Here is a 72,089-nt window from a genome sequence, read left to right on the forward strand (position 1 = left end):
TTCTTACATATTCAAATGCAGAATTTCCCTAGGCCTAGAATACAAAGTATAATAGAAATGCGGCTGTTTGAAGATATGATAAACAATAGGGACAGAATATAGCAATATAACATAACATTATATCAGGCTATAAAATATGTAAGACACAAAATCGAAATGTGAGGAGGGAGGGGGGGGGGAGTAACTTGTACCAGTTGTTGTTTTTTTTTTTTTTTTTCCTTTTTAATAAACTAGCACTCATTCTCAACCTCATCCTCTGAAAATCTAGATTAAGCTGATGACAGCCTTCCCTTGGTTTCCATAGCATCCACACTCAAGAGCTTGAGAATCAAATCAGTGCTGGCTGGTCCGCCCAATTCCCTTGGAAAGTTAGGAGTGGAAGGGAGCAGTAGAGGCTGTTCCCTTCTGCCTGGACTTGTCCGTGGTGCTGAAACACACAGCAACAAACTGGGACTGTAGTGCAAAAGGATTGAGCTGTCAGTTGAAGATCTTTAACTCAATTAGTCATTGAGCGCCAAAAATCTCACCTAGATCAGATTTTAAATACATTCAGTGATCAAAGGTAGATGGGGAGCAAACACCATTTTTTAATAATCCAATGAAATGGCTGCACTTTGTATCAAGGAAAAAAAAAGGGAATAAGCTATATACTAGATGAGGATTTTGCCTCTTGGAAATAATTGTTGGTCTCTTGTGAAATACAAATTTGTGCTACAACTTTGTATTGCTGCTGTTACTGCTCAAAATCTACAGTTTGTGGAGGCAACCGTGATGTAAAATGGATTTTTAAGCCGCCAGAGGACCAACGCACACTGTTCTGTAACAATCATGACACTGACTGCACCTACAGGGAGAGGAGTCCACACTGCCAACAACACTTTCTAACTGAGCGAGTCTCCATTCTTGGGCTTCTCTTTTACTATCTCTTTGTAGACTTTAAATATAGCTTTTTTTTCACATAGGATTTAATACCACTATGTGCAATTGCTGTTCTTTACATCCTACCATATAACGAGAAGAAAACAGCAAGTGCCACCTGAAGCAATAATGAATTTCATTAAAAAAAGGGTTTTCACCTCTGGCAAAGAAGGGTTGAAAAATTTTGCTGGGAAATCACTTGGTCAACTTTACAGGTATTTATGTTTCGGCTCATTTGCTTGTATGTAATTGGAAGTGTCATAAATATATCTGAAATGGGTAGCTCTACTTGGGCATCTGCTGGTCTCCATAGCAGCAGATTTGTTTTTTTTGGTTAGTTAATGATGGGTATTATAAACATATATATTTGTATTTTATTTTTTTCTAGCCACTACATAATCTACATCTGTTCCTCTCATATGTATCAGTTGTGTGGGGATATCATTTAATGAGTACAACATTCTATGTTTGAAAGTGTTTATTTATTTTTTTAATGATTTATTTAAAGGGTTTTTTTCACAAACTCAAACCTGTAAAGATGAGAAGAAGACACGTATTTATTTCATTGACGGAATCCCGGGTGGAACCTGCCTTTGCCGCTGAATATATAAATAATTAATAAAGACACACGTCGACTTTCAGCAATGACGAAAACGTACATTTTGGCCCCTTTATTTTAGATTATGGGGAAACCATTCAATTGCTTCTAATAAAAACCCACAACAACAAAAATGTTAAGCATACAAACCGCTACATGTTATTATAATGATGTTATAAATGGTTGATATTTTTAACACATTTTACTTTTGAATTTTATTGCGTTTTGGTATTTCACTTTTTCTCCATACCATACAGTATTCAATTGTTATTTTTTTTTCTTGACCACAGTCTGACAACAAGTATCGTTAGTTAGGAAGGTTTTATATTAATTATCTGTGATGAGGTATTTGTCAAATAATCAATCGGCTTTAATGCTAGTAAAGCATTAGGTGACAAAGTAATTTAAAGCTATGTCATTCATTTTATATTAAACATAAAGATACTGGCTGTAATAATTTTGCAAAGGATTCTTTTCAAATGTTGCTATAATGTAACAGTACGCAACTATAAATAATATACTGAAATGTCTAGTTTAAAGGATATAAATATTTAACTTGCACAGTTTATATACTTGAATAATGCAAAGTTTTCATCTTATTCAATTTATTTTATAAAGGAGGGTGTAGCTAAAAAAATGTTCAAACCAATATCTTTCACATTTAATGACATTTCCTGAAAAGAAATAAACATTCACAAAAATATCAAATTTGCAATAGGATATGATGCAGTCGTAAGAGCCAATGGTAGTAAGAATGCTGTTGGAAAAAACACGTATTAAATAGAATTACACTTGTGTTATGACGTAGTCCAAAAACTAATGCAATAAATGACATATGTGCAAGCTCAGAAATATTTTTAGCAAACGTAAACGGATTTATAAACGATCAACTTTAATCAAGGAAAGAATTGAAAAATACGTTTACTGTCTAATGTTTAGTATTGTTTTTTCCCCATTTAAATTACATTTGTGATTCAGGTTTTAATCATTCTTATCAACAACAAAAAACACAGTATGTGCGAATAAAATATCTCCAAATATTATCATTTGAAAACACTAAAATCTTGTTTTTTTTTGTTTTTTTAGGAATACACTCTGCTAAAACATTAAAGTATTTAAAACATTTATTTTCACAAAAATATAATAGTACATTTGTGTATAAATCAGGATTTTTTTATGCACTGAAATTAAAATACAATATTTTTTATATGTATCGGTGTATGTGATATTATTTATATAGAACATATATTATTTGAACCTCTCCACATTTGAGCAGTTTATTGATCAAATAAATTCATAAATATGTACATTTTTATGTATTCTTGATAATGGTAAAAATATATTTCTTAAATACCAGCAAACTTAACTTTGAAACACTGCAATAACTGATACATATTTATCATTGTGTGTGTCACACAATAATATTTTAAAGTTAAATATTCATTTCTATGAAATCATTTTTAATTATGAATTTAGTTTCTGAATGTTGACCACTTACTTGAGAACACACTGATGCTTTACAGTGTCTACTTATAGGAAGATGTTAAGAGAGAAAATAATTTTATCCCCAGAATAGTGAACAACTAATTTTGTGAGGTTTCAACAATAATTCTATAAGAAATTATAACATTTTTTGAAGATATATTTGGGATCTTTCTTTCTAAGGCACTCAATTCTACAGCACCGTGTATACCTACAAAAAGGGGAGCATTTAATAAGTCTTTTAAGCTTTTACTTTTATTTTGAGACAGATATACATTTGCAAAATCCTATATAAGCAGTGCCAGACTTATGGATAAGCTAACTAAGCAACAGCTTAGGGTCTCACAAAAATGGAAACAAATGAATGCATTTCAGGTTTTAAAATCGGATGATAAATAAAGATATGGGAAAAAGAAGATTCTCTGTAAATATGGACAATTTTGTTCAAATATGACCCCAAGCATCTCAAGTGCATCGAAAGTGACATGTTGTAGCTTATCATTTGATAACATCCTCAATTAATTTGCTCTTCAAAAATCACGAAAGAACATGTTTTAATATTAAAATGAATGTGATGTGCAAACACTGTTTCATTTTAGCTTCACACCGTCATCTTTGTATATAAGACGCTAGTATAATGCTGTCATTCGTTTCATGTTTATATTTTCAATGGTCCCTTCGGTCAGAATAATAAATCTATTCCTCGTTTTTGGGGCCTCTTAAACTTGACATAGCTTAGAGCCTCAGAAGGTCAAAGTCCGGTAATAATATAATTATTACTTTAAAAAAAAAATATATATATATATAAAAAAAACACTAATCTACAGAAATTAACATTATGGTCCAATGTGGAGCAATTTAATAACTGAATTGTTTGCTTTTGGGAAGGGTTTTAGAGAAAAAGAACAAACCAGGTGAGACCATTGAGCTCACGGAAGATGGGAAACCCCTGGAGGTGTCTGAGAGAAGAACCCCGATGTGTGACTGTAGCTGTTTTGGGTTACCCCGGAGGTATATCATCGCCATTATGAGTGGGCTCGGGTTCTGCATCTCTTTTGGGATTCGCTGTAATCTGGGAGTGGCCATTGTGGACATGGTTAATAACAGCACCATCCATCGAGGAAACACCGTTATCAGAGAGGTGAGCATGTCTTTACAATCAAGCGTTCTTCATTTCCCCTTCCATCCACCATTCCATCAACATGGAATAAGTGTGTAACCCCTTCCCTGCAAGAGGTGGTTATCAGTTTTGGCAGCCAAGCGGTTTGTTACCAACAGTTATGTTTAGTATCAAAGTTGTACACTCGGGATCATTAAATAACTAAATGGAATCTCTGAGTTTAAAGGGTACAATATATTAAGATACAAATAAACCCAATACACATAAATAGATTCCTATGTTAAACCAGTAAAAACTCCTTTTATAATCTCATGAATTGAGCTAAATCTACTGTTAAATGTACAGTTTCTTTATAACAAGTATTTATAGTTATTTTATAGAAATCTCTGTTATGCCTGTAGCAATATACACACACACACACACACACACACACACACACACACACACACACACACACACACACACACACACACACACACACACACACACACACACACACACACACACACACACACACACACACACACACACACCCCCCCCCCCCCCCCCCCCCCCCTCTGTGGGAAAAAGAAAGTACATCCTCCTTGAATTCTATGGTTTTACATATCAGGACATAATAACAATCATTACATACAACTGCAGATGAACAACAACACATGACATATTACACCGTGTCATGATATATTTATCAAAAATAAAGCCAAAATGGAGAAGCTGTGTGTGAAAAACAAAGTACTCCCTTACTGCTTCCATAGGAATTAAGATGCTAAGTAGCAGACAGGTGCTGATAATCAAATTCCCTTGATTAATTGATCATCAGCAAGTGTGACCACCTCTATAAAAGCCGAAAGTTGTAGCCGTTAGCTGGTCTGGAGCATTCAGGTGTGTGTTAACACAATGCCAAGGAGGAAAGACATCAGCAATGACCATAGAGAAGCAATTGTTGCTGCCCATCAATCTGGAAAGGGTTATAAGGCCATTTCCAAACAATTTAAAGTCCATCATTCTACAGTGAGAAAGATTATTCAAAAGTGGAAAACATTCAAGACAGTTGGCAATCTTCCCAGGAGTCGACATCCCAGCAAATTCACCCCAAGGTCAGACCGTGCAATGCTCAGAGAAATTGCAAAAAAAACAAGAGTTACATCTCAGACTCTACAGGCCGCAGTTAGCATGTTAAATGTTAAAGTTCATGACCGTACAATTAGAAAAAGACTGAACAAATATGGGTTGTTTGGAAGGGTTGCCAGGAGAAAGCCTCTTCTCTATAAAAAGAACATGGCTGCACGGCTTAGGTTTGCAAAGTTGCATCTGAACAAACCACAAGACTTCTGGAACAATGTCCTTTGGACAGACGAGACTAAAGTGGAGATGTTGGGCCATAATGCACAGCGCCACGTTTGGCGAAAACCAAACACAGCATATCAGCACAAACACCTCATACCAACTGTCAAGCAGGGTGGTGGAGGGGTGATGATTTGGGCTTGTTTTGCAGCCACAGGACCTGGGAACCTTGCAGTCATTGAGTCGACCATGAACTCCTCTGTATACCAAAGTATTCTAGAGTCAAATGTGAGGCCATCTGTCCAACAGCTAAAGCTTGGCCGAAATTGGGTCATGCAACAGGACAATGATCCCAAGCACACCAGCAAATCTACAACAGAATGGCTGAAAAAGAAAAGAATCAAGGTTTTGCAATGGCCCAGTCAAAGTCAAGACCTCAACCCGATTGAAATGCTGTGGCGGGACCTTGAGAGAGCTGTGCATAAACAAATGCCCGCAAACCTCAATGAACTGAAGCAACTTTGTAAAGAAGAGTGGGCCAAAATTCCTCTACAACAATGTGAGAGACTGATAGTCATACAGAAAACGATTACTTCAAGTTATTGCTGCTAATGATGGTTCTACAAGCTATTGAATCATAAGGTGTACTAAGTTTTTCACACATGGCTTCTCCATTTTGGCTTTATTTTTGTTAAATAATGACACGGTGTAATATGTCATGTGTTGTTGTTCATCTGAGGTTGTATTTACCTGATTTTAAGACCTGCTAAGGAACAGATGATTATTATGTCCTAATATGTAAAACCATGGAATTCAAAGAGAGGGTGTACTTTCTTTTTCACATGACTGTGTGTGTGTGTATGTATATATATATATATATAGATATATATATATATCTATATATATATATATATATACACATATACATACGTGTATTTAGTAGAGAATCCATATTTATACAGTGTATCCAAATGTATAAAATATAAAAAAAATAGTACATTCACTACATATAAAAAAATGTATGTATAGTTTAAAAAATGCATATATTCTCTCTCTCTCTGTGTGTATGTGTGTATATATATACACACACACACACACACACACACACACAGTATGCATGTGTGTGTTCATTTATAGTCTAATACACACACACAGATATACAGTACTTTGTGTGTCTACAGTATATATAATATATATATAGCATGTCCTATAAAATCATGCATAGGAAGAGTAGATATTGTGAAGTACAAAATATTTTTAGCTACTGTGCATCCCCTTTCTCTGCATTCCTTTACATGTATCCATTTTTTCTTACTTTTCCACCTGTTCACATTTGAGGGGCCCTCACGTGTTAAATCGAGGCCGAATTTATGATAAAATATACATATTTTATACTCAAAACATTTAAAATTGTTTTTCTGCAGAAAGCCAAATTTGACTGGGATCCGGAGACCGTTGGTCTGATCCATGGCTCGTTCTTTTGGGGTTACATAGTGACTCAAATCCCTGGAGGATATATAGCATCCAGATTAGCAGCAAACAGGTACAGTTCAGTAAATACCTGACATATAAACTGAAGGGGCCAAAAAGTACAATTGCTAAAATATAAATTGCATTCTTCATCTGTTATCTCCTTTGTAAACCGGCATTTTAATTTTCACAGCCATTTCAGTACAATCCACTGGACATATAAAATACTATGGTACAGTTTGCACTTTACACACTATTTAGAGTCGCTGTGTATATAAATATGCAAACAAGTATGTTCAAATTGCTTTGTTGTATTAAGTTAACAATGAAGAGGTTCTGTATAAGTTAATTCCTTGTTGCATTACTGATCCATTTTCAGCGAAACACGCAAGAGTTCTAAATAGAGCCCAATCTTCCACTATAGTGAGCACAGGGTACATGCAGCCTGCGCACAATAGAGTATTACAGATGGTGCATGCAGGGCGTACACCTCCGTTTCTATGGTGTCTGGCAATAATTCCATCTCCCAGGGTGTGATTCCACCTGTTAATTAGATCTACTGAGGATTGAGCATGCATTATGCATTCTGATCCCTCTGTAATAACATTGGCTTTCTGTACAGTGGGTACCAGAAGGACAGGCTTTGTGTCACCGCCACTCTGTATGACAGAACTGTCAATCTGATACCAGAGATAATATAGAATGTATCACGCCAAAGAATCTTATCAAGGAAAAGCAATATAATTTCCATGCCACACTTCTGTGTCTTTATTGATAGCTGTACAATTATTTGCTGCAGTGATGACTCCCTACCTCTTATCCATGAAATTCATCACCAACACTCCTTGCCCACTTCAACTGTGGATGGTATTCAAGTGATGGTCTGCAATGTTTTGCATGCCCTTCCAACTGAAGTGTTTGAATAATACATGGAATCCTTCATTTAAAAAAAATTCTATATTTTCATACATACAATAAGATCCCTGTGTATTGACCCCTTAGAGCTTTGGACATGTACCTTGGTTTACTTATATCAAGAATCCCCACTGAATATTATGGTTACTTACGAGTGTGGTGTTCATGCAGACATTGCCATATAAAAGTGTATTTTTTGCTGATTGTAAAATATTTTATTCTACGTTGGGGTATATTTTGAATTTCTTGCACATGACCACATCATATGAGAGCATTATACACGGCAGGAATAGCAGCATAAAAGTCGGTATAATTATTCCCTGCGATGAAGAGTTTGCAATCTGATTATTATGCTAGGGGACATACACTAATACATTGGAAACCTAATTCCACAGCAGAGAGGGCACTTGCATGTGGTGACAGTGTTGAAGTCATTGTCCATTGTTTCTGCTGGAATGCTTGAGACGCTGGGCGTTTGAATCGAGCCTAAAAGACAATAGAATTCGCTCACCGTATGGGGAGGGAGTAGCAGAGATACAGTAACTTGCAGAATTCATCAAAGATATTATATTCCAGAAATGGTCTGCTTTCGGGATATATAGTTGTCGGACACATACATGCTTATTTAGATTTTAACAACATATTTTTCTTCTTTTAAACAAGAAATGTCTTGAATTTGTTTGTTTTTATACCAGCAGTGCTCAGTATAGCACCTATAAAGGCCAGACATGCAATGAATTGCCTTGTAATCACATTCTGCTTTTATATATAGCAATGCCCATCTGCAGCGAGGACATTAATTAACTTGTCTATGCATGTGATGCCATTAATTTTTTTGTTAACCTCTTAAGCTTCAGAGGCCTGCAATACATTTCTTTCCATTTAAAAATGTATGTCAAGAAACTGCTACTTTTTTTTCTTCTTCTTCTCCCCGTTGCCTGGTATCTGTCAGGTATCTATCTCTTGGGGGGTGCAATTTATTACTTGTATTCTTTGTTTTATTTCTCATGGTAGGGAGTAGTGTTACTAAGCTGCATATACTGTATAAAGTAGGTACAGTGAAAGCTGTCAGCCTTTGAACACAACCCCCAAGTATTTTTAGCCTGGTTTTGTAATGTAACTAAACTAATTGATCACACCAGAAGACTCGGGAGGGTGGGACTTCAATAAGACTTGGACATAAGTCATGTTCAATGTTCTCTCATACTAAATTCACTACTATGCATCAGCATCAACTGGAAGAGGTTTACTGCAGAAATAATTGGAATGTGAAGCTTTAAATACACAATTTTGTCCCAGAAGACAGGGGGGCTCAACTCCAGTTCTCAAGCCTCCCTACCCCCCCCCCCCCCCCACAAACACGCCAGGCTTTCAGGATATCCCTGCTTCAGTAGAGGTGGATCAATCAGAGGCTCAGTCAAAGACTGAGCTTCTGATTGGGCCACCTGTGCTGAAGCAGGGATATCCTGAAGACCTGGAGGGGGACGGGGGGGGGGGGGGGGTGGCGGTGTATACCCAACTCGGGTCTTGAGGACTTGAGTTGAGCACCCTTGCCACAAGAAAGAAATCTGCATTCTTCAAAAATTCCATATTTTTAAATTAGACATAGTTATTAGATCCGTAATATTAATAATACATATAGTCATTTTATCTGTCCGGTGTTCCCGGGGGTAAAAATTGTTCTGTTCAGCTCCGAAGGTCTCCCGGCTCGGATTCTTAGGCTTTGGACATGGTCAGGCAGATGGCGCTGAGGCAGCGGACTTACCCCCGGCACCCTTTATGAGGGCGGCTTTAGGAGGTGCTTCCGCAGGCAGGCGGAAAAGACAGAACAATTTAAGTTTTGGCGTTGAGGGGAGCGGAGGGCCGGTCACGTGAGCGCTTCGCTCAATGAGGGCGAACCAGCTCAGTAGCTCAGTGACGTCACTGGCCCACCCCAAGATACGCCCCCGGACGGCGCGAGCACTAAGGCCAAGGAAAGCACCCGCTTTCCCTCAGCCTCCGCACGGCTGCAGTCTCTATGGACTCAGCCTTAGGCTGCGGCCAGCTAGGGAGCGGGCGTGGTGAAGTCACGCTCCCTGTTCGGCCGGAAGATTTGTGGCCAGCTAGGTGAGCACGCAGGGGGGCGCGGCCATGACGTCACAGAGCTGGTTCGCCCCCATTGGGCGAACCGCTCACGTGACATGCGAGCTAGAGACAAATTAAATTTTGCTTGCTTCGGCAAGCAGTTAAGCGCCAAGCAGGCGCTCGCTCACGCTGGCCACACACATTGCTGCAATGTGTTTCATCGCGGCCAGCATGAGCGCGCTCGCCCGCTCAGCGCCACCCTGGCAGCAGCCTAAACAAAAAAAGGACGCATGATTACTCAAAGCATTCTACAATAAATACCAAGGTTATCAAAGCAATATTACCTGTGATAGGGAAGGAAGAGGCAGACAATTTACATTCCACAGGAACTAACCCAAACACAAGAAGATGAATAATTGTGCAGCGTTTTAGATTCATCCCCAAAAAAGGCATGAAATTAAAAAAAAGTCTGTAGGCATAGAGTATTATTGTTACAACTTAGTCAACGTCTGCTTTTCTTTCTCATTATTTTGTTTTTGTAAGGGCAAATATGTATATTATATGTGTATTCTTTAAATAATAACCAACACTTAAATTGCACTGACTCTTTCAGCACCCCCCAGACATCCTTTGTGCATGACAATATTTATAAGGACATCAGCTCAGAAAAAAACACAATACAAATGTCATTTTCTCTAGCAGTGACATAGCGGTCTGACCTCTCTGCCTCAGGCCAGTTTTAAATTTTATTTTTTTTTGCTTTTATAAAACACCATCCCCAATATTTTTTATGGAAAATTATATTTTGTGGTTGTTTCCTTTTAATAAAGCGCTGCGGGCTGGAGCCTCAAACATCGGTTATGTCAGGACTCAATAACGTGATGTTAGCTAAAACAGAAACGCACGGTATTTTCCTTGACGTTAATGCCTACGCTAAAAGCTAATTATATTTTGAAGCCATGTCTGTTCTACCTCCCATTAGTATGGGCTTGGTGTCCCAGCAGATCTGTGCGGATTTATCTCCATATATTCTGCGTTAGTGATCCTTACGTTTCTTTACTATGATGGAGAACAGGGGGGAGGTTAATAATGCTTATTGTTTTTTTGTTAGAAAACAAGCATGGCTGAATTTTACTTTTAATTGAACGAGATCCTTTTATATCATTTTACTCTTAGGGAGTTAAGATTTCCCATCCTGGGCAGTTCATGCAACACCAATAATAAGAGGATAATTAACAACGTGTATGTAAAGCTGTCATAGGAAATGTAGGCATTACAGATAACCATGGCGCAGAATTAAGGAGCTGTAACAAATTAAATTACATGCAACACAGATGTACTTGCGTGCACCTGCTAATATACAAGAGCAGGGCGCACACATGGAGTCCCTGCAGGGCCAGACTGGGACATAACTGCTTGTTCTTTAATGCATCGCTGGCCCTGTCTGACACGGGACGGCCCCTTCTTGCCAGGCGGCACTGACGCTCACGTTGCCCCTGTTAGCTGGTGGCTCATCTGCAATTCTTTAAGCAGAAGTTTGCATCAAAACCGCAAAACAATCCTATATACCGACCGTCCATTCACCGGCGTGAGATGTAGAAGTTAGAGGATGTTAGTTAAATAATAATATATCATTAATAATAATTATAAGAATAATTAATAATAATAATAGAATATGTTCGATTCTCTGGGATCATTTTTTTCCCTCTCTATACTTTGCCCTTACAAATCTCCCGTTTCTCAAAGTGACACAAACTCTTCTGGTTAACAATCAGAGGCAGATTCTGTAAAAAATAAAAATAAAAAATCGACCATCATACAGTACATGCCGTTTTTAACGTTAAACTGATGTCGATATATAGAAGTTCGCCTATCTTGCTTTGTTTTGTGTCCGTGAAAAAAATCAGTTGCTGGAGGATTTAGGAAAGAGCGACACATAATGATGCCATGTGTTGCTTTCCCTAACGGGCACCAGATGGGTTAAATAACTGGTCTATTCAAGTTACTTCCCTTCATTCATGTACTAAAAGGTACTGCATGCAAGCCAAATATGTTGCACTCCTCACTTTTTACCCAGCGCCTACATTTCCATTGAATGTAATGTTAAGTCAACAGCAAAGGTATATAAAACAGCCCATGTAAACCCCCTGATCAATAAACACTCCCTTTGAATAGGGTCTTTTTTTTGAGCAGCAGTGGCCCTTCAGCAATTGCTTTGTCTGGTTGCACCAGCACCGCAGGGAAAGAAAAGGGGGCTTGTCTCATTGTGCTTGAGCCACACGCAGACAGCCACACGCCATATGCTCATCGGTGCTTTCGTTTTCTCTTTCGAGTAATAGAGACATTTTGGCGATTTTAATGATACACCAGGGGATTTTGTTCAATGAAAGGGAGCCTCAGCTGTGTGCCAATAATGAATGACAGACCCCCCCCCTTTTTTTTAAATTATTATTATTATTAGATTAGAAGGTGAAAGATCTGCTTCAGCATATTAATGCTCCTGAATGAAGATCATAAAAGACCTTCACTCAGAGCTCTGCTGGGCTGGTCATACGTTATTGTTAGAGAAATGGCTCCTGCAAGCTCTGACACACGTCTCCCTCTACGTGAATAATAATGTCTGGAAAACATCAATCCTAACACTCAACAGTGTTATAAACAAAGTTTGCATAAGCTCGTCAACTCACTTCCAATGCAATCTTCCGATCTATTCACTACTAATGCAATATTCCAACAGTTAGTCATTTTTTGTATCTGTGTATATTGGACAATGTGCAACAGTAACTAGAATGTCAAGATATTTGGTTATTGACCAGATTCTGATTTATAAATGAAAAATAAAAAAAAAATTGAGATTTTGACATATCAACATTTATTATTATGAAATTTATATATTTATCCATTTTATATCATAAATGTCGTATGTAATAACAAATCCGTTGTCAGTATTTTATGATGACACATTGAACGAGGCAGAAGAGCAATGGAAGGAAAAGAATGATTAGTGAACCGAATTGCACTTCATTTTGTGTCCATGTACAGTATTAAGCAGCTCGTCAACAGGAATTGGGGGAAAAAAACTGCATCCTATTTAGGAATGTTCGTGTGCAATAGGAAATATGAATGACCTTTCTGATGTCCCAGTAAAAGTCCGGTAATCGGAAGAGTTTGGGTTCCTTTACATATTTAGAAACATGATTAGCTGTGTTGTAAGGGAAGGTTTTTGGGCTAATGGTGATAGAGACCAGAAGCAGAAATCAATGGGGATTATTGTCTAAAGTAGGGGTGGTCCACTCCAGTCCTCAAGCCCCCCACATCAGGTCAGGTTTTCAGCATATCCCAGCTTCAGCACGGGTGGCTCAATCAGAGGCTCAGTATTTGACTGAGCCTCTGATTGAGCCACCTGTGCTGAAGCAGGGACTGATTGAGCCACCTGTGCTGAAGCTGGAATATCCTGAAAACCTGACCTGTTGAGGGGGCAAGGGGGGCTTTGGGGCCTGAGGGGGGAGTTGAGCACCCCATGTCTAAAGTGTCAGCAGTAATTCATGAAAGAGAGCATTTTTACCCGTTATGCTGCCCGGAGGAGCAGCCTAGCAACATGTTACTTGCAACGCATCGTAATTCCCTCCAGCTAGCAAAGGGGTGACCTTCACTAGCCCTGGAGTAAGCTAGGTGAGAGTTGTGTGTGTGCGCTTTATTGGTAATGAGCAAGGGCCCATGATTCCCAAGCTGACAGCTACACAGGTATTTTCTACAGATACTAAGGCAGTGGACAGCAGCAAGCAGAGCATTAACATTCTTCTGGCACACGTCCCTGAAAGCAGGGTATAATGCATAGGATGGGAGCCTGTTCATCATGCAGATTGTAGAAGCAGTGTTGTGTCAGGGATTTTACAGTTTTATTATTTAGCAGATTTGCCAAATAACGTACCTCTCAATGCTTAATGTTGTCTAATAACCCAGAAAAGCAAATTCTTTCTCCACCTGAAGTAATAAGGCATTTGAATGGGGAGCGACCGCCATCCGTTAACGACGACTGCCATACAATTTTACCATTTATTATTTGTATTTTTCTGGAAACTAATCGTGGCAAACCAATGCAGTCCAACATGAAACGTTGTCACCTTAAGGCAGGGGTTCTCAACTCCAGTCCTCAAGACCCACCAACAGGTCAGGTTTTCACAATGTCCCTGCTTCAGCACAGGTGGCTCAATCAGTGGCTCAGTCTTCAACTGATTGAGTCACCTGGGCTGAAGCCGGGATATCCTTAAAACTTGACCTATTGAAGTGGTCTTGAGGACTCGAGTTGAGCACTCCTGCATTAAGACATTCTATTTGATTGGTATTTGTCCACCTGCCTATCAAATGTATAATCTATAAATACATATATATATTTATAATAAAAGCGAGGCAGCCACTGTTCTTAATAAAATGAGGGCTCTATTTATTAAAGTCTCATGACTGGGAAACTGAGAGAAAAAAAAAATCTTATTCATTTCAGCAGAAATGCGTTTTCATTCATATATCCCACGCTGAATATTGGCCGCAGTTTTGCAGCGGGGCGCTCATGAATCATAGACACATTGGACTAGATATAATAAATGGATAATGAGAAAACTGAAATCGGGGAATGAAACAGAAGTGAAAGGTGTTAAATGTGACTTATAAGTAGGGTGACCAGACGTCCCGGTTTTTAGCCGTTTGTTCCGGGACCCGACTTTAATGCCCACTGTCCCGGTTTTTCTGTGCGCTAGTCACACATGTGCGATCGACGCTTGCCGGCCGCGCACATGCACATCCGGCAAGCTCCAATCGCGCCTGCGCACAAGCGGTCGGTAAATGCCGATCGTGCACGCACATAAGCGGACGGCAAACGCTAATTGTGCATGCACAGCCAGCAAGCGCTCATCTCGCATGCGCAGTCGGCGATCGTGTCTGCGCGGCATTTGTCCCAGTTTTTGCCGGAACAAAAATGGTCACCCTACTTATAAGGTAGGCTATAAAAATAAAAATCAAGAAGTTAAATAAAATGATCATGGTATTCTTTATTTCCTCCGTGTAGTGGGAAAGGAGATACTTTTGATTTGTGATGTCATTAATGACTGGGAGTATCAGGGACCGTGTATTATTACTAATCTCCCTGGATTTTGCATTTTCTGGGACAGTTAGAAAGATTAATAGTGGATTTCAGCAGATTTGATGTCCACATTTAAGTTTTAACATGAGTACTATTTAAATACTAATATTGGTGCCCTTTAAACAGGGTTTCAGCATTTACTCCCTCAGTATGGCGCAGTTTGGCATTTAATGATGCACCCTTGTGGTCAGATCTAGAGATGGGCGAATCCGCCCGCATCCGTTTACCCCGGATTTTTGCCGATGTTACCCCCCCAAAATCCGATTCGCGGTGTAAAATCCGCAAACGGATTTGGGCAGTATCAATTTGCGCAGATTAATCAAAATCCGCGATTGGAAACAACCAACGGATCGCTGAATCAGCAGATTGGATTCTACAAATCCGTCGGCGGGTAGCGGAATCCATGGAGGGTGTTGGTCATAATAAAAAAAAATCCGCATAAAGCGAATCGCCCTTTTTGACATTGATCCGCTGAAATCCGCGGACGAAAGGAACCGGACGATCCACTGCGGATCCGAAGTCGCAAAAAAATTTCGCCCATCTCTTGTCAGATCAAAAAGAACATACTGTACTAGCATATTGTATGTGGCTTGTAAATTAACGATAGCCGGCAAACCTAAATAAATCCTGGTATAAACTGAAACAGCACACATGAAGTTTAATACTACAGTATATCTTACACTGCTCCTTATACTCAGTACCTAGATAAATACTATTGTGATAAATCCAATATTTTCAGAGGCATCTCCTGGGGCCTCAGTATGCACAGGTGGAGACTTAAATGGAATAATTGATGGGGCTGAAACAGCAGACTGAAACCAACAATAATTATCCTTTCAAGCAGCCCCAGGAACATGAGGATTGTCTTAACAGCTGAGTAACTACCAGTACTAATGTATTAAGAAAATATTATATTCAGTAAAATTAGGCGGTGATCTGTGACATAAGCAATATTACCAGCAAAATAGTTTTTGGGTGTCGATTTAAGCATGTTTAAAATATTTAATCTGTTTGTTTGCTCATGAGATAATTCTGACTGTAATTATTAGGGCACTTCTGGTTTCTAAACAGTTTTATCTGCACTGTAACTCATACATAGCACATACAGTGCTTCTTAAATTATTAACTCTTTGTGCACCTCACACGCCACACATCCCATGTTGTTGACTATATTAATGTTTTGTTTCCTCTTCTTTCTATGCAGTGGAGGAAATTCATGTCAGTACACAATTGGTAGTGTGTGTGATTATATATATATATATATATATATATATATATATATATATATATTATATATATATATATACACAATAGTTTGAGAGATATATATATATATATATCTCTCAAACTATTGTGTATATATATATATATATATATAATATATATATACATATATATTGTATATACTATTGTGTATATATATAATATATATATATAATTTTTTTTCAAAAATAGATATAAGGTTGTATGTACCAACCAATCCCTAACAAGAAGCACACTTGTTGGTGCACACCAGGGCTATTTAAAACTTAACATTAATATTCCTACGATTAATATAAGTCTACACGTGCAAATAAGATTAACATATATTTATTGTAGTTATTTATTGTTTAAAAAGTATACCAGGAGGTAAGGTGAAAATGCTGCTGCTGCTTGCTCGGCAATAATGAAACAGGGCTGAACTCCAATATTAATTGTCATGGGGAATCAATTATATATAAAATTCATATGGCAATGTGGTTGTGTGCCTAACAACCAAGTATATTATTATTTGTAGCCTCTTGGTTGTTGGTTCCCTTTTATATCTTTAATCTCTAAATGTTCATCATTCTTAGACTACCAAAACAACATCCATGTGATATAGAATTAATGCGTTATGGGGGTTGTGGTCAGTAGCACAGCATACCATATTAGTCACCATCAATTAGATAATTAGTTGAAAATTAATTGTTGGACCAAATAATGCTAATTCCCACACAAGAATATATACCTTTGGAGTATAGCAGGCTAACTAGATATAAAAGTCATGACTGTCATAGCGCAGCTCTAACATCACTGCATATTTTGACTCCTAATCTGTATGGTATATATATATAGATAATGAATAGGTGTGAAATGATTGTAAAATACCTGATATATATTATAATGATCAACGCAAGTGATGGTGAGTGGTATGTAGGATTAATCCTGTGACAGCTGACCCCCCAACACTGCAAAATGTTGTATCCCCACACTCAAATATATTGTAGGGTGTAATAGACAAATACTTAATTGAAAAGTCTATCTATATGATATGGGATGCAACTAATAGAAGAATACTGTCACCACATTGAGAGTGCAGGTTCGTTACATACTAAGCTTTCAATCATAACGAATCTCCCAAATATTGCCGTAATGCACACAGCGGTGCTTTCGGATATCCAGCTATATCCTGGTAGGTGGTACACTACACAGTATTCAATGTATTGCAGGTGGATTAGCGCTGTACCCGATTTCATAAAGCTAATCTTGTTGCATAAATGAACTGCCATATACAGCCTTATGAGCCCCCCAATTGTAAAGATATCCAACATTATATATAATATACAGTGGTTGACAAATCACCAAAAAATCTACTCGCCACACAAAAAAAAATCTACTCGCCACCTAGTACCAAACGTGTGCTGCTTGGGCCAATATTTACTCGCCCGGGGGTTAAATCCACTCGCTCGGGGCGAGCAAATGTATAGGTTTGTCGAACACTGTATATATATATATATATATATATATATATATATATATATAAAATATTGGATATCTTTACAATTGGGGGGCTCATAAGGCTGTATATGGCAGTATATATATATATATATATATATATATATATATATATATATATATAATATATATTGTGGGACCTGCTGATAGGGTCTATACCTTGACGTGGTTGCAGGCTTGAAATGTTTTGGCCAAAGTATTTAACTAAATGACCCATACTTATGAGAAGAACCAACAGAGAAAAGATAGATAGTAATGGACTCAATAGTTTGATAGACTGGATGCAACATTGGGGCTCTCTTGTCTTTCTGTGTTTGCTATCTGATTCCAAATGACTCAGGGGGAAGGTGAGTCACAGTAGTTATGGCATTGGTGTGCAACAGATGGCCCCGGATTCACCATGCCAAAACATATGTATAATTGGACAAGTCTGTTCAGTGCTAGGTTTTAAATTGGGAAAGAATATACAAAAGCTCGGGTGCTGCTGAAGCTAACTTTGTATCCTTTTTACTGTTAAAGAATGAACATCTCCCCTGGTTCAGTTTTGAGAATATACACAAAGCCCATCATGGGACCATGATATGGCAGAACTGTATATCCTTTGTAACATATTATTAAATGATAATGTTGTATTGTATTTAAATGTCAATAACTCGGTAGAAACAAGGATCCTCCATGCTAGTTTATTCCGTGCAATGGTTAAGGTTCAGGCAAATAAATTCCTTGTGATACTTTGCCTGTCTCCACAACTGATGGAATTATATTGTTAGTGATGTTCCAAAATAGATAGCACCATTACTGAAAAATCCTTAGAAATCTAAAATAGGTTTCTACTACTGTGAAGTATTAGAACTACTGTATGTTTTGTGCTAAACGAATGTGTAGAATACTTTTGGTAATATTGAGATATGTAAATTTAGAGGAGACATACCCTATCTGGCATACACCTAACATCAAAGCCGCCCCCCCCCCCCTCTCCAAACCTATTGGGCCTTACTCCACGCTAGCATCTCCTAACATCCTCACCCCCATAGGTTAATGGAACCATCTGAGTGGCTGGACCATACTTCACCCTGAGGCACACCCAATCCCACAACGAGCAGCCACTTTACCTTCCGTTCCAACATTGCCCCTTCCTGCCTCTATTTTATAAGCGCTCATGAGTAGGGCCCTCAATTTTATTTAGTATCTTGTTTGCCCTTATTTGGTATGTCATTCTATTTACATAAAATACATAACACTGTACCCCAATTGTACTGCGCTGGGGAATATGTTGGCACTTTACAAATAAATCATAATAATCATTTGCTCCCATGCAGCAGATCTCATGCAAGTGTGAAGAACCCAGGGTCAAAACCAACATACCCCTTCTCTGCTCTATGCCCAGGATAGAGCAGGCCTTATACTTCGTTTGCTGTCCCAGCAACTTAACTTTATATTATGTTACAACAAACTTGATGTGATCATTAAAATGTTTTTTTGTTTGTTCCAAATTCTAGGGTGTTTGGTGCTGCTATAGTGCTCACCTCGATTCTAAACATGCTAATACCATCGGCCGCTAGAGTTCACTATGGATGCGTGATCTTTGTAAGGATTTTGCAAGGCCTTGTAGAGGTATGGAAATAGTTCATATGTTTTGTATATTGTAAATGGTTTATTACTCTTATCCCTCATTATATATCTACTATTTATCCAAGCGGTTTGTGCATACATTTCCTACATATGCGTGTAACCCCTCTTTAAGAGTGTCACATCAAAGTGTAATTACATTATGTGCAGGTGGTGCTCACGGCCTCTCATACCTTCTCAGGGTGTTGACATCTGGCTGGTGGTGTAAGCAGTTGGTGGAATAAAGGGTGCCAGGAACTTTATTTAGACTAACAGATTCTCTTTATTTCTTAGTCGCACATACTTCTTCTCTGGGTGCTCAGGCAGCTTCCCAATGAGGCACATGGCTTGTCGCCTTTCCATACGTTATTGATGGATAATAGGCAATCCCTTGCAATATTAAACGTGAGGCTTTCCAGCCATCTACCAGGACTCTGTGCGTTGGATGCCCCTTACAGTATATCAAGGCTCCCATTAGCTGTCATCATGTGCATGTCCCTGCTAGTCCCTGCTTTGGCTGGCTAGTGTGCTATACTCAGAGTTACCAACAGGTGTGGCACTCTCATGGGTCCCTGATCAATGAATCCCCTGCCATGGGTGCCATGCACATCCTCTTTAGAAAAATGTAGAATGCACCTGACCATGCATTATTAGTGGCCCTTCTTAGATCAGGGACATTTTTACCGAACTGCAAAATAATAAAGGTAACCATACTCACTACAAGAAGTTACACATTTAAAACAGACATTGTGTACAGTGAGGCTCCTCTCATCTTATCTTCCAGGAACCTAAAGGTTCTAGAAGCTTCTACAGCTCTATTTATACCCCTTCTGTGATGTAATATTGCCTGCCCCTGTAACTGGGCAGAATTAGGACAGGCTCAGCTTACTGTATGATGAGTCACTCTAGATTGTATTGTATGTCTTTATTTATATAGCTCCATTAATGTACATAGCGCTTCACAGTAGTAATAGATCAGGTGATACTTCAAGCATATTCTAGAATCTAGGAGTGGCTAAGCAGCTGCCTATACACTTCGCAACATTTACATCCTGACTAACTTGCAAACTTTATAAAGGGCCCTCACTAGGATTAAGTCTCTAACTCCCTGTTAACCATGTTAAGTGAAAATAGTAATCCCAAAGGGCTGTTATACATGGTATACCCATATACATCCTTACCGGGGTGCCTGATCGTTACCATACTTCCAATTTTTCCACTTCTAGCATATTCTTTATTATGAAAAACAGAAATCTCTTTAATAATAAACAAGCCTAGAAAACGTTGCATGTCCATCCCATAGCAGAAGGCTAATGGTGGTTCTCAACAAGGGGTTAGGGTACCCCTTGGGGTTTGCGAGTGGTCTCCAAGGGGGTCGCCAGAAAAACATATTTAATGACAGATACCAGGCAATATAGTGAGTTCCTGGGTCTGTGTAGGGACTTTGCACTTAGTAAGGCCCCAAAGTGCACGTTAACCTGGATGGTGTAGCTATCAATTACAGCAGGAGCTGCCTAAGTCTCTCCCCACAATGCTTTGCAGCCACAACTGCAAGGCATTTGTGGGGCAAGACTTTGGCAGTTCCCATAGTAATTGACAGCTACTGTATACCTCCCAAGCTACCTGTACACATGGCAGTTCAGTTTGGGCCTTATTAAGCATGTGTTCGTGCCATGCGCTCAGGACCCTATACTGCCTGGGATCGGTCAAACTATTTTATTGGCAATAGTGTGATAAATAGGGAATGCGATTTATTAATTAGGGTTTCACAGAACAAATATTTTCTACCAGGGGGTTCACAATGGAAAAAAGGTTGGAAACCTCTGGTCTTCATTACAACTGAATGTCCTGAGTTGGTAATTTTGGCCTTAAAGCGTACCTTTACTATTGGGAACCCAAGAGCTGCAGCTTAATAGTGTGACCCCATTGGGACTGTATATCACAATTAAATTTTTTTTTAAAAATTATAAAAATGAATAGTACAATGTTGTCAGGTCAAATGCAACCAATTTCTATGATACATATTAAAATTCCGTGATTGAATCATTCTTTGAAATAGAGTAATTTACTTTCTACCGGTGTAGCTTACATATAACGAATTTGTACTGTTTATTTGCTAAGCCCCTACTTAACATATTAGGCAGTTTTAGAACCATGAAGAATATAGTTAACTGAAGTCAACAGGGATTTTTTCCCCGAAAACGTCCAGCTTCGGCTGATATAGAATAAACCCATTAGACTTCAATTGAATCCTTTTTGGAAGCTGTAATTTCAGTTAATGTGAGTTACAGTATGCTTAGCATGAGAGAGCCGTGAAATAATAGGTGTTTCTTCTTACAGTTATAAAAGAAGAAGTGGGCAGAGGATCTATTTATGACTAAGAAAAAAGTATTATCGCAGTGTAGCTACAAAATGACCAAATACTTTGATTCTAGGATGACAGATATTTTTTTTTTATGGTGGGATTAGCAAACAGATGGAAGAGTGGCTCAGTGAGTAAAGGCACTGGCTCTAAAAGCAATGACACTGACTTTGAACCAGAGGAGCCATGGTCAAATCCCAGGCTCTGAGCCTTGTGACTTTGGGCTTGTTACTTTTTTTCCACTGTGCCCCAGGCGCAAAGCATAGATTGTACAAAACTCGTTGTGGCATAAACTGTGCCTGTAAAATTCTATGTACAGCACTAAGTTCCATGCACTATACTGTACTGTAATTGTGAAGCGTTTTAAGTTCCATTGGGGAAAAAAGCACTATATGAAATAAAGTCAGTTATTATTAACGTTATCACATCCTAAGAATGTCATTTACAATGTATAGCTATCATGCTATAAATTACTGAAAGAGCATAGTTATTGCCCAGCAGGTAGGACTATAAACAACACTGATGGAGTATATTGATGAATATAGGGAATACAGCCTGGTTTAGTAATAGTATTTGTGATCTTGTACTGATCTGAAGAGTATTCACGTTATGATAACATTTGGTCATTCTATGTGATATTGAAAAATGTGTCTGCTTAAACATAACTGATTACATGTTGGCATTAGAGACGGGCGAAACTGTCAAAATCCGTTTAGAAGAATTTCCAGGGCTTTCCATTTAAAATCCGTTCCGCGGTGTAAAATCCGTCGGCGGATTCTCTCAGTTTAATCAATACCAGATTAATCAAAAACCACCAATCCTGTACCTGGATTCTGCAATCCACTGGTGGATTTTGAGAACCCAATCCGTGGATTCAGCAATCCGCGCGATCCACGGATTGGATTCTAAAACATCCACCAGTGGATTGCGGATTCCACGGAAAAATCCTAAGAGGACGACTCGCCCTTTTTGAGATTGATTCATGGAAATCCGCAGACAAAGGTTCCGCAGCAGATCCAAATCCGCCCCCAAAATGTGCCCATCTCTAATTAGCACTGAATAATAATAATAATATTGCCAATAACTCTTTCTGTTTGCATTGATATGTGGAATGATTCCAGGGTGTTACCTATCCTGCGTGTCATGGTATATGGAGCAAGTGGGCCCCACCTCTAGAAAGGAGTAGGCTGGCGACCACCTCGTTTTGTGGTAATGAACTATTCATGTCACTTTGCACTCAATATTACAGTTCCAACCTGTACGGATGTGACCGTTGTTCTGATATTGATTCGATCTTGTCATACCCAGGTTCCTATGCAGGAGCTGTTGTTGCAATGCCTTTAGCAGGAATTCTAGTGCAATACACTGGGTGGCCATCTGTGTTCTATGTGTATGGTAAGTCAGACTCTTCAATTCCCATTACCAATCAATGCAACAACAACATACGTGGGTTTTATTGATTGATTTTTTTATATAAAATGTATCCGGTTTCCCTGTTTAAATCATCTTACATGTTTGTGCAGAAAGGCATTCATTAGCAGACAATTACAGTTGTAATGAATCTACTTGACTGGCTTAAGTTTCCTGAGCTGCAAAAGTTCAACTGCTGGAACAGTATGAGGCAATAAAAAAAATACAGTATTGGTTTGTGACATATTCATGTAAAAATAACATATTATGCTAGTCACAAAAGAACTGTTTATGCCAATTTGATGATTTCTATTTTTGGAAGCTAACCAACACAGAAACTAATATGCTACTGGAAGGCTGGTTTATTCTTGAACAGATTATGCTGTGTTATTAAAATAGTAGCTGCTTGGACTAGAAACGAAATGTGTGTCAACATACAGTATCAGTCTCGGAAATCTCAGTTTACATTGTGTCACTGTGGCTGCATCAGACATACAAAGTTCATATATGTGGTGTATATGGTTAGCTGAGGAAGTTTACACCACTTAAGGCCTGACAGAGTGTTTAAATGCTAAGAAAAAGAGAGAGGACGATGGGCAGACATGCAGAATTCGATAACTCCAGTTAGTTAGATAAGTGAATAGTGCAACACAATCTTGGCTTCTGATATTGAGCTTCCCCAAATCGCAAAAAAAAGGTGGAAAGTACAATGATCACTGGCGCTTTAAAGTGGCAATCAGAGAGGGCGATTTTTTTGTGCTTTAAAAAAAAATTAATAGGTTTGAAACAGGGGGTCTCTGGGGCTGAACCCCATTAATTAGAGCTCTGGAGATGCCCTGCTTCCGGAGATATTTGCAGTTGTGAGAAAAAGTTTGTGAACCACTTCGGATTTTCACATATTTCAAACCTAAAATGGTATTCGATCTTAATCTAAGTCCTAATAATAGATAAAGATAACCTGATCAAACAAATGACACAAAGACATGATACTTTTTCAACATTTATTTATCCACAAATACGTAAACATTCAATATCCATGTGTGAAATAGTATGTGAACCATTAGATTCGGTACCTGGTAGCTCCCACTTGAGCAGCAGTGACTTCAACTAAATATTTCCTCTAACTGCTGGTCAGTTTCTCACATCGGTGTTTAGGATTTTTTTTGTCCCATTCCTCGTTGCAGAACTACATCAACTTAGTGATATTTGAGTGCTTCCTTGCGTGGACTGCTCGCTTCAGGTCCTGCCACAACATTTTGATAGGGTTTAGGTCCAGACTTTGACTAGGCCATTCTAAAATGCAAAATTTCTTCTTCTGCAGCCTTTTGTAGATCTGCTGTATGTTTAGGATCATTGTCTTACTGCATGATCCACTTTCGCTTCAGCTCACGGACAGATGGCCTGTCATTCTCCTCTATAATCTTCTGATACTATTCAGAATTCATGGTTGTGTCAATGATGGCGTGCCGTCCAGGTCTTGAAGAAGAAACGCAGCCCCAAACTTTACTATACTTTACTTTAATATACGAACTATACTTCCACCACCATGCTTGACTGTTGGGATGAGGTTCTTCTGTTTGAACGCAGTTTTTGGTTTTCGCAAACAAATTGTTTCTCATTGAGGCCAAAAAGTTCTACCTTTGACTCATCTGTCCAGAGAACATTGTTCCACAAGTCATGTGGATCATCTATGCGCTTTCGTGAACTTCAGACAAGCAGTAATGTTCTTTTTAGAGAGCAGTGGTTTCCTCCTGGCTATCCTTCCATGAATACTATTCTTTTTCAGTCTTTTTCTGATAGTTGAGTTATGAGCACTCACATTAGCAAAGGCGAGAGTGGCCTGCAGATCCTTGGATGTTACTCTGGGGGTCTTTGTCACTTCCTGGACGATTTGCCGGTTTGTTCTTGGAGAGATTTTGGTAGGATGACCGCTCCTGGGTAGAGTGACTGTGGTCTTGAACTTTCTCCATTTGTAGACTATCTGTATAACAATGGATTGTTGGAGCCCCAAATCCTTTGAAATGGTTTTGTAACCCTTTCTAGACTGATGAGCATCAATAACTACTTGTCTGAGGTCCTCGGAGATTTCTTTTGTTTGTGGTATGACATGTTTCCACACACCTGTATGGTGAAGACCAAATCTTCCAAGTTTCTGATCTTTATATAGGACGGGGCCTCCCAAACTCACCCCTGAAGATCTACCTAATTATTTAAACACCTGATTCTAATTATTCCTTTTAATTTAGCTGATAAAACCAGTGTTTCACTTACTTTATCACATACCCTGACTCTTAATTACTCATTGTTTGTCTAATTCATACAGATGCAGCGGCCGTTATTCGAACAAATCACAGTGCTATTTTCGTGTGCGCTACTGTACTCCACGCGGTATTAACGCCGCCAATCGCCCCAGGCACACGTGTTTATCGCGGTTGCATTATTTGAATTTCATGGATTGCGTGCAATTAAATGCAATGAAATTAATGAATTGTACTGTGCTAATGTGCTACTGTGTCAATTTCGGGTGTTTAAAAGCCAGAACACTAAAATGCCATTTTCTGCACTCGCCTGCACTCGCGTCTAAAGGCGGTACGGTTGGAAGAAATTGCGCGCCATCACATGGGTATTCCGAGGTATACACCGTGTGAAGTGTTTCAATAACGGCCGCTGCATCTGTACATCATTTTGTTTTCAAAAGTCATGGAATTGGTTAAAATAAACCCTATTGGATATTTAAGAAGAGACTGGTTTTGATTCATGAAGGTTATCATGGAAAAACTATGGCATTTCCATAATTATTATTGGGGTTCACAAACTTTTTCTCGCCACTGTACCTCCGTAGATGGTTCCGGTAGCCGCTCCACTCACCAAGCACGGTTCACCTAATGACAGAGTTTCAAAGCTCCTGCTGCCTGGGAGCCAATAGGAAGCCGTGACATCATCAGACTCAGCTTCTTATTGGCCCGCGTGATGCCGGAGCTTTAAACTTTGGCGAGATACCGGCACCCCCTTTGGATGTCTGTATCTCAGGAAGTAGGGGGTCCCTGGAGCTGAAATTAACGGGGCTCAGCTCCAGAGACCCCCTTCTTCCAGGCCTATGTTAAAAAAATAATACACTTTTTAAAAAAAGAGCATGAATTGCTCCTTTAGGACATTGTAGGAAAGTTGCTTACACATAATCTTCAATGCTCTAAAAGGAAAGAAAACTGAAACAGATGTAAAAAAAGCTTGAATTGTTTTTAATATATTTGTCCTGTGCTGATTTGTCATCAGTTTTGTAGTCCGAGAATCTATTTTCCAGTTCTGTGCATTCACAAAACTGATTAACAAATGAAATGCAATATATGTCTCTGCTGATCGGTAATTACATATTTGTATGTAGGAAGTTTTGGTCTAGTGTGGTACCTCTTTTGGATTTTGGTGTCCTATGAGAGCCCAGCAACGCATCCAACCATTTCAGCGGAAGAACGCACCTACATTGAGGAAAGCATTGGAGAGAGCGCTAACCTTTTAGGAGCACTAGAAGTAAGACATTTACTCCTGTGTGTGTTTCTTTCCTTTTCTTTTCATTTGAGTTTAATTTGTATGCACTGAATGACCCGAGGTGCTTCTCCAAAGCAGGGGCGAGCAACTCCAGTCCTCAAAGGCCACCAACAGATCAGGTTTTAATGATATCCCTGCTTCAGCACGTGGCTCAATCAGTGGCTAAGTCAAGGACTGAGCCACTGATTGAGCCACCTGTACTGGAGCAGGGATATCCTTAGAACCTGACCTGATGGTGGCCCTTGAGGACTGGAGTTGTCCACCCGTGTCCTAAATAAATGTATTACTGTCATAACTCAGCATTTTCTGAACATGGGAAGTTACTGGGTGCCAATAGAATAGTGGGACATTTAATGGTGTCAAGTCCTCTAGCTTCCCCCACTCCCGTTCTTTTTACATATATATTAAGCAGCGGGTCTCTGGAGCTGACCCGCATTAATTTTATATCAGTGGACCCACTACATCCCGAGATACTTACTGGAGAAAGTGCCACCAGGACTTCATGTAGGTTTTAATCCTGCGGGCGACACAGGCCTATTGGCCCAAGTGACACAGAGATTTATTCCCTGGAGGGGAAGCTACTGGCGGTACTTTTCCCCGATTTAGTATCTTGGGTAGCAGGGGGTCCCCGAAGCTGAAAGTAACATGGTTATTTAAGTTCATTTAAGCTTTATTTTGCATCAAATAGTAATAGGAATTTTAGTTATTTGACCATCAACAAAGTGTTTACATCCCTAAGCTATGCATGTAAACTGAACATGTGAAGTGAACCAGATAATACAGAATTACAAGATAAATAATATTATAGAAGAAACATTATATCGTCTTAATAATAATAATAAGATTCTGAAACTTCAGATTATACACTTACTCATCTGTGCTCTGAGCTTCAAAAGGATTGTCAGATGGTTCCAAACAATAAATATAGTTTACTCAACGAACATTTTTTGTCATTATAGTCTAAAGCTGGTGGGGCTAAGTTAAAAAAAAAATTAATTTCTTATTTTTTCTCATTTTTTAGCCTGGACGTTCTATGGGGTAAGAAACGTCACAAGGCAGTTTCCAAACAGCCGAGATTTATCTGTATATTGCAAAACATATGTCCAATTATATCTAGACAAGTTGTATTCTCACCCTTGCTCTCTACCAGTATATGCTCTTCCTGTTGTCCCTGGTAAGGTAGCAATGAATCCTGGTTGTTCGTGTGATTCCTTGGTGGCTACTGGTGAAGTCCATTCTTCTCCTCACTTTTAAAGCTTTACACTCTTCTGCCCCTCCTTACATCTCAGCCCTAATTTCTCGCTATGCACCATCCCGACTCTTGCGTTCTTCTCAAGGATGTCTTCTTTCTACCCCCTTTGTATCTAAAGCCCTCTCCCGCCTTAAACCTTTCTCACTGACTGCCCCGCACCTCTGGAATGCCCTTCCCCTCATACCCGACTTGCACCCTCTCTATCCACCTTTAAGACCCACCTTAAGACACACTTGCTTAAAGAAGCTTATGAATAGCACTGTGGATATTCTGAACACATGATACATAAAGCTTGGCCCCCTGCAGACGCACTTACCAGAACTCCCTCCTACTGTCTCTGTACGATCTCCCTACCTACCAATTAGACTGTAAGCTCCTCGGGGCAGGGACTCCTCTTCCTTAATGTTACTTTTATGTCTAAAGCACTTATTCCCATGATCTGTTATTTATATTATCTGTTATTTATTTGATTACCATGTGTATTACTGCTGTGAAGCGCTATGTACATTAATGGCGCTATATAAATAAATACATACAATACAATACAATACAACCCTTAACTCAAATGGCACTAACAATGCCGCCACGCAGGGCAAGGCGAGATAGGCGGTTGTCTTGGGCCCCTCCTTCCCTCCTCTCCCTCCTCCTGTCGGCGCCGGTATCCAACTTCCGCCGACAGGAGGAGGGGAGAGCTGGAGGAGGAAGCTGCATTCCCCGCCGTCACTTCTTAGCAATTGTGTTACAGGCGGAAAACTATATTTGACAGCAATAACTAATATATACCGCACACAAACAATAATATCAATAAAACGAAAATTCCGATATATTGCACAATAAGCGAAACAATGTGTCTTTAAAAATATAACATACTTTATTAAACAGAAAATAAATAATAAGGGTCTTCCCCATATAATAAACCGTTTACTGGTGCCAGTGTAAGTGAGGCGTGTGATGGAGCGCAATGTAACATAGTTCCACTAAAATGTCTGTGCCTACTGTAGTTGAGCTTCTAAAAGGATAATGTAAAAATACAAATTCCAGAGTATGGCTCCTTGAAAGAGGTGTTATCCCACTGGACTCTGCCGAGTTGTGAGTGTTGATGATGTTGAACAAAACCCGCGGACAGTGCGAGATTTCTAAGTGCCTTAACTACAGGAGCGGAATAAACAAAATCACACAGAAGGTCCTCAGTGGACAGATGCTGGTGCTTGGAAATCCAGGGTAAAAGGCTTCAGGTCAGGAAAATAGTGTACAGTCTTTAATAACTACAGACCGCACTGCTACTAGGGAACCTCAAAATAGAAAAATACAATATACATAACACAAAGTGGATTGGCACTGCTCTTGAGGGGTACCTCTAGGTGTTAGGCTGCCCTGAGCACTTTATGCTAAAGACTTTACTCACTATTAAAGGTTACGCTTTTCACTGCTGCAAAAATTACACCACATGGGTAGATACAGGTTCTACCTCTTATCTAAGTGACCCCCATAAACAGGACTCTACTATATTGCAACAACTCAATCTCCAGAGAGGTTCTAGAAGGAGTCAGCCAGCATGCACAGGAGCCTCTAGATATTGCAGGTACAGTACCACTGCTCCTAGCAGACTGACTCACTCCATACCCTCCTTAAGGGTTGGATTATTGAAACATGCTCTCTGTTTGGCTAAGAGAAGGTCAGGGTTATATAACTCCATATATCATCCATGTGAGCATTCATTACGTCATTTGTACACGTTTTTCTTTTTAGAAGAAGCAGCTCGTCAATGTTGTGCAGTTACACAGTATACAGTTTAATATCCTTTCAGTAACATTAACTGCGCCCTTAGACCTCTTTATGTCACAGGTTAGGGTCCTTTACAAAATGATAGGTACAATAATAATAATAATAATAATAAGACGAAGACATGCTTAGTTCTGGCCTACTCCATTTATAGTGCCTCCTAGGTGCCCTCATTTACATAAACACTGACATAATCCTTGAGTCTAACAGGCAAGCCACGATTACACACCAGATACCGCAGTTCCTTAAATGAACTCTTCCAGAGATCTGGGACAAGAATACTCACTACCCTACTCAGACCAGCTGGTCAGATCCAGTACTACCCCAAATACTAGATTTAGCCCCTAAGTCCTACACACAGGGTTCCACGAATAACTAGTAAAATGCTAGAGGGGCCTGCAACTTTTGTGATGCAAAGCAAAGTGCTGCACTGCTGTAATACTGAAAAGTTAAAGAATCAACCGCCACTAAAATGGACATTTGTTATTTTTTAATTACCTGAACCAGGGGGTCCCGAGAGCTGATCCATGGTCCTACGACCTTAGGGGTCTCTCAGGTTCATTTGGTGTCACAAATATTGCTGAATATGTCTTATAGAAGACAACAGCTTAGTAAATTTGGGCCTACATTTTTGCGTTTATTCTTTTTTTTCAGTATTGATTATTGTATATCTGTAGGTGTAGGTGTAGGGGGGGGGTCCTCCTCCTTCATATCTGTGTGTATCTGTTTGGAATCATCTTACATCACAAATCCTTCAGCACAGTGTTATCCAATGCACACAGCTGCATATAAAAAGTGATGGGGACTGCAGTAGTAAGATGGGTTTCACAAAATTGAGCAGAATCCAAGCTCAGGCTGCGCTTACAGTGCCGGCGAAGGTGACGTCACGCTGCGGTCGCTGGAAAAATCAAATTGACTTGACTTCCAGCGATCGCGACGAAGCAGTTGCTCAGTAATGCCGTCGCTTCTACTATAAGTGCAAGTGGCGGCAGCAGTAATACATTTGTTTTGCCGCGACGTCGCGTCGCCAGGCACTATAAGCGCAGCCTAACTCATGTGGCTTTTTATCTCACTTGATCAATAATTCTAAACCATTTGTATTAATACTGTTTGAACAGAAACGGTTCTGTGAAGCAGAAGAACCAGTCCAGCGGAAGTTGTTTCACTCTTTAATCCTCAAAAGTTTGTACGGGTTCTGTACTTATTGTTTAAGTAGGTAAAAAAGTGACAAACCCCTCCACCGTACAGTATACAGCAAAAAACAATATAACTTGTGAGCACATTCACGTCTGACAGGTCTCCAACCCTGCTTTTCCTCATGATCTCTTAGCATACTGTGCTTACCCTGCAGCCAGGGATTCTGGGAAATGACATGCAAATGAGCACACAGTGTCACTTTTTACTTCATCTCCATTTTTACCAGGAAGCAGATTAACACCCATAAAAACATTATACGGGACTGTCAAATAGTTACAAACATTGTGCTCCGCGCAGAGTACAGCAAAGGTTACACAAACTCAATAGGTTATGCACCAGTCTAATGTATATTTAGAAGCCTTTTCATCAAGACGCTGTGGAAGAGAATTCTTACAGCCTCTTATAATAGTGTACAAATAGCGGTTCACTGTGTTTTGTCAGTGCCTTGCTTTTAATAAACTAGCTGATAGTACCTGGTGGTGTTCAGGAATTCCAATAAACCAACCTCATCCCTCCTCTCTCCCTCTCACCACTTACCTTATGATGTCCCCAATTGTTTCCACCTCTCTCCTTCTCCAGCATTCTTACTTTTCCTCACATGGCAAATGACTACCTCTATTTCTCTCTTTGTCTGCTTTCTGTGTATACTTTATAGCTATCTGACTTTCATTATGATGTCACCAGTATGATGTCACGTGCCAGATACATCGCCTGCTAGGTACAGCAACCAGTGGCTGACTTGCTTAGAGACATTGTAATAACTCCTAGAATGCACCCCCTTTGGGGTGTTCGAGGGGATCCAAACCATAACAGTTCACCTTATTTTGATACATAAAGTAATCCTTCCATGTTTGGTTGTTTTATGTCTTATAGTTTGGGCGTGCAAAATGAGATGCATAGATATTTCATGACCTATGAAATTGTCAGGAAATCTCCATTGTAAAAGCATATAAAGATATTCTACAGAGAACAGAACCTATACATGTTGTGTTTTTGTTAGCTAGTCATGGTAAATATAAAAGGGTTACACTCTCTAAATGTATGTGACCAGCGTTGTATTTGATGTTCCAGAAATTCAAGACTCCATGGAGAAAATTCTTTACCTCGATGCCCGTCTATGCAATCATCGTTGCCAACTTTTGTAGAAGTTGGACGTTCTATTTGCTGCTCATTAGCCAGCCGGCTTACTTTGAAGAAGTCTTTGGATTGGAAATTAGCAAGGTATTTAGATGCAAGATGAATCTTCGACATGCGTATATGTATGTATGTATGTCTTTATTTGTATAGCGCCATAAATGTACATAGCGCTTCACAGTAGTAATACATGTCATATAAATAACAAATATAAATAACAGATCATGGGAATAAGTGCTTCAGACATATTGTAAAAGTAACATTAAGGAAGGAGTCCCTGCTCCGAGGAGCTTACAATCTAATTGGTAGGTAGGGAGAACGTACAGAGACAGTAGGAGGGAATACTAGTAAGTGCGTCTGCAGGGGGCCAAGCTTTGTGTCATGTGTCCATGATTATCCAGTGCTACTCATATGCTTCTTTAAGCAGATGTGTCTTAAGGTGGGTCTTAAAGGTGGATAGCGAGGGGGCTAGTCGGGTATTGAGGGGAAGGGCATTCCAGAGGTGTGGGGCAGAAAGTGAGAAAGGTTTAAGGCGGGAGAGAGCTTTAGATACAAAGGGGGTAGAAAGAAGACATCCTTGAGAAGAACGCAAGAGTCGTGATGGTGCATAGCGAGAAATTAGGGCTGAGATGTAATGAGGGGCAGAAGAATGTAAAGCTTTAAAAGTGAGCAGTAGAATTGAGTGTGAGATACGCGATTTAATCGGAAGCCAGGAGAGGGATTTCAGGAGGGGAGATGCGGAGACAGATTTAGGAAAGAGTAGAGTGATTCTGGCAGCAGTGTTTAGGATAGATTGTAGGGGAGACAGGTGAGAGGCAGGAAGGCCGGACAGCAGGAGGTTACAGTAATCAAGACGGGAGAGAATGAGGGCCTGATTCAGAGTTTTAGCAGTTGAGTAACAGAGAAAAGGGCGTATCTTTGTGATATTGCGGAGGAAAAAGCGACAAGTTTTAGAAACGTTTTGAATATGAGAGGAGAATGAGAGAGAGGAATCAAGTGTGACCCCTAGGCAGCGTGCTTGGGCTACTGGGTGAATGATCGTATTTCCAATAGCAATGTGGAAGGATGTAGTAGGGCCAGGTTTGGTAGGTAGTATAAGGAGCTCTGTTTTTGCCATGTTAAGTTTCAGTCGGCGGATGGCCATCCAGGATGATATTCCAGAGAGGCATTCAGAAACTTTGGTCTGTATAGCAGGTGTAAGGTCAGGGGTTGAAAGGTAAATTTGTGTGTCGTCAGCATAGATGTGATATTTAAACCCAAAAGATGTGATTAGGTCACCTAGAGAGAGTGTGTAGAGAGAAAAGAGAAGGGGTCCCAGGACAGAGCCCTGGGGTACCCCCACAGAGAGATCAATAGAGGAGGAGGAGGTGTTAGCAAAAGAGACACTGAAGGTACGATGGGAGAGGTACGAGGAGATCCAGGATAAAGCTTTGTTCCGAATACCAAGAGTATGGAGAATGTGAAGGAGAAGAGGGTGGTCCACGGTGTCGAATGCTGCAGAGAGGTCGAGTAATATGAGCAGAGTGTAATGACCTCTGTCTTTGGCAGCGTGGAGGTCGTCAGTTATTTTAGTGAGGGCTGTTTCAGTAGAGTGAGCAGTGCGGAAGCCAGATTGTAGAGGGTCTAGTACAGAATAGGTGTTGAGAAAGTGTAGCAATCGAGAGAATACAAGACGTTCAAGGAGTTTGGAGGCAAAAGGCACGAGGGAGACAGGTCGATAGTTAGAAGGACAGGTAGGGTCAAGCTTGCTGTTTTTGAGTAATGGTATAACGGTTGCATGCTTGAAGGATGAAGGAAAGGTACCAGAGTAGAGGGAAGAGTTAAAGATCTGTGTGAGCATAGGGATTATAGAAGGAGCAAGAGGTTTTAGGAGATGGGAGGGAATGGGATCAAGAGGGCAAGTGGTAGAGGGAGAATATATAATCATACCCAGTGGGTGAAATGTGGTGAAACAGTTTTTAAGGAATGCCACTATTTTTGTTTATTTATCAACAGTATTAATTGTAGATCTTCAGAGAATTCGTGCTTTAAGGAAGGAATATGCCCCCTATTTTGGGATGGTTGAATGGGCAAAATGAGGTTACAGCCTCACAGTGAAGTCCCCACCACTCTACAGGGTAAATCCACAGAGCTCTGTTAAATCTGGGCTACTAATGTGATGTCACCTAAATTGGTAACGCCCGTTAACTTCCCTGAGTTTAACGGGTTTCCACCAAGCTTAATCTATGCAAAACGAACGGCCATTGGTGATCTCATTAACATTAGTCTTAACGCCATGTGACGTTAACACTGCCTTGCGTTAGCTTCAAATAACAAGGCGTTATACTTGTCTTGCCCAAAGGTGGCGTTACTTCCATGAAGATCCTGAGTAGGTGTTTAATAAAAGTAACAAAGCGAGGACAGGAGAGGAAAAGAACCCTGTAAATAATAATATGATAGTTAAAATCAGACCTAACTGTGGTCCTACACTTATCCAGAATCTGTAACGGATCTATTTCAGGGTCTAGATGTAAGTAACACCCACCTTTAGCTCAGACCTTTAAATTGCTGCGTTACCTGTAACAGAGCTCTGTGGATATCCGTTGCTAGAGGGGACACCTCTTCTGCATATCATTAGCACTAACATCCGTTATAGTAACACAAGGGCTCGTTACGGCGGAAAACAGTAACGTATCATTACTAAGCTTTGAAAATCCCTGTTAGCAGTCCCTGTGAGCAGTTAATGAGACATTAACTGAAGTTAAGATTTAGTTAAGTCATTAATGGAGCTCTGTGGATCTACCCCAATAAGGGTTAAATGCTGGCTCCTCTCTGTGTTGATTTAAATTAGGTGGGGATGTTGTCTGCTGTGCCGCATCTGGTGATGACAATTATTGTGCCTATTGGAGGGCAAATCGCAGACTTCCTACGAAGCAAGAATATACTGTCAACAACTACTGTGCGGAAGATAATGAACTGTGGAGGTGAGATGCATAGTAATTAACTTAATACGTCAGTGCCAGACAGGGCCAGCCAGTAACAGATTGCAAAGTAGCACTAAAGGGGTCAAAGTGCACACCATCAACTTCAAATAAATATACAGCTGAACCCCGTTATAACGCGGTGCTTGGGGTCCACATAATGCGACCACGTTATAATCAATCTATATATAATCAATCAATATAATATCAATCTATATATAAATACACACACACACATATATCTATATATAGATAGATATATAGATATATAGATATATAAATATATACTGTGTCCCTCCTTACTCCCTCCCTCCCGATCGGGTGCGCGGCGGCCATTTAAAAAAAAAATTCGCGCGACCCTGGTTCTAGCGTGGTCGGATCGGGTGGCCCCCGAGGACCGCGCTATAACGGGGTTATATATATATATATACAGCTCAACCCCGTTATAGCGCGGTCCTCGGGGGCCACCCGATCCGACCACGCTAGAACCGGGGTCGCGCTAATTTTTTTTTTAAAAGGCCGCCGCGCGCCCCATCGAGAGGGAGGGAGGAAGGAGGGAAGGAAGGAAGAGGTGGCCGGAAGCCCTACACGTCCCCCAGCAGCGGCCCTCCGAGTCCAGCCGCAACCTGCTCCTTACCTCCCACAACCGGCATCCACCCCCTCCACTGGCATCCACTTCCTCCCCCCCCGAGGCCCCCACACCTACCGGCCCTCCTCGGCATAATCTGTTTTTGGCCTAGCCACGCGTGGAGGATATCCTGTTGCTCGCATCCCATTGGCTGGTACAGTCCCATGTGCTGCAGTCCCTCCCTCTAGGGATTCTGGGACTTGTTTTTTCATATATTTGCCAGCCTAATAGTTAAGCACTTTGCATTCAAGTGGAAGACCTCTGTCCATGTGGCTTATGGCTATTCTTTATCTACCACGAGAGAGTCAATAATTGACCTGCGCATTCTGCATGGACCCCCTCTTTTTTTACAATGTACTGTACACTGTGAATACTGGCAGCGATACAAAAAAACATGAATTATGCTTTGCTGTATTTACTGCTGGAACTTTGTACAGGGTGAGGGATAGGAGTCCTTGTTAGCTGGACTCTGCAAATGATTCTCTTCCCACACATAGTGCTCTTTTATTACCGTTGAGAAATGTTATGTTATTACGACCATGGCCTGAGTTTAGATCATGCAATCATTATGTGTTGCTCTAGGGTTTGGCATGGAAGCGACTCTTCTCCTGGTTGTTGGGTACTCTCACAGTAAGGGAGTGGCTATAACATTCCTGGTCCTTGCTGTAGGCTTCAGTGGATTCGCCATTTCCGGTAAGAACACAAATCTCGTCTTTCATTGTTTTATCTCTTACACAATATACTGTATGAGGAAGGTGTACATCCTTTTACAGCATGTATAGCTCTATACTCCAATCGGCATATTACCTAAAAGGTTTGTATGTTACATGCAGTAAGAAGAAGCTTATTTGTGAAGCTTTGGTACATTGTCAGTCAGCCTAGAACCCATCTGCGAAATTATTTATTTCCTGGTATTAAAATCTAACATAAGATTAAACTCTTTGCTTGAGTTAAAAAAATAAATATCCGGCACTAAGTGGGTTATTAATTAAACGGATTGTGCTAAATGGGACACTATTGCACGGAATGTCATATTAAAGTCAATGCCCCTTGACACTGTCGCTGTTGAAAGAAGAACCCCAAATAAGTGTAACTTGTGATGTGCATTGATATCCTCTGATACACACATAATATCTTGAATTTAAAGACGCACTTAGTGTACCTATCATGCTTTATAAAAACACAATAAATGCATACCATTATGTCTTTTAAAATTTCAGCAATCATTAGATTTTGTGTTTCTCTTTCATCTGCTCATTTATGTTTCTATGTTATAACAGGGCATATTCCCGGCTGATATAAGTACTTATGTTTATATTTTCACTAGGGTTCAATGTTAATCACTTGGATATTGCCCCTCGTTATGCCAGCATCTTGATGGGAATTTCTAATGGTGTCGGCACATTATCTGGAATGGTTTGTCCTATCATTGTTGGAGCAATGACAAAGAACAAGGTACAAGTAATTTCTTATGGGTTTGACTGAATATTGATGATCAAGTCTATTCTTGGAAAACCCAGACAATGACAGCCCTTAGGAGTAACCCATGAATTACACTGCCTGTAAATAGAATACTGAATGATGATCCCCATCATGTGAAGTTAAAAGCCTCACTCACAGAGTTTTACAGGACTGAAGTCTTGACCTGAGCCTAAGGAGGTTGTTGAGCAGAGGGTGTGTGGGGGAGGGGAAGGGGAAGAGAAGTAGGAGAGGTCCTCACCTACTGACAGGAGTCTCTGTCTGGGAGGTCAAGGAGAAGGAGACACGTTGAGGAACGGGTGACATCAGTTCAGGCAAAAGGCAAGGCCACCCTCCTCCGCCAAGACCAGGACAACTAGCTCTTTCCCACTGTCGGCAACCCTAATAGTTAATGTAGGTTTACCAGCTGTTATTCAAGCACTATAAAGGAGACAATGCGACAAATTCGTTTTACCAAACAACAATAAAATATGGAATATTTCAAGAAGACGTTTAAACTTCTGGACACATTTCCACCTGTGGTAGTTTATATATATATATATATATATATATATATATATATATATATAAAAAATATTTATTATAATAATTTTATTTTCTTTGGTGAAGTGAAACATCTTGTTTTTTTTTTTTCTCCAGTTTGATATTTTTTGGTAAATCCAGTTTGTGGGATTTATATGTTGTTACTTTTTTTCCTCACAGACACGGGAAGAATGGCAGTATGTCTTCCTGATCGCAGCTCTTGTTCATTATGGTGGTGTTATATTCTACGGATTATTTGCTTCTGGGGAGAAGCAGCCATGGGCAGACCCTGAACAAACAAGTGACGAGAAGTGTGGCTTTATCAATGAAGATGAACTAGCTGAGGAAACAGGGGACATTAGTCAAAATTATATCAATTATGGTACCACAAAATCTTACGGTGCTACTACGCAGGTTAATAGTGCATGGCCTGACGGCTTTGAAAAGAGAGAAGAATTTGTACAAGAAGAAGGACAAGAGTCATATAATTACAAGGAAGAAGGAAACTATTCGTAACAAAGCTCAATATAACTAGATATTTTTTGTAGTGTCCGTGATGAAATTCATTGTGGTTGTTTGCACAATCGTGGTGTGAACATGTTAAGCACACGCATACATCAAACAGCAGATCTTGCTCTGAAGACGAGTTACCATTGAGGTGCAATCTATACAAGTTGTGACACATCATCACCTCCATCTAGACATGTCCATTCTTGGAACCATCGAGATTTGAGTTTACAAACCATTGCCATCAAGGTTACTAGTTACTTATCTAATACAAGAGCAGTATCTCGGCTAGTGGGTCAAAGCACAATTAACGAAAGCACATCTGAACCTTACATAGGAAGGTCCCAACTAATTTACTATTGAGATAGAGCTACTAGCCATTGGTTATACACATGCACATGTACAACTAAAATATTATGATGTAGAGTGAGAGTTAGCTTTTTTTTTTTGTCCCACACAGAACAAATGACACTTGGCAAAACAACCAGTTTTTTGAAGGGGAAATACTGCTTATGTTGCAGTGGAGAGGGGCACCAGTGTGTGTCTAAAACTCTATTGATTAATATTAACCAGAAAAAAAAATATTCACTGGTTGAATATATGTTTGTTAAAAAAAAAATACTACAGTTTTGCCCTGAAATATATGCAGAAAGTACCACCAACTTTCAGTGTTAAATCTTATTATTGTTAATGGGAAAAGACGGGAAACTAAAAATATGTGAACAAGAGAGAAATAGAAACCTTGTTGAATCAACATGTTAGAAGACTTAACCACAGGAAATGCGTAAACTTAGATTGAATAAGAGTGAAATCATATAAAATGAGTTCATATTTTAAGCCTGTGTTACTTACCTAGAATATTTGGCCAGTCAATTCTCAAGGTTTGGATATTGCCTCTTTTTGTGGCAAAAAAATAAGAACTCTAATCACAACATTAGAGATGGCACTGACAGCAGCTCATACTTCAAAAGACGGTCAAGTACTGTATACAGGTATGTGTACATGTTGGTGAATATTTGCCATGTGCATATATGTACTAAGACATACTGTATATGACATTGTAACATCTTCTATGAGACTATAAACTCCACAGTTACTTAATATTGAGCACAATGGCAAAAAATTTAAATAAGTGCAAAATAGTCTGTTGATTTGTCTAAAGCTCAGGTTTTATCTGAAATCTGTGGATATTTAAAAAAAAAAAAAAAAAAGAGTACTGACATTTGTTTCCAGTCTTGTGTATTAAGCTCATTGTTGATCCCCAGGAATTGATTTTCCCTTGTATGTCAGATTATTATTCCAAAAAGATATGGCCAATCCTACATACTACAACATCCACCTTTAAACAAAAATAACAACTCAACGAGCTTGTATGATACATCAGTAGAAGCGTATTTGTGAAGTAATGGTACATTGTAATCAGCCCAGAACACAACCGTGAAATTATTTATTTCCTGGTATTTAAATCTTTGCCTAAGTTAAAATAATATCAGGATGTTACTCATTAAACAGTGAAGAATCAAATGGGTAACTATGATTGTGCTATCGTGCCCCAATTGACACTTTCACACTTGAATGAATAACCAACGAAGAATTGATCGCACTTGAAAGACAAACTCTTTACTGTTAGGGTACCAGGAAGTAAATGGGGTTGAGAAAAATGCTAGTTACGTCAGCAATGCAATGTTGGACATTGTACTGTATTTGTAGCGCTAAAATGTGAGAATAACAAAAAAAAAATAAGAGGTTTTTTTTACACTTATTTCAGACATGGTGGAAATGTTCTTTGAATTCCTCAATAAAAATATCAAAAATAGTGGGATTTTAATGTGTTAATTACTCAAGTGTTTAAATATAGCAGATAAACTCATAAAGATGCCACAGATATAGGCCTGGCTTTAGCAAGAGGATTATTTAGTTGCATTATTTTAGCATTTTAAATTGATGTACCGAGCAATAAGTTCAATACCAACAGCGTAACCTTCTTTTCTACATATGACCTTACATTAGATTGTTTGGCATTTGTTCTTTTTTTTTTTTTTTTTTTTATAGTCCAATTGGCATCAACAATGACCCAAACAATACAAAAGGATACAAACAATTTTATCATGATACATTTCCCAACAAATGACAAATCTGTGTGTGTGTGATCCCTGCTGAATTTTGTATCTGTTCATTGTACCGTTTTAGTGATTGGAGGCCCAGCTACTGCATTATAAATCTTGAGGATTCTTTAAAAATGCAAAAAGATACTTGGCCTTGATTGAGAATATGAGAACATTTTTTTTCTTCTTTGTGCCTCAAAGTGATGTGAAATGTGATCATAGCTTTCGCTGCGTTTAATGAAAAGGTGTGGGCAGTGTCACTTATGTTGGTGCAAAAAGTGTTAATAAAATGCTATATTTATCTTTTTGTAAAAAAAAAAAAAAAAAGAAAGAAAAGATATATATGGTTTGTTTTGCTCTTATAATGTCTTTCGTTGCATATTTCCTAGAAATTATTACCATGCTACAACATAAATGAGTGCAGAGTATGATAAAACCAACTAAGTCTTCTCTTACTTGGGTACAATCATTTGCACACATCTGATGCAATACGCAGTGTCGTTTTGCGCATCAGTAAAGAGTTGTATGTTCAGCATAATGAATACATTGACAATGAATGTCCTGAAAATAAATATTGCTATTTGGTTGAAAGATACTTCCAAGACCTAATGCAATTAACAGTATACATAATAAATAATTAAATCTAAGACAACCTTCACAGCAAAATCACCACGTGTACTTTCAAACATATACTTGCCATGATACTACTAATGCTGAGAAAGATCAGAGAGCCGCAGTGAGAAGTTCGAAGATGCAGTACGAGGCTGAAGTGTTCAATTAGTCCAAGTTTGTTCTAGGTACGTACGTATTCTAAAATATACTAGCTATGTAATGTATGCATCAACTTAGAGAAAAGTGTGTTTAGACGCACTGGTTTATGTATGCGGCATATGTATGACCGGAAGAAGGTGTATTGGCGGTGCACAGCATAAAGAATTCAGATCTGGACTGCCGGTTGTCATGGTAACTTATGACAAGATATAATAAACACCAAATATCTGGGTTGAACTGAACGAGGCTTATATATAATAAAATATATTTATTCCTTAAAAAGGTGAACACAGCAATATAGTACAATTAACAGGCAAGAATGTAACACTTGCTTAGGGTTGGGGAATGGAGAAGTATCAGCTAGCAATTCTCCAGCAATCCGGTGACATCCGAGGTGGAATCAGAAGAACAAGAACTGTAGGGTTGACACAGTTTATATACCTTTGTAACCCTATTCTTAACATTGAATACAGACTATTGGTGAACAATTATCTGTATCCAATCCCTAACGTGGAGACACAGATTAACCCATGCCCCCCAGCTAGTTAGCCCATGCGTACTGGGACTCTGAGGGTCTTATTTCTGTAGTCCCATAATTAAATCAGGGGCGACGACCAGTCTACCAGATTAAGTATTTGGCAGGATCTTCATTGTTTGTAGGTGTAGATATAACACTTACAAACCACTCCAGTTTGATGCTTCTCCGCCCTCAGGTAAACAGTTAGAGTAGCAGAGTCTTTTGATCAGTACTTGGTTCCTAGACTTTGGGTCGCCCCCTGACCATTTGCATTCCTTTGTGTGAAGGAATCTGCGCGGGTTTTTATCCCCGCCTTGGAATACAATCTTAAAGTTAAAACACAGACATATTAAAATATCCGGTTCTGTTGGGTCCAGCGAGTCCAAACTTTCCGGATCTTAATGCCGGAACTCGGACATCATATGATCCAAGTTTCAGCCTGCTGTGACCTTCAGAACCGGAGATACACAAATACCACTTAAACCGTTTCATACTTTAACACAAAATTCTCCGCTGTAAAATAAATCACAGTTTGTCACTATACAACTATTAACCCTTGCCCTCCCTGATGGATCCTGGTGTGTGTGTGTGGTGCAGACACTGACATTATAATGAAACATGGGAACATACATTTTCCTGACATGACAAGGTGTAAGCCACATTCCTGGACCGCAGTCCAGTTAACCCCTTGCCTCCCTGGTGAGGTCAGGGGGTGGCCATATGGGGTGCAACCCCTTTAATACTGGGCCAACCCCCCTCTCCCTCTCCCTCTCCCTCTCCACCGGTGCTAATAGCAACAAAACTTTAATGGCAAATACAAAAAGGAGAGAGCCACTCTAACACGTTTTGCGCCGGCTATGGGGCTTTGTCAAAGATTAAGCATATGTATGACCAGTTTCTTACCTCTGATGCAGAATGTTATACTTGCGCCATTTCCGATAAGGCGGGTGTTTTGGGGCAAATAAAATGCAAAAAGATGTGTCGCAGAGAGATGCAGACTGTGACACATCTCATTATAATCTGTGAATCACGTAACTCTTCTCCAGCTCCTCCTACTGAGCCTCCCTAAGGTGCAAGCTAAGGCAGACGGGGCAAAACAAGAACAACATTCTTTGATACTAAGGTGCAGGGTTACAATGCCCCATTTTTACTCAAAAATTACCATCATATATAGACCCCACACAGTGGAATATTAAAGTCTCATATTGTTTCTTCTCTGAAGCGCTTGAAATTCTTCTGATTTATTTATTTAGTTTGCACAGCCCATTGAAAAAAAAACGACTGTGTCCTACAGTATAGTCAATTTTATCCTGATGAAGTAAATCCCACAAAGATGATTGTATATTTAACAGATTATTTTCCATATAACTGGAAGTGGGAGGTCCTCTGGAGCTGAGCCGTGTTACTCCGATGTTTTAGAAACTCCCTGACATTCCATGCATTCGTATTATAAATCTCTCAAATTTGACCACATTGTTTTTGTTGTTGTTTCTGTGGGGTTATTCATGAAACTAAAGTCATTGGGCGTGTCTGTGCGATAGTATTATAATTGGCAGTATCACAGACGAATACATAACCCCCCTAACACTGATATTTCGGGTATCAAGGAGTTCCAAGATGTCAGAATATCGCAGGTCAGCTCCAAATGATCCCTCGTTGTAGGTAATCCAAAAACAAGCAATGGGAGAGGGGAGATTGCTTCTTCGATCTTATTTTTTTTAAATACAAATTAATTAAATTTCTGCTGATCCAGATTATATCCTCATTTTGAAATCCCACTGTACTTTTTGGAGATATACTGTACAGTGGCGAGAAAACTGTGTGAACCCCAATGAAAATGATGGAAATTCCATAGTTTTTCCATGATAACCTTGAATCAAAATCATTTTTTTCTTAAATATCCAATAGGGTTTATATTAACCAATTTCATGTCTTTTGGATCAAAAGATGTATGAATTAGACAATTGGTAATTAAGAGCCAAGGTACAGTATGTGCAAAATTAAGTGAAACCTTGTTTTTAACAGCTAAATTAAAGGGGATAATTAGAAGCAGATGTTTAAATAGTTAGGTAGATCTTCAGGGGTGAGTTTGAGAGGCCCCACCCTATTTACAAAACAGAAACTTTGTCAGTTTGGTCTTCACCATGCAGGTGTGTGGAAACATGTCATGCCACGAACAAAAGAAATCTCAGAGGACCTCAGAAAAGCAGCTATTGATGTTCATCAGTCTAGAAAGGGTTACACAATTACAGCTCAACCCCGTTATAGCGCGATCCGCTACAACGCGGATCTGCTTATAACGCGGTCTGAGCGTGGCTCCCGATTTAATAACATCTCCAAGTTTTTTGGTTTTTTTCCGAAATGGCAGCCGTGCGAGGACTTACCCGGCATCTGCAGCTCTCTTCTTTCTGCAGCTCTCTCCTCTCTCCCTGCTTCATTAGGCTACGTCCACGTGCTTGGTGCAAATCTCCAAGGTTTTTGTTTTTTTATAACGTTCATTGCTTTATTGTATAAAGCAAATTGGACTCAGTAATAATATATGCACCTGGATTGAAAACTGGTTGAAGGACAAACAACAGAGGGTAGTCATAAATGGAACCTTTTCAGGTTGGGCTAAAGTCGTGAGTGGAGTACCTCAGGGATCGGTAATGGGACCTCTACTTTTAACTTGTTTATTAATGACCTTGAGGTTGGCATCGAGAGCAAAGTCTCCATCTTTGCTGATGATACTAAATTATGTAAGGTTGTAGAATCAGAGCAGGATGTAATTTCTCTCCAGAAGGACTTGGAGAGACTGGAAACGTGGGCAGGTAAATGGCAGATGAGGTTTAATACAGATAAATGTAAGGTTATGCATTTGGGATGCAAGAATAAACTGGCAACTTACAAATTAAATGGGGATAAACTGGGGGGAATCCTTGATGGAGAAGGATTTAGGAGTGCTTGTAGACAGCAGGCTTAGCAATAGTGCTCAAAGTCATGCAGTAGCTGCAAAGGCAAACAAGATCTTATCTTGCATTAAAGGGGCAATGGGTGGAAGGGAAGTAAACATCATTATGCCCCTTTCCAAAGCATTAGTAAGACCACACCTTGAATATGGAGTACAATTTTGAGCACCACTCCTTAGAAAACACATTCTGTAACAAAAAGATAGGGCTGAGAAAAGCCACCAAATTAATGAAAGGGATGGACAACCTAACTTTTTTTTTTTTTTTTTTTTTTTTAAATAAAATATTTTACCAGGAAGTAATACATTGAGAGTTGCCTCTTGTTTTCAAGTATGTCCTGGGCACAAAGTTAAGACAAATAATACATGTTTACAAATACAGTTACATAATGAGCAGGGTATACATTATATACAAAACATTGCATGCACAGTTAAAGATAATTTATAGTATGGGCATATGAAACAGTTACAGACCAGATTAAAATGTGTGACAGCCTTTGATTTGAAAGAACTTAGACTGGTGGTGGATGTAAGAGTCTCTGGTAGGTTGTTCCAGTTTTGGGGTGCACGGTAAGAGAAGGAGGAGCGGCCGGATACTTTGTTGAGCCTTGGGACCATGAACAGTCTTTTGGAGTCTGATCTCAGGTGATAGGTGCTGCATGTGGTAGGGGTGAGGAGCTTGTTCAGGTAACTTATGAGGAGAGGCTAGCTAAATTTGATTTATTTGCATTAGAAAAGAGGAGTCTAAGATGGGATATGATAACTATATACAAATATATTCGGGGACAGAACAAGGAGCTTTCAATTGAACTATTCATCCCAAGGGCAGTACAAAGGACTTGGGAGCATCCCTTTAGGTTGTAGGAAAGGAGATTTCACCAGCAACAAAAGAACGAGTTCTTTAGAGTAAGGGCAGTTAAAATGTGGAATTCATTACCCATGGAGACTGTGATGGCAGATACAATAAATTTGTTCAAAAAAAGGTTGGACATCTTTTTAGAAAGGAAAGGTATACATGGATATACCAAATAAGTATACATGGGAAGGATGTTGATCCAGGGATTAATACGATTGCCAATTCTTGGAGTCGGGAAGGAATTAATTTTTTCCCTTATGAGATATCATTGCCTCCCTCTGGATCAATAAGTAAGTATAGATATAGGATAAAGTATCTGTTGTCTAAATTTAGCATAGGTTGAACTTGATGGACGTACGTCTTTTTTTCAACCTCATCTACTATGCAACTATGTAACCCCGAAGTCTGGCGCTTTACTGGCTCTTGAATCAGAGGAAGATAAGAAGATTAGATTGACTTTATATATGGTGACATCTCTATCATTTATTACAATGTTTGTATATTGTCCTTTCTCTTATTGAGTGGAATATATCTCATTATAAACTAAAAAGTATTCTTTTTTTTTTTTTTTTTAATTTGCTATCTTTTTTTCACAATGATTCCTTTTAAGCACGGATTTAATAGAAGATGCTGCTTTGTGCATGTTTCGGAAGAGGATTGATAAAAGAGCTGTTGAGTTTTAAAAAAAAAAAATTGTCACGGCTGAATGAAAGGCACAAAGAGGATCTGTACAAAAGAATAAAGAATTCTCCTTTAGTCTGCAGATAAAAAAAATCCGGGCCATATCCGAGATCAAGGCCACACTGTGAGAAACTCATGCTATGGTGCTACTTCTCGTGGCTGCTAACATCATGTATCTATTCTGCAATGTATTGATTCCTGCGTGGGATATGTTCTCAACACATTTACTATTTTAATGTGGATGTGCTACAGATGTAGCAGACGTTATTGCACGATATTTGAAGCAAAATTTACCGCAGCTCTGTTTAAACATATGGTACCATGCGCAACAATTTTTTAACGCAAACAATATTGAATGTTTTGGGTTTTGGTTTTTTTTTTTGCAGACAATGCATTGCGTTAATGGGAGCAATAACGTCTGCTACAACTACATATGGAATTAAAGCAACCCTAAATTTGGACCGACCACATACGATATGAGCAGGACAGAGCCCCTACCAATTTTCCAATTAGTGCAGGTATAATATACCACAGTGTCAGTCTGCACATCACCCTCCATTGAAGAGCAGGTGAATGTATAAGGCTGACAGAAAGAAATATGCGTAAGTTTTATTATATTCACATTACTGAATTTGTGCACCCACAGTTTACCTCCTATAGTAAGCTAATGATGATACTGGCTTTGGCCAGCTTGTAATTGCACTACTCACAAAAGCATATGCTTTATTTGGCCCCTTCAGGGCTTTCTCATATTTTTCACTAGTGCATGGGACAATAATTACATATATTCAGTGTAGGTACCTGCTAAATGTGGTTGTGACGTGGCTGCAGGCTTATAACGCTTTGGCCAAAGGGTTTAACTAAATAACCCTTACTTATTTTAGCTTAATTGGTAGGAGCGCAGGAATCGTTCTTTTTGTTTTTCTATATGTAAGGCCTATCTTTTTACCAGCAGCAAACTTCTATATTGAGGAGCGCGGTAATATGTACAGTCTTCCACATATGAGCATGCTGCAATACAACATGGATTAAGCACTTCTAAGTTCTTCATAGAAGGCTGAATACACAAATATTATTGTGCCTCTACCTATGATTATAGTTTAGCATGTTATTGACTAAACGCTGTGTTCATTCCCCAATCCTCAAACCAATTATCAACAGACAAACCATACTGTTAATTTGAACTCCTCACTAAGGAGGCCTACAAGTCGGTAACATCGCAGTTACTTCCACCATACTTACAGTTATTTGTTTATTTCACAACTCTACATGTATTTAAAAAAAGGCGAGTCCCAATATCTGCTAGAGGAACCTTACATTATCTTTCAATGCATTGCCTAAGAGGCCAAAGTGTGTATATCTTTATTTTTGTAGTATCATCCATGCACAAAAGGCTGCGCTTATACACAAAGCGGCCGAACGTGCGACGCTGTGCACCGTCAAAACAAATCCATGTTTTCCACTGAGCGCGCACTAAGTGCACCCGACCGCACGGGCGAATGAGGCGGCCAAGTGCGCGAATTTAGAGCAGATCTGGCAAATTTATTTCCCCGAGTCACGGCCGCTCACGTCGTGGCCACGCCTCCCGATGTCTCCTACATGCAGTGCAGGTTTCGGGCGTGCGCAACGCCCTGATGCTGGTATAATCGCAGCCTAACACTTCACTGCAGTCATTAACATTACAAAAGTTATGAGATATAAGGGAACAAGAGCTACAGACAAAAACGTCAACATTAGGAAAATGAGTCACTGAAGAGCTTAGAACCTAAATTCACTGTTTACGGTGTTGTTGGCAGGACTTCTCCTAAATGTTCTAAACAAGTGGTGAGAATATAAACAGATTAATAGTTCATTAATTCATGTTCCACTAAGGTAGCCAAGGGGGTAGGTAGTGTATGTAGCACCCTTGGGGTATGACAAGTTATCTTAGTGGGTTCCTACAGGTAGTTAAGGGATTAAATCCCTTTACAGCCCTGTAACAGGGACTTATCACTGTTTGAGTATCTCCCCCTCCTCATACCTTCCCCTCCCCTCCTCATACCTTCCCCTCCCCCTCATACCTTCCCCTCCCCCTCATACCTGCCCCATCCCTCCTCCTCCCCTCCCCATACTTTCCCCTCAGCTCCTCATACCTTCCCCTAGCTCCTCATATTTCCCCCTCCTCATACTTTCCCCTCTGCTCCTCATACCTTCCCCTCCCCCTCCTCATACCTTCCCCTCCCCTCCTCATACCTTCCCCATCCCTCCTCATACCTTCCCCATCCCTTCCCTCCTCATACCTTCCCCTCAGCTCCACATATCTCCCCCTCCTCATATCTCCCCCTCCTCATACCTTCCCCTTAGCTCCTCATATCTCCCCCTCCTCATACCTTCCCCTCAGCTCCTCATATCTCCCCCTCCTCATACCTTCCACTCAGCTCCTCATATCTCCCCCTCCTCATACCTTCCCCTCATATCTCCCCCTCATACCTTCCCCTCCTCATACCTTCCCCCCAGCTCCTCATATCTCCCCCTCCTCATACCTCCCCCCAGCTCCTCATATCTCCCCCTCCTCATACCTCCCCCTCCTCATACCTTCCCCCCAGCTCCTCATATCTCCCCCTCCTCATACCTTCCCCCCAGCTCCTCATATCTCCCCCTCCTCATACCTCCCCCTCCTCATACCTTCCCCCCCAGCTCCTCATATCTCCCCCTCCTCATACCTTCCCCCCAGCTCCTTATATCTCCCCCTCCTCCTACCTTCCCCCCAGCTCCTCATATCTCCCCTCCTCATACCTTCCCCTCAGCTCCTCATATCTCCCCTCCTCATAACTCCACCTCAGCTCCTCATATCTCCCCCTCCTCATACCTCCCCCTCCTCATACCTTCCCCCCAGCTCCTCCTACCTCCCCCTCCTCATACCTTCCCCCCAGCTCCTCATATCTCCCCCTCCTCATACCTTCTCTCCCAGCTCCTCATATCTCCCCCTCCTCATACCTTCCCCTCAGCTCCTCATATCTCCCCCTCATACCTCCCCCTCCTCATACCTTCCCCCCAGCTCCTCATATCTCCCCCTCCTCATACCTTCCCCCCAGCTCCTCATATCTCCCCCTCCTCATACCTCCCCCTCCTCATACCTTCCCCCCAGCTCCTCATATCTCCCCCTCCTCATACCTTCCCCCCAGCTCCTCATATCTCCCCCTCCTCATACCTTCCACTCAGCTCCTCATATCTCCCCCTCCTCATACCTTCCCCTCATATCTCCCCCTCCTCATATCTCCCCCTCATACCTTCCCCTCCTCATACCTTCCCCCCAGCTCCTCATATCTCCCCCTCCTCATACCTCCCCCTCCTCATACCTTCCCCCCCCAGCTCCTCATATCTCCCCCTCCTCATACCTTCCCCCCAGCTCCTTATATCTCCCCCTCCTCCTACCTTCCCCCCAGCTCCTCATATCTCCCCTCCTCATACCTTCCCCTCAGCTCCTCATATCTCCCCTCCTCATAACTCCCCCTCAGCTCCTCATATCTCCCCCTCCTCATACCTCCCCCTCCTCATACCTTCCCCCCAGCTCCTCCTACCTCCCCCTCCTCATACCTTCCCCCCAGCTCCTCATATCTCCCCCTCCTCATACCTTCTCTCCCAGCTCCTCATATCTCCCCCTCCTCATACCTTCCCCTCAGCTCCTCATATCTCCCCCTCCTCATACCTCCCCCTCCTCATACCTTCCCCCCAGCTCCTCATATCTCCCCCTCCTCATACCTTCCCCCCAGCTCCTCATATCTCCCCCTCCTCATACCTTCCCCTCAGCTCCTTCTAATACACACAGACAGACAGGAGACACATACACAGACAGACAGGACAGACAGGAGACACACACATAGACAGACAGCACACATAGGATACAGACAGCATACACACACACACACACACACACACACACACACACACACACACACACACACACACACACTACCTCTCCCTCACTGAGAAGCAGCTCACTCCACCCGGTACTAAGCCCCGCCCCCGAAATCCTCTGACCTCCAACCAATCCCCTTCTAATCTCTAAGCCCAGCCCCCCCTTTGCATTCTAACATGGAAATAATACTACCCGGCTGCCGCATCCTCCTCCTTGGCGCCACCGCCGCTCGCTCGCTCCCCCCGTGCAACCCCCCGCGCACCGTCGCCGACTCCCCCGCACACAGGGGGAGAAAAACCAGGACATACCCGGGACGGACGGGCAACCGGGACAGGCCAGCAAAAACCAGGACTGTCCCGGCAAAAACGGGACGAATGGTAACCCTAGGTTTAGTTATTCTCCAAAGTGGAGTAGGCCTTTATTTTGTTTATTTTTGTATGTTTTTTGTCCTGGAACTAGAATCATAGTTCTGTTCCCTTTCCCCTTTTGCAGCTCTGCCTGCTGGCCCTTTATGTTGTAGTACTTTCCCTGCAGTTATTATTCCCAGTGCAGGCGATATGGATACATTAGTTTCTTTATATCAGGGGTGGGGAACCTTTTTTCTGCCAAGGGCCATTTTGATATTTATAAAATCATTCGAGAGCCATACAAAATTATCAACTTAAAAATTATACTGGACACCTAACAAGCTCCTATTGAACCCCCAAAATAACCACAACATATATATAAGCATATTAGTGTCACAGAGGAGTGCTACTGAGCATGGCAATATATATTTAAAACCAGAGACAGAACATAAAACACAGACAAAGCTCAGTTTTAGCACATCTAGTGAAACTCATACACGGTACAGTGCCTAAATATATATGTATAAATATCTATTAAGTAAAATGGTCTTTTAGTTTGACATTTTTGGCCAAAATTGTTGTAAGCCCCTAAGCCAACTTCACGGCAGACCACAATTCAGGGGTCCCTAACGCTAATATAAATTCTTAATAACCTGTGTAATAACAGGAAGAATGATTTATAGTAAATCTGTCAATATTAGTTGCAAATATTTAGGCACTGTACCGTGTATGAGTTTCACTAGATGTGCTAAAACTGAGCTTTGTCTGTGTTTTATGTACTGTCTCTGGTTTTAAATATATATTGCCATGCTCAGTAGCACTCCTCTGTGACACTCATATGCTTATATATATATTGTGGTTATTTTGGGGGTTCAATAGGAGCTTGTTAGGTGTCCAGTGTATTTCACAATTGTGTTTCAGCTAGTCCTGGCTGATTGGAGGTTGGCAACCTCCTACTTAATTTAAGCTCACCCCCTCCCACATTTAAATGGTTGAGGGCTCACTCCATAGCATCTTCCACACAGGGGAACTTGTTTGCTTGCTGGATGGTTGTGACAACTCTAATACAGAGTGCTTTTCCTGGTAATGTACAGGTTAATAAAGGCTTCAATCAGACTTACGAACTTTGCAACTAATATTGACAGATTTACTATAAATCATTCTTCCTGTTATTACACAGGTTATTAAGAATTTATATTAGCGTTAGGGACCCCTGAATTGTGGTCTGCCGTGAAGTTGGCTCAGGGGCTTACAACAATTTTGGCCAAAAATGTCAAACTAAAAGACCATTTTACTTAATAGATATTTATACATATATATTTAGGCACTGTACCGTGTTTGAGTTTCACTAGATGTGCTAAAACTGAGCTTTGTCTGTGTTTTATGTTCTGTCTCTGGTTTTAAATCAACTTAAAAATTAGCCTGCTATATTTGGTCAAACATTTAATTAACTCACCACTAATGTGATGGCTGGAACTGCTTCTCTTTGGGTGATTGACTGACTCTTGGGTGGTGGGTGACTATGACTGACTGCGGGTTGGTGTCTGCACACGCACACACGCACACACACACACAAACCGGGCAGGGGGAGGGAAATCAGACTCAGACCCACTCACTCTCAGACCCACTCTCAGACTCACTCTCAGACTCACTCTCAGACTCACTCTCAGACTCACTCTCAGACTCACTCTCAGACTCACTCTCAGACCCACTCTCAGACCCACTCTCACTCTCAAACCCACTCTCACTCTAAGACCCACTCTCACCTCAGACCCACTCTCACTCTCAGACCCACTCTCACTCTCAGACCCACTCTCACTCTCAGACCCACTCTCACTCTCAGACCCACTCTCACTCTCAGACCCACTCTCAGACTCTCAGACCCACTCTCAGACTCACACTCTCTCTCTGATACACACACACTCTCAGAAAAACACACACACTCAGACACACACACACACACACTCTCTCTCAGACGCACACACACATATATACACACACTATATATATATATATATATATATATATATATATATATATATATATATATATACATATACATATACATACACACACACACACATATATACACAAACACATATACACACAAACACATATATACACACACATATGTACACACACACATATACACACACATTTAGCTAAGCCTGAGCTTCTCTCCCATAAACAGGGAGGTGTGGCCAGACATACTATTGATACCGTACAGCTCTTCCTACCTAAAGCATGCTGTCCCAGAAGGAAGTTCCTCAGCTTGTTTGCCGTCACTCCCTTCCTCTACTCTCCTCCCCCTTCCTCTCCTCTCCTCCCCCTTCCTCTCCTCTCCTCCCCCTTCCTCTCCCCTCCAGCAGAGCATGCAGTGGTTTGGGCTTCTCGGGTTGAGCTGACAGCCAGTGCAGAGCCGCACTGCTCATTGCTAACCCCGCACTGGCTGTCCTCTGGTAGTGCGCAGGTCAGCACAGCGCGGGGGATGCTGGGTTGGGGCTTCCCCGCCCTCAGTCCCAAGCTGGGAAGAGGGGGGGGGAGCGGGCTCACAGGCATCAGACCGGACACTCTGCTTGCCCTGCGTGACCTCTGCTCTGCGCATGCTGAATCGCTTCCATTTTTTTTTATTATTATTATTTAATTTTTTTTTAATATAAAGGGCAGGCCGCACGGGGGCCGGACCAAATCATTTCGGACGTTCCCCACCCCTGCTTTATATCCTAGCCTCCTGCAGTGGTTGCTATGGCTACCCCTGTTATTCCCCTGGCATAGTGGACTGTTCCACTACCCCCTGCCTGTATTCACAGTTTCCTTGGCCCAGGCTCTGTTCCTGTGAGGACCCTCCATTTTGCTTTCTTTTCACCTCAGCAGGCTAGCAGGCACTACCTATGCCCTCAGTTCCTGGTAAGAAGCATTGTTTTTACTTTTTGTCCTTACTATCAAGCACTATTATTGCAGACAAACTCTCTCTCACTACACCATCTACAAGTATATCTGTGATCTGCTGCTTTTCAATAAAGTGAAGAAAACTTATATAACTTGTGGTGCTTGTAAACGGAAACTAGTTAAGCTGTCCGCCATACATTACCCAGCGTACTTCCCTTTGGTTCCAGCACATTTTTCCTTGTTAAAGCAACAGGCGCAATAAAGCCAAGATATAATTTCACCCTAATCGGTCTCCATTAAATGTACATCTGCACACATCTCTTACAAGCCCATAGTATAATGTTGCAGGTTTCATGTAACTGGTTCCATGTAACTAATTTCATGTTGCAAGTCACATAGACAAGTGATTGGCCACTAACTGGTTTCCAGAATGTGCTGGAAGGGTCACCTGATGGAGGGTGGTTCAGCATAGGCTGAGCTTTGCTTTATTCTGTCCAGCTACAGGGGTCGGGAGAAAAGCTATAAATATAAAGGGCTTGGCTCTCCATCTTCAGATCCCAGGAGGAACCAGAGGAGGGGATTTCACCTGTAAATATGTTTATAGTAAGTAACTAGGAAAGAAACCCTTTGTTATTTTCCGGCCAGGGAAAAGTCACTATCAATTACAGGGTCCCCCTATATGGCCCTTAGGCATGTCTTACCCACAAGAGGGGATGACCAGTCACTCTATCATAGGGTCCTTAGTGATAGGTTCCTTAGAGTATCACTCCATCGCTGCCAGAAGGGATAGGTTTCTAGCTGCCCTCAAAAGAGGGGAGCAGAAGCAATGTCAGGGGGATAGGGTATGCTCCCTCAAACTTGAGGGCACCCTGCCAATGGGTCCCAGTGGCCACATTTGCAAAGGCAACTGCATTGCCTTAAAGTGACAACAATGGAAAGAATTGGGCCTTTTTTGGAATGCTGCATGAGCACCTCTAAAGAAGAAGTTGGATTATTGGACTGTTCAAATAAATTTAAAGAAAAGTTCCTGGCGCCATGTTTTGTTATTGCTCACTATACCAGCCCTGCACAAATTACAGCACCCTGAGAGACAAGGTAAAAGACCGCTGAGCATCACCTGCACATATGCAACCCCACTTTAAAGACACATTGGAACAATTTGCTGTGGCCTTTCTTCTATGGCCGGGGGTAGAGGGGTTACATGTAGTTTAATGTTAATATTAACCCCTTTGTAGTCATTAGTGGTCAGCTAGTTCGCCACGTGGGCTTTTAAGGGGTTAATATCCTGTGCAGATTTTTTTTTGTGTGGGAGCACAGTGGGTTGGCGGGTTGTGTATTGGTGGGTAGTACATATTGTAATGTTTATTGGGGGCAGAGGGGGTGAGTGAAGGGCCAAGTACCCCCTCTGCCCCCAATAAACCTGCCATTGGCCTTAACCCCTTCATTGCCTTTGCGGCTAGCCGCTAAGGTAATGAAGCTGCTTACATTTTATTTTTATTCATAGTGTGCGTGAGCAGGGGGTCGCGTGAGCAGGGGGTCTCCTGAGCTGAACCGCATTGATTTCACCCGATATGGGGTGCAGTATTCCCTCCATTTTAAAATCCTTCACGTCACATGACCTTTAACACTGCGGGAATAACGGCACCCCATACCGGGGCCTGTATCTCAGGAAGCAGGCAGGGGGGGGCCCGAGGCTGAAATCAACTTCGTTCAGCTCAGGAGACCCCCTGCTCACGCACACTATGAATAAAAATCAAATGTAAGCAACTTCATTACCTTAGCAGCTATCCGCTAAGGTAATAATTTTTTCTTTGTGGGGGTTGTTTGATATTAGTTTGTGGGAGCAGGGGGTCTTCTAAGCTGAACAAGGTTGATTTCAGCCTCGGGGACCCCCTACTTTCCGAGTTAGAGGCCCCATTATGGGGTGCCAGTATCCCTCTGTTTTGTTTAGATCCCACGGTCACATGACCCACAGGATTTTAACATGGTGGCTATACCGGCACCCCATAACGGGGTCTGTAACTTGGGAAGTCGGGGGTCCCTGGACCTGAAATCAATGCGGTTCAGCTCCGGAGACCCCCTGCTACATTACTGTACTGTTAAAATGTAAATAAAACCCCCGCGATCGCCTGTTAGAGGCGCACAGGTAGAGTGACTGATTCGGCCTATCTCTTACTGCGTGTCCGGTAGACTCCGGTAGGATTAACGCAGCAGGGACCCCTGCTGTGTGAATCCGATGGGCCATTAGTCTTCAGCGGCAAATGTTGAAAGGATTTCGGGGAGATCTCGAAAACCAATTTGAGAAATGGTCGGATAACGGCCGCTGCATCTGTACTGTAATGTATTGTCCTTGGTTTTTTTTAGCACCTAATGCAAGTTGGTTTAGGTTATCTTTTCTACTGTATGTATATAATGGCTAATATATACATAGGGCTAACGCCAGCTTGAACTAGGTGATAAAACAATTATTTCTGCTGGTAATCAAGATCAAAACCTGATGACTGACACGATGAGGAGAAAACTTACATTATTACCACAGTTGTGGGTGGGTTCTAATATTTGTAACAGAATCGTTAAAAATTGCATTATTTTTTCAACAATTATGCCTTGTATGATAAAAAAATAACCCATTTTTTCCTGTTAATGATGCATTTTTACTGTTTCGAACAATAATGACTCTACACCATAGTTTTGTATTTGGTTTTGGAATGTATTTTCTGATTTCACACATGAGACACACAATGCTTATCGCTCTCCTAATTATTCTAATTAAAATATTCTTATCTCATGGTGCATACTTTAGTATTATTATACACTTACCCATTCGACACATGTTACATTAGTCTGCATATGTTACAATTTTTCAAGTGATTCGGATGAACCAGGGATTCATTTCTTTACACCTTAAACGTTACTTTGTGTTTTGTATCTCCTGCTGTTGGTACAATTTTCTATTGTGTACCTTGTCAGGACTTTGGCTGACTATACCTCATTGTCCACCACCAGGTACTCTCTGAAGGGACATACCTTATAAGCTTTAGCATTGGCTTTCCCTATATGTGAATTATACCTGATGAGTGAGAGAGAATACTCTCTATTCTGGCCACCATTTACCGTATTTTTAAACACACCCTTATTTATACCCCACACTCCCTGATATTGCTCCCTCATGTATTTAATAAATTCTTTTTTGTTTTGCGTCGTGTAGCACTTTTGGCTATCAGCCTGGGATATATTGTTTAGTCCCATTAAGTGTTTTATTCTCATAGAGTGCAATTTTGGGTTTCTTGTCCAATTGAGGGTCTCTACTCCACTTGGATTTTTGTGTCTCTGATTTCACACACCCAGTTTTGCCCATCTCTACTGTACATAAGAACACTAATTGTGGGGCATACGAGTACTGAAATCCTCTTTATAAAATGCTCCAGAGAAAACTATACAAGACTTTTAGAACCAGCTCAATCCCCAGAACTACAGTTGCACAAATCTCTTCCAGTTTACTTTGCAAATTTGCAAAACATTTGAGTACAGGTTATTTGTTGATTTTGTAGGTCAAAAAGTTTGTACTTTACCATTTTGATGTGAAAATCAGCGAAGAATCTATGAATATTTGCCAGCTTTGTATCACAAAAGTTGGTGCCTGGCCTAAATATCCTTGGTGTATTCTAAGAGACAAGCATCTACTGTACAGCAAGTAACAAAGCATATTTACAGCTTCTTTTGCCATCCACGAGGGTCCAAAATAAAGTTTGCACATGTTAACAAAGGGATTGCCCACCACAACCCAGAACCTGGTAAATACTGGGGAACTTACTTTCCAAAGACTCAGTGGAAAAATACACTGCTGGTGGATGGATGAATGGATAAGTTCCTAATGGTGGAGGGATAAAATGCACTGAACTAAAGGAAGTGTTAGGTGCTAGAGGAACAAGGTCAAAGATCAATAAGAATCTGTAGTACTGCAATAAATAGGACAATTGGAAAGCTAAGTGGGATAAATAGTTCTTATCAACAGCTTACTTCCATGTGGCTTTGTGTGTGTAATATATCTTGATTGAGGCTCTGACTACATATTGAAAGGGCAGTGTGTCTTCCAACACAAATTGAATTAATAGTAGAAAATTATAGTGGATAATCTCTTAGCTGCTAACTCCTTCACTGCCTCACAATGTGTAGCTACCAACTCTGGCAGTGAAAGGTTTAAAGAACACCATAGTAAAATCAACATACATCTTCCCATAAATATTAGCCTGGTTCTTTATTAACTCCCAAAACCCACCCAACATTCCAGTTAGGCTGCGTCCCCGCTAGCGCTGAGCGGGTGGCGCTTGGCGAGGCGATTTGCATACATACATACATATATATATATATATATATATATATATATTATCAAATATTTATTTCAGTATACAATATAAAGAAGAAAAAACTTCTATTTACAATAACTCCATTACAGTAGCTTTGGATCAGCGTTGGTAGTACAAATGTTCTGTATGCTCTGTTATTCTGTGCCATGCCTTGACTTACAATTGTTAAATATAACACAATATGTTCTGTTTGAGGCTCTCCGTATAAAGCTTCTGACATGGAATAGAAATGGGAACAAAAGAAGTGCTCTTTATGATGTTTTTGGTTGTATCCCTGTTTCTTTGGTAACCATTTCCATGGTACTGTATGAAAAGTATATTTTGTTTTTACAGAGCATGGCCCTCTCAGTTAAGTGCCTATACTTCATTTGAGGGTCAAACAGAGAATGCCATGCATTAAAAAAATGTTTGCTACATGTACAGTAGGCTCTCTGTCTTTTTTTTTTTTTTTTCTTTTACAGAGTTGAAGGTAACTTACAAACTTACCCTGATCCCCACAACCATATGATTGTTCTCATTACTCACCAACTCTATTCACAAGGGTTCCATTACTTTATTGTGATTTCTATCAAAAGTTATCTGGTTTGGACCAAACATAACAAATAAATAAATGTAGGGCTCAATAAAAATGGACACCATAATAGTTTTTCTGATGGTATGCTGTAAATCTCTGCTTGTGCATGTCAAGTTTCCCTCACACACCGAAATTCACTAATTTTCTCCAGTGACTGATGATGAGTTCTCCATGCTTCTCTTATCATTTTGACGTTCAACCTGCCCCCTTGATCCTATTATCTCACAAATCTCCTCCGCATCCTCTCTGGCACACTATACCCCACCCTAACTCACATTTTTAACCCCTCTCTCACATCCAGCACATTCCCATCTCCTTTTAAACATGCACTCATCATGCCACTTCTAAAGAAACCCTCCCTTGACCCTTTCTAACTTCCATCCTATCTTTCTTATCCCCTTTGCCCAAGTTACCTGAGGGAATTGTATACAACCACTTGACTTACCGTGCCTCCTCGACTCTGCTTGACTCATTGCAATCTGGTTTCAATCCTCTACACACCACTGAGACAGTCCTAACAAAAGTGGGCAATGAACTACTCACACTTAAGTCTAAGGGTCACTTCTCCTTACTACTGTAATTTTCCTGGATATCTCTGCTGCCTTTGACAATGTTGATCACTCCTTTCTGCACACTCTCCACTCGATTGGCCTCCATGATGCAGCCTTCTCTTGGTTCACATCCTACCTATCTAACGGCTCCTTCAGTTTCCTTCAATGAGGTCGCTTCTTCTCTCCCTCTTTCTGTTGGGGTCCCAAAAGGCTCTGCCCTTGGCCCTCTGCTCTTCTCACTCTACGCTTTTCTCTTTGTGAACATACAATATTTTGGTCCAAATTGACCGTTCCTCCCATGACCTTGCCCCTTTCCTGTCCTGTGTTACCAATTGTCTCTCTGCAATCTCGTCCTGGATGTCCTACTGTTACATGAAGCTTAATATGTCCAAAACTGAACTAATACTCGTTCCCCCTTCCACTGCCACCCCTACACCCAAACTCCCCCTCACTGTCAATAATACCACAATCTCATCAACACCCCAAGTCTGCTGTTTAGGGTCATCCTTGATTCTATTATCTCCTTCATTCCATACATTCAGTACCTTACTAAGTCCTGCACTCTCCACCACCGAAATATAGCCAAGAAACACCCTTTTTTCACTTATGATGCAACTAAAATCCAAATTCACTCACTCATCTTGTCCTGCCTTGACTACTGCAACCTTCTTCTAGTTACCATTCCCCTTGTCCACCTGTCCCAACTCTAATCCATCCACAATGTTTCTGCCAGACTCATCTACCTCACTCACTGCTCCACTTTTGCTGCTCCCCTATACAAATCCCTACACTGGCTTCTCATATCCTCTAGAATAACATTTTAAATCCTAGCTCTGACTTACAAAGTTGCAACGATGTGGCCCCCCTCACATCTCGGCCCTCATCCTCAAATATTTCCCTAAAATCCCCCTACATTCTGTCCATGGCTTCCGCCTTTTCACCTACTTTATTACCTCCTCTCACTCCCGCCTACACGACTTCTCCTGTGCTGCCCCCTCTCTCTGAAATTCCCTACCACATACCATCAGACTCTCCCCCAGATTTCAGACCTTTAGAAACTCCCTGAAAACTCTGGCTTACCTTTAACATCCAACTACCCTCCCCTCCCCCCCACCCCCACCTTTCCAACCCTTTTGGGACCAGCTGTGCGGCTAAACCAAACTCCACGCTGTCTCACATCCCCTAATATCCACTCCCTCAAACCTTAATGGGATCAGCTGTGGACCACATGCCATCCTGACTTACACTCCATCCCACAATGAGCAGTCACTTTCCTTTTGTTTCAACAGTCCTCATTCCATCTACATTATAAACTCTCACAAGCAGGGCCCTCGTTACCTTTCCTATCTGTTAGTGCTGGTTTGGTATGTAACTCTGTTTATGTAATTTACATCTCTCTGTAACCCCATTGTACAGTACTGCTCTGCCGAATATGTTGGCCCTTTACAAATATAAACCCTACTCTCCCACCCAATCGCAGATCAGGTCCCCAAAGGTGTTCTGGGGTCTGGCTATTTCTCTGTGTGGTGCATACCTGCTGGCAACAGGAGGGCCTGAGTCTCCCGCGATGACATGGGGGACAACAGGAACAGGTTACTGGGGTGAATGCCTTCGTTTTCCTTCAATGGTGCAGCGCCTCCATCTGCAGTAAGCCCCAGGGACGTGGGGTGGAATCCCTACCACAGAAATCCCTCTCACAGGGATGAGAGATTCCAGTCTCACACAAGGTTATCTTTAAAACCAGCAGACTCTTTATTCACTTGGGCAGCAGCAGCAGCAGCAGCCGACAGGTACAGTTGATGCACAGCCCACTAACTGTTCTCCCTTGTGATGGTCCCTACCGCCACTCTGGACCAAAGGGCATCCAGAGTGGGGCTAGCTCTTCCCTCACCCCCTAAGCAGGGTGAGAGGTATTTGGTCCACCTATAACTCACTAGCTATATCAGCTCTACTCATGAGCTGATCACTCCTCTCCTCACTAACACACTCTCTCACTCTACTGTCAGACTGACAGAACTCACAGATCGACTAAATAGGAAATGCACTGCTCTTTATGATCTCAGCAGGCACCGCCCCGTGTCTCTTGATTGGACACAGGGTCAGGTGACCTACCTCCACCATTCAGGGCAAGTACTTGAAGTGGGGGAAACCCATGATAACTCCTGGCAACCTGCCCTTATCAGGAATTATACCAGGAGGAGGATAGAACTATAGCCCCATTTCTTACCAGGGCTAAACAAATAAACAATAATAACAATAATCGCTGCCCTTGACAGTTCACCATAGGAACTGCTGTAACTCTTTTCTCTGCTATTATTGTTTATGTAGTCAAATCTACAGCGAGAAACTGTACATTGCTAGGTACATTTAGTTTTTTCCTCGTTAAATTGCTTCCAGGATTAATATGATTAGGAATTACACAAATGTTAATGAATATAAAGTTATGTGATTGTATCTTCATGGGTGGGACCCAAATTGAACCTAAATACTGTAAGCCTTTGTTAGATTGAGCTGCATTTACACCACCCCAAGGTCCCAATTTATTAACCCCTGTCACATCTTATTGTGCTTGTTACTCATCTCTCTGACATGCAGCATGAATTGTAAGCCTGCAAGGTTTAAGCCAACCCAGTCCTTGATGAAAAGAGGATGACACAGAGTTAGAGTTGACAAAAATAAAACAAATGGGATCACCGCTCAAAGATATAATAGATTTATTGAAAAATAACACTGCAAACCAAATGGCATTTGTAAAGCAGTGTGGTAATTGCAATTTTAATACAAAACCCTCCCAGGGTATACAGCAAGATTGATATTTGGAAATCTAGGAAACATCAACTTGTGAGTAAATATGTGTGAGGGGAGGTGAAGGGGGGGGGGGGGAGGGGAGGTGAAGGGGGGGGGAGGGGGGGTGGAGGTAAGTGACAATTAATGTATCATGTGGCCGCTTGCTCCCCCTTCCCCCAGTGTCTGACGGCAGTCTGTCCCCCCCCTCCCGAAACCTTCCGTCTGTTGTGGACGTCTGCAGACGGGGGCGTGTGCACGCGTCCGGCCACTCCCTCACCCGTCCGCCCGCTCCCTCACCCGTCCGCCCGCTCCCTCACCCGTCCGCCCGCTCCCTCACCCGTCCGCCCGCTGCCACGCGGATCTGAGGCGGGAGGCAGCGTGTTGTGGCCGCTCCCCCGGCCGGCTGTCGCTCCGTGCGGCTGCTCCCCCGCTGTGTCCCGGGCGCTCGCTCCCGTGCGGCCACTCCCCCGCTGACTCTAGCGTCCGGGGTGTGAGCTTGGAGGCAATGCCGGAAGGGAGGGCAGAGGCGCAGGTGTTTGAGGCAGCGGGAGGCACAGGGGTTTTGCGCTGGGAGGGGAGGCACAGGGGTTTTGCGCTGGGAGGGGAAGCACAGGAGTTGGAGGACCCGGCGGCAGAGGTGTGCACTGGGAGGGGAGACATAGGGGTTTGAGGCAGCGGGAGGCACAGGGATTTTGCGCTGGGAGGGGAGGCACGGGTTTGAGGCAGTGGGAGGCACAGGGGTTTGAGGCAGCGGGAGGCACGTGTTTGAGGCACAGGGGTTTGAGGCAGCGGGAGGCACGGGGTTTTGGGCTGGGAGGGGAGGCACAGGGGTTTGAGGCAGCAGGAGGCACAGGGGTTTTGCGCTGGGAGGGGAGGCACATGGATTTTGCGCTGGGAGGGGAGGCACAGGGGTTTTGTGCTGGGAGGGGAGGCGCAGGCGTTTGAGGCAGCGGGAGGCACAGGGGTTTGAGGCGGCGGCAGGGGTGTGCGCTAGGAGGCGAGGCGGCGGTTTAGTTACTTACCTGGGCGGGAGGTGTGTGTGTGTGTCTGTGTTTCTGTGTGTGTGTGTGTGTGTGTCTGTGTGTGTGTGTCTGTGTGTGTGTCTGTGTGTGTGTTGGACCTTTGGCCCGTCACTCCGCCTCAGGCCAATGAGAGGTGTGCGGGCGGGTGGGCCAAGGGAGCCATCTCATTGGCCTTAGGCGGAGTGACGGGCCAAAGGTCCAATGCGATTGCCCCTAGACACAGGGAGACACAGGACAAACAGACACGCATACAACGGTTTGAGAAATATATATATAGATAAAGACAGTGGGCCATATTTACTAAGCTGTGTTCTGCCAGAAGGCACCTTTGATGCTGGAATATCTTACTGCCTTTTCAAATAAATGGACTGTAAGGTGTCTTCCCGCACCAGAAGGTGTCTCATGGCAGAAGACTGCTTGTTAGATATGTGTAACGCCTGTATGCCCACAGACCTGGCCAGTCCCCAGTACTGAGGTGGGTAAGGGTATAACACCCACCCACAGCAGTGAGGGCGTGCCCGGAGTGTGGTAGTTGCGTTGCCGGGCCTGGTGAGTAAGGGTTATCGTAATACTTGCTGAGTCCGGGGCGCCAGAGGTCGGAAGGTATTGTCCAGAGTCGAGGGATTGGAGAGAGCAGCGCAATGATGTCCGAAAGCCAGGGTACAAGGGCAGGAGAAGGCAGCGTAGTCAAAGTCCAAAGCAGAGTTCAAGTTCAAACCAAGGGAATCCAAACAGGGGCAGGGACAGGAACCAGAGCTGAAACAGACAAGGGAGCTGGGCATAGACACTGCACACAAAGGAGCTACAGGAAAGCTATGCAGAGCGAGGAAAGAGAGGACAGAGTGGGGTTATAAAGGAGGGAGGACAATTAGCAGGAAGGGGTGGAGCAGGGGTTTGTCTGGGAGCTTGCAGGGATAGGTGTGTGAGAGCAGGGGAGGAGACAGGGAGGTAATCTAGGGTAATAGCCTGCAACCTCCGGGGGGTGGAGCCAGTACCTGAGGTGGGTTGGTAAGTAGAGCGGGTGCGAACGCCCTCTGTAACATCGTCACGCGCGAGTACCAGAGCGTGTGGTGGAATCATCGCGGAGGAAGTGCTCGGCTGGAGAGTATGAGAGGGAGAAGGAGTGGAGGAACCAGGTAGGGAGATGGAGGTACGCCGAGGGGCGTGAGTACCCTGACGGGAGACCAGGGACCTGGAACGCCCACTCAAAGTGAGGGGACTGCGCATGCGCGCAGACCGCGAACTGGAGCGTGACGACTGCGCCGCGAGGGAATGAGGCAGAGATCGGGAAGGCAAGGGAACGGAAGGATTAGCCGGAGGAACCAAGGTGACGGGGACACGCTGGGAAGAGCGAGTCCCCCGATCCGTTACAATATGCTTCTGGATCCATGACGTTGGCAAAGTACTTTGTACAGGTATGAGCACTCAATGATAAGTAAAGCTCAAAACTAAGTGTACTATGAAAGTGGTTCCAGCAATCATCTGGTTTAGCTCACACTCCTAGAGCTCTGGCCTAGAAAATCAGTGGTTCTGGGTTCTTCACCATTCCAGTCATTAGGATGGTGCTTTATGCTTTTTAGCAACTCTATATTGGCTTGGAAATACTTTTAGAAAGAGTGGGATGGGACTCATTTAAATATATTTTGCATATAGCCATTAGCATCTCTCCTAGCCAGGTACCTCAGGAATGCCCCTTTTTCAACAAAACCATGTCTCCCTATTTTATTTGGAGGGATGTTTGAGGGGATAAATATATACAACTGGCAACAATAATTACATTCTCTCATGCACACTCTCTCTCTTTATATTAGTGGGTGGGATGGATTTTATCAAAATGATCCAGGACATGGATTTTGACTGTTTCACCCATCCCTATTTGGGGGGTTCACACACAAAGTCCATACCAACATTCACATGACTTGTTTATAGCATAAGTACATTAAAGTAGATGCAAGGAAGGGTAACAGTAAAAGAGGAAGACAGAGTATTGTGCAAAGTATTAAGTAGCACAACAGTATAAACATAAGGGTCAATACTTATAAGGTATTGGGAAAAGTACGTCTAATTTGCTTTCTCCTTCCACCCCTGTCTCAAACTTTACCGACACCCTATCCATTCTAAAACAGCTATGGATCCCATACTCTAATGAGTCTTTGGTGGAACCTTGCAAGTAGCTAGCAAGCTTTCATACTGCTAGCTACTGGCCATACTGTCCCAGATTTGGGATTTAACTATTTCTATGGTCAGGGGTTTATCTATCCTCCTTGAACTAGCAATCATATATTTTGTAGTTGATCGGGAGTCAGGTTCCTGTGACCTGGTTTATATGTGTACTTTTGACACCCCTGCCTTTCGCCAATCTTAGGTTCCATGCCTGGGATGAATTCCAGTTTATAGAATTACTGTCAGCCGATAGTGGGTCGGGTGGAACCTTTTTGTATTCATGGTTCAGTCCGTAACCATCGGTGAGTGGGAGAATACCGGGTGCTTAGATTTAAATTGGGGTTTTTAAATTTATGGACCCATAGTAGATTTGGAAGGTCTCCACATCCTTCTTCCTGCTTCTCTATGTCCACTCATGGCTTCAAAACGTTTGCTAGTGACCAATTAGTCAGCTGACTGACGTGGCTGCTCTAGAATATCTAAATCATTTTTTTATTTATATTTATTTATAAAAATGTTTTACCAGGAAGTAATACATTGAGAGTTACCTCTAGTTTTCCAGTATGTCCTGGGCACAGTTATAACAATACATGGTTACATTAAAAGAACAGCGGTTGTACAGTCAATTCACAGATATTTCATGGACAGATAGAGTTGGAAAATTGGGTATAGGTGTTAAAAGGGCTGGTGAGTTTCAGATTGAAATAGAGAAGCTATTCAAATATTACCAAATCACCAAATATCAGCGAATGGCAGCGAACGGCTCACACCCTTTAGCTGCCGTTCGGCTGCACCAAAGGCTATAAGCCTTTGGGACGATGCAGATATACAATAAAGGGGTTCAGATTGAATGCAGCTACAAATTCAAAGTTCTTTATCCTCTTGGCTCATTAACATTCCAGTGGGTGGGGTTGACGTTCCACAAAGTACAAGCAAACTTTAACCCTTAGCATGCTGGTCCTGTGCAGAGGGAAGCAGCTCTTGGAGAACCCCATCAGGCGTCCGCCTTTGGGGTGACGCAGATGTACACTGAAGGGGTATGATGGTTGGAGAAAGCCTCCACCTTCTAAACTTTTACCGGTCTTCATATAAAAGATTAGGAGACCTCAAACTACAGTAGCATCTACTGTTAAAATGTAGCATTTGTTTATTCACATATGTGGGCCATCTAGAGCTTAGGTGGGTGCTGCTACCAGTAATTGGCTTAGGTGGGTGCTGCTACCATGTGTGCTGCTATCAGTAATTTGTTATAGTCCGTGATTATTTAAGGTATCGCATTGCAATTGATTCAATCTGGATGCGGCATTTACGTTCAGTTTTTGTTCTGTTCACTTTGTTCCTTCCTATCACCCAATCCTATTTGATTTCTAGCCTTTGGCTTGTAATGTACAATATTGCAGAACAGAGCCGCTTCCTTATTAAAAGCTTCTTGCTGTGTTCTATTGTTAGCTGCACACTACCCTCGGTGCTGCTGCTGATGCTGCGCTCAATCATTTGGTAGGGACACAGTCATTTCAAAGAGCAGCGTCTGATCCTGACATCAGAAGTCAAGGGATCTTACTGCTCTTCCGTTCCTGTCCTTTTCCCATTTAGACTTTATGCACTGAAGCATTGTGTTTAATCTCATGGTATCTGTCTAAAAGTACAATTTCTAACACTACCCACCATAACTTATATAATGTGTGTTTGAAACCTATTCCAACTTTACATTGCAAACCCAGTGTTACCATCCTCACACTGAGACCCAAAAGGTCAAAACAGCTGTCTGTGAGTAGGTTACTGGCTATGCACTTATTTAACCAAGGCTGTGTTGAAAAGTTGGGTAATGTGGCAGGGCTTGTAGGGCCCAATGTTAAAATGAAGCAAAAGGTGACACACGGTCGGTCTCATTCTAGTAGCGTCGATAACGGACTCATCAAGCTTTTCGAGCACTTCTCGAACGAGTTGGCAAAGGGAGCTATTTAGAAAGCTTCGATAGCATGTCAAACTCTTCCCGATCGGTAGCGCTCCCGCTCAGAAAAAACATGCCCAAACTCGCATTTTTGAGAAATCCAGCTATTCAGGTAGCTTCGATAATTACATTGCGGCTGCAGCTCGCAAGCAACTCCCAGTTCTCATCTCGCCAGCTAAAGGGAGGTGAGATGGGATCCACAATGTGACTTAGAAGAAAACATTTATTGTTACTGCATTGGATTGATGCCGGGAGTCTCCAGAGCTGACACACCTTAATATCAGCTCTGGCGACCCCCGGCTTCCATCCCATGTAATAAAAATACATTTACACACAGCTTCATTATCTTAGCGCAGTGATTCCCAACCGGGGCTCCGCGGAACCCTGGGGCTCCATGGAGCAGTCCCAGGGGTTCCGCCTGGCCGCCCGCACTCACTGCTGCCCCTGGCTCTCCCCCCTCCGCTCTCTTCCTCCCTCCTTGGAGCGCGCATGCAGTCCTCGCTGCCTCCTGCCTGTGAGCTGAGAGGGGAGGGTGATCTGTGGTGTCGGCTTCTTCTGTAAACATTTCATGTGAGCTACGGGAGGGGGGGGGGGAGGGGGAGAGATTCTTCTTCTTCTGCTCAACTGTGTGTGTGTGTCAGACTGTGTGACAGACTGTGTGTGTGTGTGTGTGTGTGTGTGTGTGTGTGTGTGTGTGTGTGTGTGTGTGTGACACTGTGTCTATTATATGGTTTGATGTACCGCTATGCCAATCAATGGGTAGAGGGTGGGTATAGTGGTCCCTGGGGTGGGTGGTTAGGCCTCCCGGGTGGGTAGCGGGGGAGGGTGGATTAACCCCTTAATTACTATGCTGGTTATTAACCGCTAAGGTGATTAAGGGGTTAGGGGCGATTAGATTTTATTTTTTCTTGTATTCTTTCTGGCAACGGAGGACATGAACCTGGAGTATGCTGATGAGGATGCCCTTCATGATGGCAGGCGTAAGTAGAAAGTTTTATTTACAGGAAAAAATGGGGTAGAGGACCCCAATCACCCGGTGCTACAGAGCTTTGTAATAACCCACAATGATGAAAAAATAATAAAAATGTAAGTATCTAACTGCTTATGAACCGGGTCACTTAATGTGAAAAATGCGTGCTTGAGGCTGTATGCATAAATCCCCTAGATGGCACAAGGTGGCAGAGTTATGCAGAGTTGTAGGGGGGAGTCGTGAAACCACCCCCCTGACCTCTCCAGTCTCTCTGTACTAAATCATCCTATAATGCCTGGGGCAGCTCTCATGGGGCAGCAATGTTACTCACTGTGAATCCACCGGTTCTGTGTGCTCCAAGCTGATTGTGGTAAGCAGAGGAAGTATGCCTGTTCCGGTGAGGAGAGGCAATTCAGCGGGCACCACGAGGCAGAAGAAAAAGTTGCTGAAGCTGGACTGTGCTGTATAACAATTCTTTAATAAAGCATGATTAAAAAGAGGGGGGACGCATACCCCTGCACCTCTAACGCGTTTCACCCGCAAAATGGGCTTTTTCAAAAAGCCCATTTTGCGGGTGAAACGCGTTAGAGGTGCAGGGGTATGCGTCCCCCCTCTTTTTAATCATGCTTTATTAAAGAATTGTTATACAGCACAGTCCAGCTTCAGCAACTTTTTCTTCTGCCTCGTGGTGCCCGCTGAATTGCCTCTCCTCACCGAAAGTTTTATTTAATTTATTTATCCTGTCTGGCTAATGTTTGATTTTTTTACTGAGCAAATGAACTATTATCCTTATCTGGATAATAGTTATTTTGCTCATTACTGTACTGTGTGTCAGGAGTACACAAAATTCTTGAGCTGCGCCCGCCTGCCCGGAAGCCACAGCATTCACACCCCCCTCTCCAAGGGCTTGTTGTCAAATTATGCCACGGGTCATGTGACATCACGTCACATGACCCCGCCACGTCATTTGACGTGTGTTGCCATGGCGATGCATCATGTCATATGACCCCGCAGCGTAATTTGACGCAGCGTTGCCATGGCAACGCATCGCCGAAGACCCAACAGAGAGCAGGTAAGTGACTTACAGAGGCCCCACGCCTCCTCCGGCATTTAATTTAAATGCCATGGGGAAGAGTGCGGAGCCTCTGTAACCACCGTGCCCCCTTCCCTGAAATTCTCACGCCCCCTCTTGGCTCATTTTGCGCACCGCTGCTGTATGTGGTGGGTGGGAGGGGTGTATTTATTTCAATGTATTTAAAAAAAATTGCCACAGGATTGGTACTGCAGGCCAGCGGACACCCCTGGGGACCACCTGAGGGCCCACATACACCCGCGGGGACCACCCAAGGATACACAGACACCTGTGGGGATCACCCGAGGACCCCCGGACACCCGTGGGGACCACACAAGGGCCCACGGGGACCACCTGAGGACCTCTGGATACCCGAGGCCCCACAGACACCCGCGGGGAACACCTGAGGACCCCCGAACACCCACAGGGACCACCCGAGGGCCCACAGACACCCGCGGGGACCACCTGAGGAACCCCGGACACCCACAGGGACCACTGAGGGCCCACAGATACCCGTGGGGACCACCTGAGGAACCCCGGACACCCACGGGGGGACCACGTGAGGATACCCGCGGCGTCTGGTATCAATCATGTGGGAGTAGAGGAGGTGGGTATTAGTGTTTATTGTGGGTAGTTGGGGTGGGTTTAGGGGGTATTTGGCCCTTGGTGGGTAGCGGAGGGGTTAACCCCTTCATTGTATTTGCGATTAGGCGCTAAGGTAATGAAGTTGCCTGTAAATTCATTTTTATTGCATGGGATTCATGCCAGGGGTCTCTGGTGCTGATATTAAAGTTACTGTGCTTATCTATACCCAGAAAGGAGCATAGATAAGCACATTGGCAGTCAATGGGCATCCTAAAAAAAATAAACAATTAAATGAAATACAATCAATGCTGTCTTCAACTGCATCCTACTCGGGCACCATTTCTTGACCCACAATGCAATGCTCCTCAACAGCCGATGCGAAGAAGTCCACAATCATCTGTTGATTGAAGAGACGTCTCCGGCAAGTTCTTTCCTTCTTTTTTTCTTTCTTTTCTTCTGTCTTCTCTGCTGTATAATCCAAAAGGGGAGGAGATGTTGCCCCAACATCTTCTTGGCTTCAAATGAGATGGGACAGGCCTTATATAAGGCCTGTGACGTCCCATTTGAGTGTCAAATGCTACACCCCTGGTGTACCATGTGACAGGATCCCTTTTGTATTTTTTTTTAAAGATGTGACGTCATCAAAAAGGGAGGGAAGACAGCCAATCAGGTAGTATATGATTACATCACTTCAACAAAAAACAAAATGGCAGTCATGACATGGTCACCAACCAATCGGATTGGTGTATATACCATGTGATGCCTTTCCTTTTTTGGAGTGCTGTGACGTCATCAAAAAGAGGGTGAGGCATGCTACCTGATTGGCTATCTTATCTCCCTTTTTGATGACGTCACAAGGGGCGCAATGCTTATTTAAGTGAAAATTGACACAAGTAAAAACATATAGGTTTTTTTAAGTAAACTGGCCATGTCTTAATGCTATGTCATTATCCTCATAAATAAAAAAAGATTACATTTATATGTCAACTTGTCAATTAAAATAAGGGGAAAAAAACAGATTCATACCCTCCAACTGCACCTATTTAGCAGGTACACTACATGTGTTTGGCTGCCGTAAGTCCAGCTGCACCTATTAAACAGAAGTTTTGTCTTTGTGATAAGCTGCAGAGGTTATGGGACTTCCATAGAAGACTTGCTTAGAAGTGTCTCCATCCAGTAAAAATAGAGTAACTGCAGTAGTACCTATTTGTATGTGCAAAATGTTGGAGGGTCTCCATTTCTTTTCTTTTTTTCTTTTTTCCATGAATAAAGCAGCACTATAGTTTGCATTGCTTGATTATTATTTTTTTATCTTCTAGGATTGCAGCAGGGGGTGTCTGGAGCTGAACCCCCTTCCTTTCAGCTCCAGGGACACACTGCTTCCAGAGATACAGACCTCCGTAGAAAATGCCGGTATCTTGGGGCTGCTTAAATGTCCCGGGGCCATGACTCGGGAGATTTAAACTTGCAGGAGCAATGGGGAGACACACAGAGAGAGACTGCTTCTCTCTGATCTCTCTGCGCAGCTCTTAAGCACGTTCTATAGTGCCGTGCTACGCCGTGCGTGCGGAATTTTACTTGGCTGACGTGAGTCAGCCCTTCTACACAAGGGCCGCACGCGCACACAGCAGGGAGAGGGGAGCCGACAGACAGCGGCGAAGATGAGTAAATTCATCTTTTCGCGCCGCTGCCTGCGCTCAAATGTATGTATGTGTGTATGTATATGTGTGTGTGTGTATGCATGTATTTGTGTGTCTGCACAAGTCTAATAAATGGTTTCTTTTTACTAATGTTTTTTTTTTTAATAAATAATAAATTACACATAAACACACACACACACACACACACACACACACACACACACACACACACACACACACACACACACACACACACACACACACACACACACACACACACACACACACACACACACACACACCCATATACACCCATATACACATACACACATACACACATACACACATACATATACACATAAACACACACCCATACACATACATATACACATAAACACACACCAACACACATAAACACACTCAACACTGTATACACTCAACACAGTATACTCACGAAAAGCATGCGGCACGTGCACGCGCGTTCGCATTGGCACGCGCGGCCGCACGCTGTATATAACAGCCCTTAGACTGGTGGCGGCCTGGTAGGATGAACGTGGTGGGCGTCCCATGCAGAAGCAGGGTTTCCCCGCTGCCTTCTTCCCTTCAGGGCAGCAAGCATTTCTGGCCGCCGAAAGTAAATGGCACTACGTCTGTAGTACTGTACTCTAAATAGCTTTTGTATCGTTAATGTAGCTAGTTAATCTTTGCATTTCCATAACAAACCACATTTGGTTAGAAATATTGGCAAATGGCGGAGGGTTCGTATGTTTCCAGAATCTAGCTATTATACACCTAACGGCTACAAGCATCTGAGAGAGAAGCTATGCTGTCTACTGGCAATATGTTTCCTGAACTTAATGGTATACATATTCAAAGATTATTTGCGCCACCTACTGGGAGTTTTATGCATTTCCGAATCATTCAGTCTTACAAATCTCACGATTTTTATATCTTGAGATGTTTCTTAATAAAATGTTATAGTTTCTTTGTGTTAAGCATTTTGGTGATCATAGTTTCACGTGACAAATATAATTTCTAACTCAATTTAAAAAAAAAATAGTATTAGAAATAGTATTTGTGATGTGTGTGTGTGTGTATGTATATATTGGCTTAAGGGTTTTCAATGTGGGTGCTCATTTGCATGTCAACCAACCTCACACTGATGAGAGCCACAAGGTCAAAACAGCTGTCTGTGAGTGATTTGGCTTTCTTTGCATCTAATCCCATGCTGTGCTTTAAAGCTGTGTGAACAGCAGAGCATTTACTT

At 41.9% G+C, this 72,089-nt stretch overlaps 1 protein-coding gene across 1 annotated transcript; it reads left to right on the forward strand.

Moving 5' to 3' along the window:
* The first annotated feature begins 269 nt into the window (after positions 1-269).
* Positions 270-39,361, forward strand: SLC17A6 (solute carrier family 17 member 6). Its single transcript, XM_075567219.1, has 12 exons — positions 270-1,133; positions 3,887-4,139; positions 6,827-6,945; positions 19,245-19,359; positions 22,837-22,924; positions 23,024-23,110; positions 26,508-26,650; positions 31,971-32,120; positions 34,864-34,996; positions 36,204-36,314; positions 36,949-37,076; positions 37,803-39,361. Exons 1-12 carry the CDS (start codon positions 1,048-1,050, stop codon positions 38,136-38,138), a joined length of 1,749 nt encoding a protein of 582 aa, XP_075423334.1. The 5' UTR covers positions 270-1,047; the 3' UTR covers positions 38,139-39,361.
* The last annotated feature ends 32,728 nt before the right edge of the window (positions 39,362-72,089 follow it).

Source organism: Ascaphus truei, chromosome 12 (genome assembly GCF_040206685.1).
Source record: "Ascaphus truei isolate aAscTru1 chromosome 12, aAscTru1.hap1, whole genome shotgun sequence".
Taxonomy (NCBI): domain Eukaryota; kingdom Metazoa; phylum Chordata; class Amphibia; order Anura; family Ascaphidae; genus Ascaphus; species Ascaphus truei.

Coding starts and splice junctions, on each gene's coding strand:
- SLC17A6 (XM_075567219.1), top strand. CDS start 1,048: ATGAATTTCATTAAAAAAAGGGTTTTCACCTCTGGCAAAGAAGGGTTG. Junction 6,946..19,244: donor TCCAGATTAGCAGCAAACAG/GTACAGTTCAGT, acceptor TCCAAATTCTAG/GGTGTTTGGTGCTGCTATAG. Junction 36,315..36,948: donor CAGTGGATTCGCCATTTCCG/GTAAGAACACAA, acceptor TATTTTCACTAG/GGTTCAATGTTAATCACTTG.